This window comes from Astyanax mexicanus, chromosome 20, assembly GCF_023375975.1.
Source record: "Astyanax mexicanus isolate ESR-SI-001 chromosome 20, AstMex3_surface, whole genome shotgun sequence".
Lineage (NCBI taxonomy): Eukaryota > Metazoa > Chordata > Actinopteri > Characiformes > Acestrorhamphidae > Astyanax > Astyanax mexicanus.
The window spans coordinates 16,502,401-16,560,424 of NC_064427.1; the positions used below are offsets into that span (position 1 = coordinate 16,502,401).

Genomic DNA, 58,024 nt, shown 5'->3' on the forward strand with positions numbered 1-58,024 from the left:
TACCTGAATCAGTGTATATATCAATGTATATATCTGTATCTGAATCAGTATCCAAATCAGTATCTGAATCAATGTCTGAATAAGTGTCTGAATCAGTATCTGGTTTAGTGTCTGAATCAAGGTATGAATCAGTATCTGCATCAGTGTTTTTATCAGTATGTGAATCAGTGTCTGAATCAGTATCTGCATCAGTGTTTGAATCAGTATCTGAATCAGTGTCTGAATCAGTATCTGCATCAGTATCTGAATCAGTGTCTGAATCAGTATCTGCATCAGTGTTTGAAGCAGTATCTGAATCAGTGGTTAAATTAGTATCTAAATCAATGTCTGAATCAGTGTCTGAATCAGTATCTGGTTTAGTGTCTGAGTCAAGGTATGAATCAGTATCTGCATCAGTGTTTTTATCAGTATCTGAATCAGTGTCTGAATCAGTATCTGCATCAGTGTTTGAATCAGTATCTGAATAAGTGTCTGAATCAGTATCTGCATCAGTATCTGAATCAGTGTCTGAATCAGTATCTGCATCAGTGTTTGAATCAGTATCTGAATCAGTGGTTAAATTAGTATCTAAATCAATGTCTGAATCAGTATCTGGTTTAGTGTCTGAATCAAGGTATGAATCAGTATCTGCATCAGTGTTTTTATCAGTATCTGAATCAGAGTCTGAATCAGTATCTGCATCAGTGTTTGAATCAGTATCTGAATCAGTGGTTAAATTAGTATCTAAATCAAAGGTTAAATCATCTGAATCAGTAGTTAAATTAGTATCTTGAATCAGTGGTTAAATCATTATCTGAATCATTATCTGAATCAGTGTCTGAATCAGTATCTTTATCAGTATCTGGTTTAGTATCTGAATCAAGGTCTGAATCAGTATCTGCATCAGTGTCTGAGTCACTATCTGAATTAAAGGTTAAATCAGTTTCTGAAACAGTATCTGAATCTGAATCAGTATCTGAATCAGTATCTTTATCAGTATCTGGTTTAGTTTCTGAATCAATGTCTGAATCAGTATCTGCATCAGTGTTTGAATCAGTATCTGAATTAATGGTTAAATCCGTTTCTGAAACAGTATCCGAATCTGAATCAGTGTTCACACTGTGAGCTGAAGGCCGTTAACGAGGGCTTGCTCTGTTTGGAAGGAAGCACTTTTCCTCTTGCTGTATTTTAGGGATTTAGATAAACACTTTTAACAAGGTGCCGTTAGAGCCGCCCCTCCGGCCGGCCAGCGGGCGAGGAAGGGATGAATTAATAAACGTCATGAACGAGGGATCAGCATTCAGCAGTAAAAAGACTGAAATCCAGACCCTGTTCACTCTCTGTAGAAGAAAAGGAGGCCCTGCTCTCTTTATTCACTCTATTCAGCTCACTCTGGAGTGGAAGTGCACAATCAATTACCAGTTCACTTACTTCCTGTTTTCCTTTTCTCACTTTTACCTCTTTCTATTTATTATTCCTTTTTTCTGTTTTTGAATTGTCTCTACTCTTGCTTTGTCTTACCTTTGCTTTCATGTAATTTCTGTTTTTCATCTTTTTTTACATTTCCTTTCTTTCCTTATTTCCATCATTTGTTGTTTCCCCAACTTTCATACTTTTTTTTACAGCTTTCTTTTTCTTCCCTTTGGTTTCCCCTTCTTGTTTCCTTTGTTTGTCATTTCCTCCTCTTTTTACTGTTTCCTTTCCTGTTTTTGTCCTTATCAACTCCTTTATCTTCCCTTTCTTCCTTTTGTTTTCCTTCTTGCTCTCTACTTTTCCTTCTTTCATTTCTTCCTGTTTCCTTTTTATCTTACATTGTTACTTTTACTTATCTTTTCTTTCTCCACTTTTCTTCTTTTTGGTTTCCTCTCCTTTTTTCTGCCTCTCTTGCCCTTTTCTTATCTTTTCTTAGTCTTTCTTCATCTTTCCTTTCGGTTTTGTCATTATTTCCTTTCATTTTTCCTTTTTCACTTGCATTAGGTTAATCATTTTTAATGTCCTTTCCTTTCTTGCTTCTCTCTTCCTATTTCACATCTTAGTTTTCCATCTCTACACAAGCCTTTAGTTTTCTTTCCTGCTGTCTTCTTCCAGATATCTCTTACTGTATGATTATTACATTCTTCTCCTTTTTCTTCCAGCGTTCTCTCTTGTTCTCCAGCGTTCTCTCTCTCTCTCTCTCTCTCTCTCTCTCTCTCTCTCTCTCTCTGTAAGTGTGCCTGAAGAACCCTGCAGGCTCTTTCCTCTGAGGGTGCTCTGAAGTGTGCAGAGGACGGGCGTATTTTACATCTTTCAGCAGGCCTCTCTCACACCGAGCTGCTGTGAGTCATCTGAATAGAAATTATATGGATTTGTGAATATGATAAGAGCTGATTTTCAGCCTGTCTGCGGCTCGTCTTATTTTTTTCTATATGCAGTATAAGGAGGACGCAGGGTCGTCCGTGCAGTACATGCAGTAAATGCGAGGCGTTTTTAATAATAATGCTGCATTCGCTTTCTTTTTTCTTTCTCTCTCTTTTTCTTTCTCTCTCTTTTTCTCTCAAGTGTGGAATGATCGCGTTCTTTTAGCACCTTCAGCACATTCAGGAGAAAGAAAGCACCATTGATATTGAAATTGCATGTCAGAAAGTGACTATTTAGAGGCCATTTTGAGTCCGTGTTAAACGCAGCCAATAAAAAACCAATCCAGGGTGCTTGAGGCTGCTGCCGCTGCCACCTGTGTGTGTCTGGTGGGGGGGTGTGTGATTGTATTAGCGATCAGGAGGCTCAAGAGGCCAATTTGGGCACAAATATGAAAATGTGTGAAATTTGCCGCCATTACCAAAGCGTAATTGCGACTCAAGTGCGTCTGTCCATTCAGGAACCAGTGGCCGAGCGCGCCGAGGCGTTTAATTGCTTTAAATAAATAAATATAATGCGCTTACATTTACGTTTGCTCACTGGACAATGGTGCAGTGGTATATTTACTGGTGCAATGTGTGGTGATGTCATTGTACTGTCAGTGTTTGTGTGTTGCTGTGTTGCATCTTTATTTAACTTTACTTCCTTTAATGGTGCGCATTCAAATAAAACGCAACACACCCGAAATTCCTGATTAGCGCTAGTCTCATCACGCCAAATAGCAACAGCTAAAAACTAGCAAAGAAGCAGCAGAGATGGACACGTACACAAGGCATGCGTGAGAGGCAGGTAGAAGTGGCTCGTTTTGGTGGGGGGGCATCTCGCAATTACCCACAATCAGCGCAAGAGGGGCTTAAGAACGCGCTCGCGACAATGGGGGGGTGGCTGGGGGGTGCGAGTGAAGTACATGCAGCTGCAGTGCTACGGCCACTGCTGCCCATAATTAGAGCCTCCTTAGAGAGTGAGCGCGAGAGAAAGAGAGAGAAAGGGTGAGAGTGTAAGTAAAAGAGAAATAAGGGCTTATATCGAGATATAAGAGAACTAAGTAAGCAAAAAAAAAGAGAAACTAAGAGAGAGAGAGAGATTTAAACAGTGAACAAGGAAAAAGCTGGAGGTCAGAGAGTACCAAAAAGAGAGAGAGAGAGAGAAAGTGGGGGGAAAAGAGAGAGAGTGAGAGAGAGAGAGAGAGAGAGAGAGAGTAAGCAAGCAAAAGTGCCACCAGGCTCAAGATGCATGAAGAAGAAGAAAAGGGAAAAAATGGGCGAGCGAGTGATTGGAGCTTCAAGTGGCTGAAAATGTTCCGAATCGGTGTCTTAATCCCTCACGTAAAAAATGTAAATTGCCTTTAACTGCATATGAATAATGCGAGAGCGTGAGAGTGCAGATTAAACTCCACTGACTGCAGCCTGAAGTGCAGCTTAAGCACTAAGCATTAACATACACATTAAAGATACTGCAGCCCTGTGGGAAGACATAGTACAGCATAAAGGCATAGTAATATATAAAGGCACATTTACTGCCATATTAATGCATACAGTAATATATTATGATACATGGTACTGCATCATGATGTATTGTACTGCATCATGATGTATTGTACTGCATTATGAGTTATAAGTCTTTATTTAGACACATAGTGCTGCATTTTTTATATGGTACTGTATTATGACGCACTTCTGTATTATGACACTGTAGTACATTATGACACATGATACTGTATACTGTAGGTCTCTGTATTGTGATATATTGTACTGTATTATGATACAAATTATTATACTGTATTATAATGCATGGTACTGTATTCTGACGCATGATACTCTATTATGTTGCATGGTATTTTGTTATGATACACATCAGGGTATTATGATGCATGGTACTGTATTATAACACATTGTACTGTATTATAACAAATGGTACTGAAATATAACACATGGTACTTAATTATGAGACATAGTACTGCATTTTGACATGTGGTACTGCATTATGACTCACAGTACTGTATTATGACACATGATACCGCCTCATGACATGTGGTACTGCATTATGTCAGGTGGTACTGCCTTATGTTGCATGGTACTGCCTAATGACACATGATACTGTCTCATGGTACTGTATTATGACACATGATACTGCCTCATGACATGTGGTACTGCATTATGACAGGTGGAACTGCCTTATGATACATGATACTACATTATAACTCATGGTACTCTACTATGACACACAGTAGGGTATTGTAATGCATGGCAGTGTATTATTACAGATGGCACTGCATTATAACGCATTATACTCTATTATGACACAGAGAAGGGTATTGTGATGCATGGTACTGCATTATGTCACACAGTACTGTGTTATAGCACATGATACTTTATTATGATATTGTGATGTATTGTTTGCAGATGATGAGGAGTGTGAGTGGATAGTGCAGACCTGTCGGAAGAGCTGGGATGAGTTTGTGGGCTGCTCCCTCAAAAAGATCAGCTCAGAGGACGGAGGAACCTTCACCCACAGGCCTGACCAATCTCATTCATAACTGACTGCACATATCGGCTATCGGCTATGTAAAGCACAAAATCTATGTACAAGAAAGATTACTTTAAGTCCAGTTCTACAATACACCCAAAGACAGTGGTACTAAATGTAAAATAATAAAACCACTTTCTTAGTTTAAAGTACATAAATTCACTCATTGAGGCATTTATTTTGGCTTTGCAACCAGCCAGTAAACTCATATCAGAATAAAATGTGACAAAATTATTAGCTTATGTCTGCTACAAACTGATCTGTTTTCACTGATGCACAGACTGAGAAAGTTTACATGCACTCTGATTACTGAGCTCAAACCCAGCTCTCTTTATCAGATTACTCAATCAGATATTTAGACCTTACTCATTAATTAGATTTAGATCGATTAGATTTAGATTTAACTTTATCAATGCCACATCAGGGAAATGTACTTGTTACAGCAGCGCATTTTTTTTACCATATTGAAAAAGTAATGTAAACAGTAACCCAATGAACAATACACATTAGTATAAAAAAATACACAGATAAACAAGTAGAAGAAAAAGACACAAGAGCATAAAAACAAGAAAAACTATAAGTTATAAGCATATTGGATACACACCTATATATATATACGTATATATATATATATACGTATATATATAAACATACATATACACATACATACAAAATAACATATATACAAAATAAGAAACCACTTAAAAATAATGAATTTTTGCACCAGGAGTAAAGCATCATAAAGTTATCCAAAAGCAGTGTGTAAGACTGGTGGAGGAGAACATGATGCCAAGATGCATGAAAAAAACTGTGATTAAAAACCATTCCACCAAATATTGATTTCTGAACTCTTAAAACTTCATGAATATGAACTGTTTTTTTTCTTTGCATTATTTTAGGTCTGAAAGCTCTGCATCTTTTTTTTTTTTTTTTGCTATTTCAGGCATTTTTCATTTTCTGTGAATAAATGCTCTAAATAACAATTTTTTATTTGGAATTTGGGATATATGTTGTCTGTAGTTTATAGAATAAAACAACAATGTTTATTTTACTCAAAAATAAACCTATAAATAGCAAAATCAGGGAAACTGGTTTAGAAACTGAAAAGGTCTGTTAAGCTATATATATTCACGTATACATACACACACATAATCTAATCAGAAATCAGAGTATGGTGTTTACATAAATACTGAAATTGAATAATCTAATAACTGTAGTAATATTTGTATAACGTACTGGATGACTTTAAATACAGGTCAGCCAAACAGATTTTAGAACCAATGCCATTCATTTAATATTAGATGATTTTCCAGTGGTTCTTTACTGTAGACAGTCTATTTATATAGACAAATCCAGCCCTGTTGTGTGTGTATGTGGATGTGTGTGTGTGTATAGTCTGTGTGTCAGCGTGTCCTCTGTAACTGGACCCTGGACGGAGATCAGTCCGGTGATGCAGACTGACACACACTTCCTGTGTGTGATGGTGCTGGAATCAGTGATTGAGTCATTACTGCACACACTGACCCGTGAAGAGCCTGGCAGCTCCGCCATCGGCCTGTGATTGCTTCCTGCTATATACGCTGTACACACACACACACACACACACACACACACATAACACACACACACATTAAACACACACACATTACACACACACACACCAACCCATAAAACCTAAATATACTGAAAACCCAAATAAAGCAGGAAGATATACTGCCTAACACCAGCGCTTTCTCCTATCAGAGCTTGAGTTATACACTCACATATTAATGTATAAGATAATAAACACATATATAGAGTCTGTATCTGAGCTCTCGCCACACAGATCAGACTGGTTTCCATTTAATTCAGGTTAAATTAGTGTGTAAATGTCTGATGAGCTGTGGGCTTCAGTTCCTATATAAAGGAAATTTGTCTTTCTTTGGGTCCTCTTCTTAAAAAATAGATATCGCTGCTGTCACCGAAAACTACTTATCTTTAAAACAAAGCAACCTTTTCTTACAGAAAAAAAAAAAAAACCTTCATAACTTTCAGGGAAATTTATTATATGCTCAGTCGTATTGCATTGCTATTCAGAAGGAAGATATACAGTATGTATACAGTATACAGAATAAATGATTAAACACACATTTAGATTGATATGAGTTCAGAAATCAATATTTGGTGGAATAACCCTGGTTTTTAATCACATTTTTTTCATGCATCTTGGCATCATGTTCTCCTCCACCAGTCTTACACACTGCTTTTGGATAACTTTATTACGGCACTTCTGATGCAAAAATTCAAGCAGTTCAGTTTGGTTTGATGGCTTGTGATCATCCACCTTACTCTTGAATATCTTCCAGAGGTTTAAAATTGGGGACAATCAAAGAAACTCAGCATGTAGAGAGTTGTAGAGGTTCCTAATGGTGTCCTACAATAATCCATTCCATACAACTCAAAAATTCACACTCAGTTCTTGCAGATTTTGCAGTAGGGGTGTGCGTGTTGATAGCAGGTCCAAAAGCATCCCCCATTTTTTTATAATCAGGAATAGATCTGACGATACAGCTGGACGTGGAATAGTATCTGTAGTGTCCTTTAAAGGAAGATGGATTTGCCTCCATATGTGTGTGTAAAGAATGTGTGTGTATACGCACTGAGGCCATGACTAAGATGGGATTGGATGGCTGACTGTTGACTCTTGACAGATCCTGTGTTTACCTACACCAAGATATATAGAAACACGCAAATAATTTACCTGAAAACACGTCACTTCCAGACCACCACGTCCATCAGTGTAGATATATTCCTAAACTCTAAACAATGTTATTTTAACAGCGCAGACATAAGGCATGAAAATATACTGTTGACGGGGTGTAAGATAACAATGAGCATTGTGACGCACCTTGCACAGGGTGATCGTTAAGGACCTGGTATGACTATCCACTTTTAAGTTCCATTCTTGTAGGTTGATTCCTTCTGGGTTTAACTTTTTTTCTGATGAGTGTAAAAACATTTTGGACCATTCCCAACCAACCAACTAAACATTTTTCGTTAGTAAAACGTTTTCTGAATGTCTGAATGAAAAATTATTGTTCTTAAGACGTTCAATCTGTCAGGTTTTATGGATGTCCTTGGAGTGTTTTTATCTAACATTTATTCTGGTTACATTCTGGTAACGTCGCTGCCACATCATTTCAGATCAAAGTTCTAATTTTTAGTTTTGGGAGTGCTACTTTTTTAACATATGTAATAATGTTGTGATGCAAACTGTTACATTGTAACACATTTTTAGAATGTTTCTGGAACATAATTTCTCTAATGCTACAGGCTAACCTTCCTGGAACCTTTTTAAAACGTTGCTTAATGTTCTTATAATGTGGTTTATTAGCTGGGTTTCTAAATAAAATAAAAAAAAAATATAAAAAAACAGCTGCCAGATTCATATTCTAAATAAAAGGTGAAAACGTACAATGATTTTGTCATAACAAAAGTGAAAAGTGACGAAAAATCACTTTTGTCAGCCAAAAAAAAATATAATAGACTCAAATAAACAACCTTTTTCTTCATTTTTTCATTTATGTATTTATTTATTTCATTTTCTTACAAAACAAACAACGCGACATGGGGAAAAAGTGCTTTACAGGGTAATATCTTTTTCAATAAATACAAGAGGCCTCGTCCCCCCCCCCCCCCCCCCCCCAAACACTCAAAACACAGGAGTCTAATCAGCAACACTGAAAACACACGTCCAGTTTCTTACAGGACCCATTTTTAAACAGTCCGTCCTGCGTTTTCTGTCCCACGGCTGTCCTGTTAAGCTTCTCCACTGAGGGGGCAGAGACACAGGCTACAGGACGCACAGAAATCAGCAAAAAACAGAAAACACACACACACACACACACACTCTGATCCCACGTAATGCTGTAACGTCACCGATTAAATAAAAAATACATGTACAATTCTTCTTCTTTACATGTAGTCGTCTATGATTTTCTGTATTCTCTCTCTCTCTTTATCTCTCTCTCTCTTCTTCTCTCTCTCTCTCTCTCCTTCAGTCTGTCTTTAGTCACCTAGTTCAATCTCTCCTTCTATTTACAGAAAAAAAAAGAAAAATGCTTGAGGAATTATTAATAAACGCTGTTATAAAACATTAAATATTTTCAACATAAAATCAACAATAAATTGGAGATTTATTTTTTTAAATCATCAAAATTTCTTTACTATATTCTAATTGTAGCTGTAATTATACATTTTGGCACAATTGATATTAAATATTTTGATTGTAATATCAGTGAATTAAAGTAAATTAAATGATTGTTTCTAGACTGAAGCAGAAATTCAGAAAAAAAATGTGTTTTAATGGTTAAAAAAAATAAACAGTAACAATATAGTAGTGATGTCTGATTTAACTCTTTAAATGGCATGTTTAAAAAGAACTATTTGGATATTAATCTTAATAATAGTTTTATATTAATGCTTTAATGGGTCCCTCAATGTTTAAAGGGTTGAAAAATGTTTTGTGAGGGATAATATTATGTGATCGGTTTAAGTGGGTTGTCTTATAAAGATTACTGATGATAGAAATTCGAATTATCCAATTTATTGTGGCATATTTGAAAATAGAAATGTATTTTGTAATGTAATTGTTATTCTAACCTGTAAAGTTTTGTTGTCTTGTGCAACAATTTGTTTGACTGTTTATCAAATAAAATATTTTGTAGTGGAATTGTAATTTTTGAGACAATTAAAATTACATGTTAATGAATCAATGAATCAATTGTTAATGAATCAATTAATTGATTCTCTTTAGATTGAAGCAATAATTTGACGTAAAAATTTAAATATGCTACTTTTCCATTCTAAGTTGTACAAGAAATAAGCAGTATTTTTATTTCTTATAATATTTAAAAAAAAAACAATTTTCTCCTCAATTTACAAGGCCAATTACCCAAACCACTGCCTGCTGGACCAATCGGAGCCCCATAAATAAGCAGTATTATTATTCAAATTCATTTTTTAGTACATTTTTAGTTAAATCAACTGTTTCAACACTTTTAACATCTTAAATTGCATTTATTTTTTCCAATAGTATAATTACTCATTAATCTTAGTTCTAATTATTATTTATTTGGTCAATACTGTTACAATTTTTTAATTCTGCTCTCTAAAAGTTTAAAGTATGTATGTATGTATATATATATATATATATATATATATATATATATATATATATATATATATATATACATACATACATACTTTAAACTATATATATATATATATATATATATATATATATATATATATATATATATATATATATATATATATATATCATTGCTGTCCAATAAAAAAACATGTATCTCCATTTAAAATACTTTTAAAAAACTTGACAGGAGAGAGAAAAAACCTTCTAGATGTTCAATAGAAGTCAATGTAAAAAGAGTTTATTTCAGGTAATTTTGAAGTATTTCTATTGGTCTGTTCATCAAGAAATTTTGGTATAGTGTAAAGGACAGTTTGTGTGTTCAAATTATGTGGAAATCCAAAAATCGCCAAAAATGAATATACTTGTTTTTCATTGGACAGCAATGATATATAGTATAATAGCTGTGGCTCTGGTGCCTAAGGGGGTGCAGATGGTAGCAGGTGATGAAACCTGGTCTTCTATATATACTTTGCCCACAGACAGATGGACAGAGAGACAGACAGATCCATACATTCGCTCTGTTCTACAGATCAGTGTAAACACTGGAGTCTAACATATAACCTGGAGGAGTTTCCATCTGTTTCAGAGCGAGGGGAACACACACACACACACACACACACACACACACTGGTGTACATCATTTCCACATGAATACAATACATTAAATCATTACAGCTTCTAAACACTGTTAAAGCTAAAGGTGCTGAAAAGCTTTTTCCTTAAAAGATCCAGAGCGTTTTTAACACCTTTATTTCATTAAACATGTTCTGTGTAATATAAATGTTATTACCTACTAATTTAAAGCATTTATTGGAATCGTTTAACCAGGCCAAAGCAGTGTTTAGGAACCAATCTTTTAAATTATAATAGCTATATGCACTTAAACATTAAGTTTATTTCAAGTAACACTGATAAAAAATGATTAATCGAAAAAATGTGCCTAGAGCTCGCAAACTAACAAAGCTTCTTGACTTATCTTAAAATATTGTGAATTCTAAGTGCCAGTTTTAGATTCTAAGTGCCAGTTTTAGATTCTAAGTTAAGAAATCGTTAAGAATAGGGCTGCAAATACTGATTATTTTGACTATTTTTGTGGTGAACTTATCTGTTTATTATTTTCTCTGATTTTTTCTCGATTAGTCAACAATTATTTCTGTCACACACCATATCAGACTCCATATCCCAGCATGCACCTGCGCCCGACCTCCCAGACATTCCTGATCATGTGACGCTTTGGTGTCCTGACTCGCCTGATTTCTAGATTACTCACACCTGCTCTTACTTGTATAAATGCCCCTTCTGTCTTCTATTGTTCCCTGCCCAGTATTAAATCTAGTTTCTGAGCTCTTCTACCTCGCATTTCTTTTGTGTTTTGCTTTTTTGTTACCGACCTGTTTTGTATTTTCGTTTCAGCCATAGTTAAGAATACTCCTAAATTTAGGAGGGAGTTTAAGTGCTGCGTTGACTATGACTGTTTTAGGAAAGCCATTACAAACTAGTTAGCATCATCTATCCAGTCACATTTCTAATTCTAGGCTTTTGAGTGCAGCTCTAGTTTTGCTTTTTAGTTTGCCTTTGTTTGAATGCATGTAGGTAATATGAAAGGCTGTATACTGTACTTACTACAGGTTTTCTAAACCAAAAACAACTTTTATTTTAAGAAACGTTGAGACCTTTCGTCTTTGAGAACTTTCAGGTGTATAAACAGGTGTGTAACAGCTGATTGATTGATTCATGTGGAAATAATTAAATGTGCAGGCTTCAATGCCTGATAATGACTTTCTTACCAATTAAACCTCCTTCCTTACACTGAAAAAAAAATGATGAGTAAAATTTACTTTGAAAAAAAGTTTTGCAACTTTCTGCATTTAAGTAAATTTAATTTCAGATAAATTTAAGTACCTTCAACTCGGTTTCAAGACTTAAATGTTACATAGAGTAAATAAGAGAACTGAACTTCAGTCAATCCTTTCTTTTAGTAAACTTTACTTCATTTATTTTTGCTGAATCAATCCTTTCTTTTATTAAACTTTACTTCATTTATTTTTGCTGAATCAATCCTTTCTTTTAGTAAACTTTACTTCATTTCTGCATACTATATTACCTAATTACAATGACTTAATTTATACAATATTACTCAAATAATTTATGATACATAATATATTATAATTCCTGAAATTTAAATATTTTTAGTAAAACACATATTCAAATATTTACATAATCTTGAAGATTTATTTTGTAAACAGAGCAAGTCTCACTGTCTCAACACATGGATGGCATGTAATACATTTTTGAAACTAGTATACTAAAAAGAATGTATTACATGCCATCCATGTGTTGAGACAGTGTAATATGTGTGTTTTGACTAAAAATATTAACATTTCAGCAATTATAATATATTATGTATCATAAATTAATTGAGTAATGTTGTAATATTGTATTAGGTAATATTGTATGCAGAAATGAAGTAAAGTTTACTAAAAGAAAGGAGTGACTGAAGTTCAGTTCACTTATTTACTCTATGTTACATTTAAATCTTGAAACCGAGTTGAAGTTACTTAAATTTATCTGAAATTAAATTTAATTAAAAAAGCAAATGCAGAAAGTAGTGAAACATTTTTAAAGTAAATTTTACTAATCATTTTTTCAGTGTACAAATTATACCTCCTTTCATAGATCCACCAAGAGAGAGAGAGAGAGAGATTCATTCGAGAGCACTTCATCACTTTAGCACTTCATCTGATTCTCAGAGCATCGTTCAGTGTGCGCTTTAGGAACCGGGTCAATCCAAAGGTCCAAATCCCGAATCTGAGAGCCGGTTTCCTGGTTTTAACACAGTCCAGAGTCCTGCCAGTCTGACAGGTGAGCGCTCAGGCGTCCTGTAAGCGTTCGCAGGTGTTGCGGCTCCGCTGCCCGCAGGTGAGGGAAATCCTGTCCCGGGGAACAGGACAGAGGAAGCGTTCCCTCTCCTCGGGGGGTCGGAGGTCAAGAGCAGGAGGGGACGTGACCCCGTCCTTCAGCCGGAGAGCGGCGGGACCCTCTGAGAGCGGCGGGACCCCCGGAGGGCGGGGCAGGAGGAGCGGGAGGTCGGGGCTGAGGGGTCGGCGGGTCACAGTGGCAGGGCGGGGGGCGGGTGGCAGGGGGGCATTAGCGGCTGAGGGGCAGCTGGGGCAGAGACATGGCCTGATGAGGGAGACTCTGTGTGGTCAGAACTGAAAACGGATGACCTGAGAATAAATAAATAAATAAATAAAACGATTAGAAAATTAGCATTAGCAAGTACACTGTTAACAACCTGCTTAAATATAGTTTTGTGAGGGGTGTAATGCTAAAGCAGTAAAAAAAAAAATCATGCCATAGCGGGTTAAATATGTAGTAAAACAATGTTTTGGATGCCATTTTTTGCCTAAAAAAGTGATAAACCTATAACCTATAAGCTTTTTGGCCAACTTGAACTATTGTGAGAAACAGTAGTTAAGTAAATAAGGTAAAAATGTTTATCATACACTACTAAAAGTATCATGTTCTTTAGTTTGTAGCTGTGGAGGAACCCCTTTAGGTGCTTTGAGGAACCTTGAAGAAAAGTTTTTTTTAATAAAATGTTCCTCTAATGTTCCTCTAAGCTTTTTTTGAAGGTTGTAGGAGTTCCTCCAAAGTTTCAAATTTAAGAACCCCTAAAAGGCCATACAATTATGTTGGAGGTCATAAGATCACCTTTGAATGCAACAAATGTCAGTGCAAAATATTGTTTTATTATCCAATGATTAAATTAGAGATTTAAATTAGAGATTTTGGGCTATTTTAGGGCTGCTATAACACATCGTAATTCAAGCTACTGGCTAGAAAACATCCAAAATGCACATTTAACTGTTTAACATATATGGCCAATGTGTGAAAAATATGGGATATAAATAACAGTGTTTTTCTAAATTGGCCATTTTCAAATATAAAAAAATATGTTTGGACCATATATTAACACATACAAACATATATGAGTCACACATATATTTTACAATAGAAGTTCTGTATATTATGCATATGTGACCAATTTAGGATACTTAAAATGTTCTGTACACTGCCAAAAAAACTAAATCTTAGCAAGTGAAATTATCTAATTTTAAGGCAATAAGTCTTTTTAAGTGTAAGATTGTTTTACTGATTTTACAAATACTGAGCTTATTCAGTTTTACTTAGACTTTTAATCTTATTTTAAGTAATTAAAAATTTCGATTCTTCTGTACAAATTTAAGCCAGAAAATAAGGGATTTTTACTTGATTTAAGTCTTACTTCCCTTATTTTGAGACTTTGCGGTTGCTTATTTTGAGACAAATTGCTAACCACATTGGCAGATTGATTTGCTTAATTTAAGCATTTACGTCTCAATTTGCATATATTTTGTCTAGTTTTTGCCAATGGATTTTTTTGCAGTGTATGTGTTTATATATTTTGAAATATATATGCACAATTCCTCACCATATTTTAAGCTTAGTTGGCCATACAGAATATCAGATTTCACCATATCATCTATCAGAACGCAATCAAAACTTAATGCTTAACTGATGTACTATACAGTATATGTAACTGATTATACAGTATATATGTATATTTGAATGGTTAAAAAAGGTGTTTAAATTACATGTTCTTGTACTGGAGAAGTTCCACTCACTGTCGATGTAGCCGTGCAGGGCCACCATGCGCGCTCGCTCTGGGCTCCCGAAGGGGGAGTAATGCAGCTCGTCGGGCAGCGAGGGGGGCATGCGGGCCTGCGGGTGACCCTGCGGGGGTCCGCTGTGCTGGGGGGTGTGCTTTTTGTGTCTTGCTCTGCAGTTCTGAAACCAAACCTGTGGATTAAAACACATTCACAGCCGTCACACACCTGGAAATGATTAAAACTGACATCCGATTAAAGCTGGTGCTGAAGAAAAATGAAAATTTGCTGTTTGTATTGATTGTAATGCTGTAATGTGTTTTACTGAACTAATAAACACTTACTGCACAGATAAGAAGCTTTTTCTTTACTCAAATTCCCACAAGTGCCTAAAACTTTTGCACAATACTGTATATCTGCACTTCGGGACTTTATTATTACTTTACTGTACAATCTGTACATTTGCACTACTGACACTGTACTGTACACCCTGTACATTCACACTCCGTCACTCTATTTGATCCTTTACTTTACATCCTGTACATTTTTGCACTTCTGGACAATTTAACCTTTTTTCTAAATGCAGTACACTACTTGCACATGTTTTTATTTTTCAGTATAGTTATATAGTATGTTGGTATATGCTTTTCCCTTTTCCCTTATTTATTTTGTATTACTGCACTACCTGCTATTTATGGTCAGGTTACCTCTATCTAAAAAGTATTTTTTGTGAAGTTAGAACACTTTTGTGAGGTGAGTAGTGCTAAAACAGTGGTTAATTTTTCTACACAAAAAAAGAAAATGTATGGCATAAAGGGTTAAATACTAAAACAAAGTTTTGCATGCATTTTTTGTTGCATTAAAAAATAATAACCCCAACATCACAACAACTTTAACTATTGTGATAAAAAGTAGTTTAGTAAATACGTTTTAATTTGCATGTTGGGGAAGTTTAACTATACTTTGTTACAAAAATGTAGGAATAAAGGGAAAAGGCTGAGAGATGAAAGATAGAAACAGATTTACAGAGTAAGTAAAGGAGAGAAGTATCTGTATTATATACAGTAATATAGCTGTGGTATATACTGTAGTATAGCTGTATTATATACTGGGTGTTTACCTGTATAACTCGTCTGCTCAGCCCCGTCATGTCCGCCAGTTTCTGCAGCGTCTGAGCGTCAGGATTATTATCCTGAGCAAACTGAGCCTGCATTACCTGCACATAAAACAAAAACAATTATTATTATTATTATTATTATTATTATTATTATTATTATTATTATTATTATTATTATATAGGTCCAAAACCCATTAGAACAGATCCAGGTACACTTAAATACAGTAAAAAAGAAAGAAGTTTAAATGAAACTTTCACTTTAATTTAAGTCAAATTAACCCTTTCAGACCCTGCGTGCATTACAATGGAAATCATAAGTTTTGTTGCACATAACAACAACTGAGACTATGACCCAGCCAATGAAAAAGTTGGAAAACAGCACTAGAGCTGATGTGGCAAAGTAAGAGTTCAGTTTTACGAATTTTATAATTTTTATTTTATAATGTTTATTTTACTGTTACTCTACTACTTTTAATGTAAAATAAAAAGGTTAGTATTACAGTATCACAAATGCTAAACAATGCAAGAGACATTAAAAAGCCATTCATATTTTAGTTATTTGGATTACATTTTTTATAGAGAGTTTATATTTAAATATTACAGTCATGTTCTGTGTCCATCACAGAAAAAAAACAGCATTCTTATATTCTTATATTTTCTCATTAGTGGAACATAATTCAGGTCTGAAAGATTTAAAAATTATTGGTCTGATACTAAAAGTTAAATTTTAAGATGTATTGGGTTCTAACCTGCAGCTGTTCGGCAGTGAAGGAGGTCCGAGCCCGTTTGGCCGGTTTGGGTTGGCTGTCTTGCTCTGATGGTACCGCCCCTTCCAGCGTTAGACCACTTCCTGTGATGAAGAAGAAAAATCAGTCAAAGCTCAGATTTAATCTCAAATGATTACATCTGATTTAACATAGAGCAGTACACTCAAAAATAGAGGTACAATATAAGGACTTTCTTCTATTTAAAGGTATAGACTTTTCATAATTGTACACACTAAGGTATAATATTGTTAATATTGGTCTTTACAGGGTCAGATGTTCCTCTGAAGTACAGATTTGTACCATTTAACCAGAAAAAAAAAGGTACAAGTATTCTGTATCAGTGTAATAATAAACAATATATATATATATATATATATATATATATATATATATATATATATATATATATATATATATATATATATATATATATATATATATATTATTATTATTATTATTATTATTATTATTATATATTTCAATTATACATTTTTCATTTGAAAGCCAGACAATTTTGGATCATCAAGTTCTTGACACATATTCAGTTGATGATAATGTTTAAAATCTTTACTGGTACAAAAAACATGGGTTCAAATAAAGACTTTCACTGAAAGTTACTCTATTGTACCTAAATATAAAGTACAGCCCCACCGACAAGCTTTTCTTTGTGTGTATAATATAGTACAACACTGTCCAGTAACAAACATTTACTCCAAAATAGCAGCTTTACAGGAGAGACAGATAAAACCTTCTTAATTTTCAATGGAAGTTAAATTTTGAAAAATTAAATTGGTTCTGTATAAGGGACAGTTTGTGTGTTCAAATGACTAGTGTATCTCAAAAAAATTGAACAATATTAACAAGTTACTTTACTCAGTAATTTAGTTTAAAATGTGAAACTCATATATTATATAGATGTATTAAACACAGTGTGATCTATTTTAAGCTTTATTTTATTGTTGATGATTATTATGGCTTACAGCCAATGAAAACCCAAAAATCAGTGTCTCAGAAAATTAGAATATTATATTATAAGACCAGTTGGTACTTTTGATTCACAGTGTGGGCAGTGTGCCAAGTCCTGCTGGAAAATGAAATCCGCATTTCCACAATAGCTATCCACAATGCCCCCGATTTAGGCTTAGTGTCTCTGCTACTATACAGCACCCTTTCAAAGAATACATTTAATATATAATACAAATACACACACGTGCATATACTGTAGTATATATGAGACCCTCAGTAAGGATGCAAGGAACCAGCCACTATAAACCACCCTGACCCCAACAGAGCTCTGAATTTAGATAACTCGATCAGCTCAATCGTTTGCACATGAATAAAATGTGTAAGCATGTGAGCAGATTGTGCTGATCTCAGTTGACTGACAGGCAGCGATGGTGTTGATGTAATATATTTTATTCATGTGCGGCCAGATGACACATTTCAAACATGTAAATGTAATACAGCATTTCTATCAGCGTATGATAGAGTCTATATCTGCTGCAGCCAAGATGATTACAGAGCGTATCTCACCCACATACACTCACTGTCACACAATCACACTCGCTGTCACACAATCACACACTCACACACTCGCTTACATGCAATTGCTTCTTGTTTTGATACAGTATTTTTACTTTTATCCAGCAAAGAAATTATGAATTGATGCTATTTCATATGAAAATACAGTGATGTGCGAATGTTTTAGGCACCTGTGGGAATTTCAGTAAAGAAAAAGCTTCTTATTTGTGCAGTAAAACACATTACAGCTTTTAAATAAATACAAACAACAATTTTACAAAAAGCAAAAAGTTTTCCTTAAAACAACATCTCCTAATCTCTCCTCCTCATCTGAGTTTAATAGGGTTATTATTTCTAGTTCTCATCATATTAATCAACACCTGGTTTGGTACATTTTGGTAAATGTGGTAAATCAGGTGAGCTGCTGACGGAACTGAACATAATATACACATGCTGGCTGAGGAGCATCAAGGAGAAATCTGGAATCTCTACACTTTGCTTTTCAGCTTCAGGCTCACTGGATATAACAGAATTCCTTGTTACATTTTACTGTATGTATGTTTATTTGCATCTGTTGTGCTTTTTACTGTTTACAACTGTTTACTTCTTCAAACGCTACTATCTTCAGCTCCAAGCACCACCAATACTGAACTGGAAATAACATAGACATATATACATAGACTCTGCATAGCGTAGCAGTCGACACCAGGAGGTCGACTTTGTATATATATATATATATATATATATATATGTCTATGTATTCTATTATCAGTACTGTAACGCCGGCGCTCAGAGCTGAAGCTAGTAGCGTTATGGGATGTAAACAGTGGTTTTTAATAAGCTTCTTCTGCACTTTTTAGTTATTAATGCCCCGTTTTATGTCAGGGCTCTGTGGAGCTACTTTGAGCTAGATAACAGTGTAAAAAGCGATTTATTAACTGTTAAAATCTCTGGATCTCTGAACGCTGTGATGGAACGGAGGTGTGCTATTCATCAAAGGTAAAAACTTCTTATCATGTTTTACTACAACAAAAGTCCATTTTACACCAGAGTTCTCCTTTAATATCATGACATCCTGTCAATCGTCCCCGATCTCAAGGACATTTAGGACAGTTTCACTCCCACAAAGTTATGAAAACACACCCCAACAAACACAGACACACACTCACCATTCTCAGCCGCTCGTTTCAGGTTCTCCACCATGGTGTCGTAATGGATCCTGCAGAGCACCTTCTCCTCCACCAGGCCGAACTCCTCTCCGGTGGAGAGCTGTCGTTTGCAGGAGAAGCAGGCGAAGCAGGCCAGGTGGTAGGCGTTTCCGCGGGCGCGCCGGACCCAGTCGCTGGCGTAGATCTGCCGGCCGCAGCGGGCACACTTAGTACCAAACCTACTGTGAGAGAGACAAGGCCCACCGCATCAGTACCCTGACCACAACCAACACCTGTACAACCATCACAAACATTCCTTAAACATCAAACTGCATCGGTTCATGCAGATTTCTCCTTTATAACATTCAAAGAATTTGATCGTTTCTCTCTCAGAAAGCCATTTAGAGACTTCTACAGTCTCTCATCATCTCAACACTCGACTACTGCAACTCTCTACTGACTGATCGTCCACTGTGAGCCACAAGAAACCTGCAACTAGTTTAGAATTAGCAGCAGCACGACCCTTCGGCTGCGTTCCCTCCACTCGCTTCCTGTTTAAAACCCTGACGGTGGCCTACAAAGCCAAAAACAGACCAGTTCCTTCCTACATGATGGTAATGATGATGGTCAAAGCCAGATCTGTACCAACCAAGAGCTTTTAGAGCTTCCAGTACGGCTCGACTCGAACTGGCGCTGATGTAAAGCATCCAAAATAAAAAACAGCAACTAATTTAAAGCATTAGTCTGTGTTTTTTAGTTGCTACAGGACTCTTATATGACTGACAGCTGTTCTAACCAATCAAAACTTTTTAAAATAGCTTCTGCCCACGTGTCTGCTCATGGACCCTTCTCCTGATTTTGAGAAGGGTGTAGTAATGAGTATATTAGCAAAGTCAAAGGACAATCTAACCAATCAGATTCATGATTTTCACTCCGGGGGTGGGGCCATGGCTGCCTAACCCCTTCTCAACGCTGTTATGAAGAAGTACACATTGATTAGTTGTAAAACAGAGCGCATGCTGAATTAGTTCTAAAATTAGCGAACTATAATGGAATTGCGACTATAAATGAGACAAATATTGTGTAACATAATAAAAATGTGAAAATAATTTACAATAATAGGCTGCCTGACTGGTGAGTTTTTGTGTGTACTTAATGTTTTGGCTGCCCTGGCGTACACATACGTAGACATACATGATTTTCGTTGAACAACATTGATTAAGCATTGATTGTTGTGGTCTATTGTATACTTTTGTGGTTTGTAGCTGTTGTATTTGTGGGCTGTTGATGTGTATTAAGTTCATATAACTCAGTCAAGACAAAGAATATGTAGTTATTGTAATTCTTATCTATGTGCCGCTTGGTGCGTGCGGGGTGGGGGGTGATGGTGGGTTGCAAAAGGGGTACCCACTATATTCACTGCACGCCGCCACTTGTATCCGCACACTAAGTACTGGGTATATACTATGCCTACGCATCACCTGCAGCAGCATCATCTGCCTACGCATCACCTGCAGCAGCATCACCTACAGCATCATGACCTGCAGCATCATGACCTGCAGCAGCAGCTTAATCTGCAGCATCATCATCTGCCTACGCATCACCTGCAGCAGCATCACCTGCAGCATCACCTGCAGCAGCATCACCTACAGCATCATGACCTGCAGCATCATGACCTGCAGCAGCAGCTTAATCTGCAGCATCATCATCTGCCTACGCATCACCTGCAGCAGCATCACCTGCAGCAACATCACCTACAGCATCATGACCTGCAGTAGCAGTTTCATCTGCAGCAGCATCATCTGCAGCAGCATCACCTGCAGCAGAATCACCTACAGCATCATCACCTGCAGCATCATAACCTGCAGCAGCAGCTTAATCTGCAGCAGCATAAACTGCCTACGCATCACCTGCAGCAGCATCACCTGCAGCATGATGACCTGCAGCAGCATCACCTGCAGCATCATGACCTGCAGCAGCAGCTTAATCTGCAGCAGCATCATCTGCCTACGCATCACCTACAGCATCATCACCTACAGCATCATCACCTGCAGCATCATCACCTACAGCATCATCACCTGCAGCATCATGACCTGCAGCAGCAGCTTAATCTGCAGCAGCATCATCAGCTGCAGCAGCATTACCTACAGCATCATCACCTGCAGCAGCAGCTTCACCTGCAGCATCATCATCTGCAGCAGCAGCTCATGGTCAGCACAGTCCCATTCATTCAGTACACTCTGAATACAGCTACAGAAGGACCAGTTTTGTATGTCAACATTTTTTAAAACAGTTTATGTTAAGTCAATGTTACGGTGGTCCAGAAAGCCCAAAGCCCTGCCAATTCAGCTACAAAAGCTACAAAAGCCTAAAACACATGCTTTAAAATGACAAAAAAAGGCGCTGTGAATACAGAAACATTTTCTTAACGGTCTCACTAAAGCAGCAAGTTTAATGTACAAACAACTGTGGTAATCACACTTAACAAATATAACTTACTCTCAGAAGTTCGGTTGCCACAAATAGTGTTCTGTGCACACAGCAAAGTGTCAGGTGCAACTGAACACGTAGTTTAGGAGTACAGCATCTTTTAGGGCCCCCTGGGGAAATTCTGCTATGTTGTGACTCATTTATGTTGTGTTGTGGCTGTATTTGCAGTGCCTGTGTTGTCATTTCGATATATGTGTTTTGGGCTTTTTTGGGCTTTCTCAGCCACCGTACAATGTAAATCTAAAGGTTGCTTCCTTTTGTAGTTCCTCTACTTTTAGGAGTGTACAGATTTGTTGTTTAATGCAGGCCAACCATAATTAACTGCTTTATACATTGACATACAGTGAGCACACATGCCCGGAGTGGTGGGCATCTATCATGCAGTGATAAACTCCATCAAGGAGAACTCCAGTGTGAAATGAACTTGGGATGTAGTGAAACATGATAACAAGCACAAACCAATTACCCACAACCAAATACAGCGCATCGCTCCCAACATGTTTACAATTCTACACCATTAATAAGCTAAAAAGTAGTTTTAGCAGTAGTTACGGTATTATTACATGGACTGTTAATGTGTAACTACACAGTTATTATTATAAAAAAAACACAACACAAATCCACTTTAGTTTAGTGGTTTGTAATTTTGCCCTTAAATCAGTAAATCTGACATTTTGAAAGCGACTCACTGTGCAATTCCCCGAAAACATTTCAAATTGGCCTCTTAAATGAAATATATAAAAATAAAGGTCCTGTTTTTCAGCGTTGTGCTCCAGCAGGGCCGGGCGGGCCTGCGCTGGTGAATAAGTGCAAGGCGATGACAGTGGTTGTGACAGGACACCAAAGAAATGAACCAACTGGGACCAGCAGGTTTTGTTAATGTTATTTCTGCCCAGTCCCAGAGTCTGTGCCAGCTGGAAAACATTTACTGTGTTTTTTACAGTATTGAAATTAGGCCTCCACTTTTTCCACAACCACACTCTCCTCTTTATTCCTGAAGACCCACACGCCGACCTCAGCCCAAAAAACCCACAAATTACTGCAATTAAACATTTAAAATATGTGAACAGCAACTTTACAAGAGCAGGAAAGAAAAACCTCAACATATAACATAAAATAATGCTATGAAATCTGGTCTTATCTTATAATAAGTTATTATTAACTGTGAAATTACATATTAATAACTTAACAATGTAGATAAAAATGTAGCTACTAATAGTAAATGCTCAAATTAAATAATTATAATACTAGTTATGAATAAATTCCTGTAGAACAGTTCATGTAATTGCATGTGTAATTACAGAAGAGTATTCCAGAAGTAAATGTGTAATAATATTAGGGTAATACTACTAAGTCATATTTTCTCAAGTTGCATAATGTAATTAATGTGTCTGTGTAATTACATATTAATAACACCAATATCTCACATGACAATTAATGACAATATCGACCCATGAACACAGGAATAAGTGTAATTACACGTGTGATTACAAAAGAGTATTCCAGTAGTAAATGTGTAATGACATTAGGCTAACTGAGTCAAAATTTAAGTTGATACAAATTGTCATTACTATGATATATTTAAAGCAGGGCAGTTTATCTAATTTTTATATTATTACAGAAGCAAGTTGTATTTAAGTGTATCAGCATATTCACTTTTGTGGGTTACATATGTTAAATAAAATTACATATTCACATTATATTTATGTTCACTACTTTTCTTTAACAGCTATGGAGACAAAACTGAAAATTGTTAATGCAGAGTTGTAACTGACTATTTCTCTAGTAGTTACATGGTAATTAAATTGAAAATTGTTTTTGCATATATTATTATATGATATGTATTATTTTTTTTACAGTAGTGCACTTTATGTAATTACATGTGTATCAACTTTTGTTTCGAATAACATTTTATAATTACAATACAAATTAAATACATGTAGTTATAACAGCATATTTTCTCTTTTTTGCCAGTAAACATTTACTCATGATTGGGTATTCACATATTCACTTTACAGAACTATATTTGTTACATATACATATTAATATTAATTATAATATTAATACTTACTATGGAACACCCCTCACTTTTATAACCAATGTCATTGCACCCTGCACTTTGCTCTGTTTATTATTTAATGACTGTTAGGAGCATCTACAGCACTGATTCGTTTACAGATAGGTATTTACCTTGTATCTATCTATAAATGTGTAATAATAAGAGAACACTTGAATTTATTCCACTTTTGCTAGTAATACAACTTGTTCTACTGTAATATCTCTGTAAGAGACTATGTCCCTAGTAGTTACACTATTATAACATGGTAATTCATGTGTTATTACATAGTTATGACATAAAATTCGATGTAAAAGTTTGTGAAGTGCCATTTTTACCACATAAATGACAAATAACTCAAAACAAACTTTAACAAGAATCCAAAGTAGCTTATTTCTGACAGACAGAAGCTGCTGAGATGTGGTCGGCTGAAGCAGGTGTTATTTGGACGGGAACTGAACATCACACGCTGACCAGCGCAGCGTTTTTAAGGCTTTCTAGCACGGAGAGAGGGTCAATGCGGCTTTTGGTGCGGTTGCTGAGACTAATGCTCTGCAGATGGCCACGAAAGCAGCCCCCCGGCACCCCACCACCACCACAACTCTGGCACCCGGAGCGCTAGTGTAAACAGAGTGTCGTACAGCACCTCCTCCGACCGCAGAGAAATGTGGGATATCAAACTGACTGATTTGGCTTCCCCCTCCCGTTCCCAATCCCATCCCAAGAATGATGACACTCGCCTCGCTCGCTGGATCCCAGGCCCCGGGGCCCCTGGGGAGGTGGGGGGGTTGGATTTGGGGCAGGATGGGGGCTTGTCCACTGAAAATGACATCATGCTTAACTCAAGAGTCTCAGAGTTAGCTTCCAATAATGCTGGAGTTCAGTGTTTCTCAAGTTACTGACGGTTCTTCAAAGTTCTTTAAGGTTCTTTTGGCTATTTTTCTGAAAATACACTGTAATCCTTCAAGTTTCACCCCATTTTCTCCCATAGTTTACTCAGCCAATTACCCAACCCACTCCCACTCATTAGGACTCCCCCTATTACTAGTGATGCCCCTCAACACCAGGAGGGATAAGAAGACCAGCACACGCCTCTTCCGACACATGTGAAGTCAGACTCCATCTCTTTTTAAACTGCTGCTGATACAGCATTGCCCAATGTGATTTAGAACACTTTTTTAATCACGTTTTTTACTGTTTAGAAATGGTTTATGAAATAAAAAGAGAAAAAATTAACAATAAAAAGAAATTACACAGACTTTCAAATGCAAATATTTTAGTTAATTGGATTCATTTGCTATACAGACTTTATAGTAGAACATAAGAGTCTTCTTTTCTGTGCATTAAATACAAAAACAGCCTTCTTACATTTTAAATTTCCATCATTGGAGATAATTCAGGTCTGAAAGGGTTAGTATAACTCCACAAAATACATGACTGGTATGTGTATAACATTTAATCTGTGAGTGGAGCCATCATTCAATGCCACATGGGGGCAGCGCAGAGACTCGAAAGTGCAGCGACTCGGTTCTGATACATCAGCTCACAGACGCAGTCTTGTGCTGATCCACATCACCCTAGTAGTGATGACGGGAAAGAGCGCCATCTACTGTACCCACCCATAGAGAGCAAGGACAATTGTGCTCTCTCGGGGCTCCGGCAGCTGATGGCAAGCTGCATGACTGGGATTCAAACCAGCGATCTCCCAATCATAGTGGCAGTGCCTTAGAGTGCTGGACCACCCAGAGCCCCCTCAACACTTGTTTTAGCATTAGTTTCAGTATAACAGTAGATTCCTTCACAGCTCTTCAAGCTTCCAGTATAGCTTGGCTTGACCAATCATCATTCTTGAGCCATAAAAAAATAAAGACTATTAGCCCACATCTTCTAGTATTTAACATTATCTAAGTTTAAGGTTCCTTTCTTATTTTAGGCTTATAGCCTTAACAATTATCTGAACTTCCTACTTTTTTACATTTTAAAAATATCTCGTATTTATTCCAGCTTCTCAACGTTCAATAAATAAAACCTCTATCCAAATAAACCTCTCCATCCAGATCTGATTGGGCTTGGATGTAGAGAAGTATAAACATACACCATTCTGACTCCCTATTGTTTCATATTGTGATCCATTACACCTGCACAAGCCCCCCCCCCCCCCCCCCCAACTAATCAAAAAAGACAGCAGGTTTAAAATGCTATACCATTGTAGTATCTACATCTATATGCATGTATTAATGCAAGCCAGAAAGAACAGCAATTCCTGATTGTTTTGTTTTTGAATATGGCTGCTGTTCTTTACAGTACATAAGGCTTTAGATGGCATGTTTTTATTGACATTCCTTAAAAGCTGTACAACTTAGAAGCAGTTGCTGTAGACAAGTGCATTTTAGTATTGTTCTAGGTTGGCTAACCAACAGGACAATATTTTAATACTTTAAATACTTTAGCAATAACATCATTAATGTTCACTATGTTTACTATAAGGATAAACCAGCAGCAAATCCAAACAGTGCAGAACATAATCAACAAAAACTCAACAAAAAAACATCAAATATCATATAGCATTTCTACTTAAATTTGTATTATTGACCCAACCTGCATGAAAGCAGACAGCTACGTATTTTTATTATACAACTGTTAACAAATTGCATCAATTTCCAGATAACTGAAGGCAATACATTTATGCCTAAACTAAATCTGGGGCTACCACCCTTTATTTGTGCATAAATGTTAGAGAAGCTGGATTGGGACGGAAAACTCACAGGTTTGATCCCCTGGACTGACAGTAGGTGGAGTTGGAGAGAAACAGTGCTTTTGCCTCCTGCAAACATTCACAACTGATTAGCCCTTATTGCTTAAATCTCTAGGAACTGAGATTTACATCCACATCCACACATCTGATAAGGTTTGCTACGTGAAGTGGCTGCACGTCACGGGGAGACAGATTTCAGCAAAACAACTGTTTTTTTTTCCTCTGCTGTGTTTTAAGATGAAGGACTGCCTGAATCAATGTCCAGTAACTGGTCCCTGATCTACAGGGTGTTTCAGCTGTAGGTATGAGTGTGTAATAGTAATAGCGGAGGACAGTGAGAGATTAACCACAGTGTTTAAAACCTCTAGCAGCACTGCTGCAGTATCTAATCCACCCTAACACACACTAACACACCAACCATCACTCAAATATTAGCAATAAGTGCTTTGTAGTGATCCTGTTGGGTCCAAAGCATTGAAGAACTTGGGTTCCTGCCTGTTTGCTTTTTACAACCAGACACTGATTTTTTTTCTTCATTGGCTCAACTTAACTAATCATTTTGCTTTGATTCAGTAATGTAAATACATACAATTTTTTTAACTAAATCAAAGCTATACACATATATTACAACACACTAGGATAAGGTAGCTTAGCTTTGGGCAACAGACAACACAAAGATGGTAAGTAACAAAGAGGCCACACCCAATATGCAAATATATGGTGCCAGGAGCCTTATGGGAAACTTTATGAACCCATTGAAAGTTGGTTCAAATCACATTTTTTTCATTGGCTCAACAAGCATGTTTAAGTTTACAGGTTGAAGTTCTCTGAACTCATTTTATTGAGTTGCACTGGTCGGTAAGTTCACTCAACTTGATAATATTAGTTTTCCTGACTAAAACACAAATTCACTTTTTAGAGTGTACAAAAAGACTAAACTGAAAGCAGAACACAAGCCTGCAGTTTACTAACCCTATTCTGACGCCATCATCCCACACAAATAATACAGCATCTGTGTAATGATGCGTTTCAAAGGCTTGTTTGGAACCTAAAGAACATAAAACCCTGTTAAAATCACAATACAAAATCCTTCTTTTCAGAAGAATCGTTTCTTAAAGCAACAAAAAAAGGGTCAGATTGGGTAAAGTTGGTTGTACCAAAGCTGCTGTCTGTTCTGGATGTGCTGGATTTCTCTCCTTGCAGATCAGAACTCGCAGGGGGAAAGTCCTGAAGCCTCAGTGCACTTCCTCCAGAGACAAACTCCAGACTAATGCACCTACAGGCAGTTCTATAGAGGTCTGCAGAATTCTTATATATATAAAACTCTCTCAGAGCAAAAAGAAATAAGTCTGAAGGATTAATCTTAATATCCTGAGGCTGTTCTCAAATCTAGAGCAAATCTGGGAGTGTTTGCTTTGGGATTTCTCTGCTGACGTGTTTAAAGAAAGAGCAGATCACCTGGGATTTGTAGCCACTCGGAATTTACTTTAACATGTTTTATGGTTTTGAAACAGAATCGGAATATTACGAGCGTTCTCTGAAAGGTTCCTCGAAAACCACTTCACCCTGTACTTGTTGGCATCTTCTCTGTAGAGATAGGAATCAGTGGAAAGTACATGTAACCACACATAAGCGATTCCACTAAAACGCCTCTCCACATCAGATTTGACTCTCGGCCTGTTCACCTCCGCATGCCTTCAAATTGCAGTGGAGCCTGGGTGAAGAGACCAGACTGAACAGTGCTCACTTTTATATTTAATGCTAGCTTTTCCCCCTCCTACATTACTGAAATTATATTATCTACTATTATCATACAGCTCTGGAAAAAATATATAAAAAAATAAGAGACCGCTTCAGATTCTGAATCAGATTCTCTGATTTGGCTATTTATAGGTTTATGTTTGAGCAAAATGAACATTGTTGTTTTATTCTATAAACTACAGACAACACTTCTCCCAAATAACAAAAAAAAGATGCAGAGCTTTCAGACCTCAAATAATGCAAAAAAAATACAAGTTCATATTCATATTCTCAAGTTTTAAGAGTTCAGAAATCAATATTTGGTGGAATAACTCCTCCACCAGTCTTACACACTGCTTTTGGATAACTTTATGCCTTTACTTCTGGTGCAAAAAATCAAGCAGTTCAGCTTGGTGGTTTGATGGCTTGTGATCATCCATCTTCCTCTTGATTATATTCCAGAGGTTTTTAGTTTGGTAAAATTAAAGAAACACATCATTGTTTAGTTTTCTGTAATTTTTGCTTTTTTTCAGAGCTGTATCGCAAAAATACCCTGAAGTATGGTGACACCTTTTTAGGGCCATATTGGTTTACATCAATCTTGGAAATACAGAATATACATTATTAGCATCATGACATGTTGGATCACTGACTTCTGTTACAATCTGGTAAAAATCTTAATTATGGTCGTGCCATGTCATATCATATGCAATAAACAATTCATCATTACACACCTTCATATGTAGCTTTAGAGTTCATCACTCACTACACACCTCCAAACGTCATGTAGCTTCAGAGTTCATCACTCACTACACACCTCCAAACTTCGTATGTAGCTTCATAGTTCATCACTACACACCCCCAAACTTCATGTACCTTTAGAGTTCATCACTGCACACCTCCAAACTTCATGTAGCTTCAGAGTTCATCACTACACACCCCCAAACTTCATGTAGCTTTAAAGTTCATCACTACACACCTCCAAACTTCATGTAGCTGCAGAGTTCATTACTACACACCTCCAAACTTCATATACAGCTTTAGAGTTTATCACTACACACCTCCAAACTTTACATGTAGCTTCACAGTTCATCACTGCACACCTCCAAACTTCATGTAGCTTCAGAGTTCATCACTACACTCCTCCAAACTTTACATGTAACTTCACAGTTCATCACTGCACACCTCCAAACTTCATGTAGCTTCAGAGTTCATCACTACACACCTCCAAACGTCATGTAGTTTCAGAGATCATCACTACACACCCCTAAACTTCATATGTAGCTTCAGACCTCATCACTCACTACACACCTCCAAACTTCATGTAGCTTCAGAGCTTACCACTACACACCTCCAAACTTCATATGTAGCTTTAGAGTGTATCACTACACACCTCCAAACTTCATGTAGCTTCAGAGTTCATCACTACACATCCCTAAACTTCATATGGAGCTTCAGAGTTCATCACTCACTTCACACCTCCAAACTTTATGTACCTCCAGAGTTTATCACTACACACCTCCAAACTTCATATGTAGCTTCAGAGTTCATCAGAGTTCATCACTACACATCCCTAAACTTCATATGGAGCTTCAGAGTTCATCACTCACTTCACACCTCCAAACTTTATGTACCTCCAGAGTTCATCACTACACACCTCCAAACTTCATATGTAGCTTCAGAGTTCATCAATAAACACCTCCTAACTTCTTGTAGCTTCAGAGTTCATCACTACACACCTCCAAACTTCATGTAGCTTCAGAGTTCATCACTACACACCTCCAAACGTCATGTAGTTTCAGAGATCATCACTACACACCCCTAAACTTCATATGTAGCTGCAGAACTCATCACTCACTACACACCTCCAAACTTCATGTAGCTTCAGACTCTGAAGCTACATGAAGTTTGGAGGTGTGTAGTGGTAAGCTCTGAAGTTCAGAGCTTACCACTACACACCTCCAAACTTCATATGTAGCTTTAGAGTGTATCACTACACACCTCCAAACTTCGTATGTAGCTTCATAGTTCATCACTACACACCTCCAAACGTCATGTAGCTTCAGAGTTCATCACTACACACCCCCAAACTTCATGTAGCTTTAGAGTTCATCACTGCACACCTCCAAACTTCATGTAGCTTCAGAGTTCATCACTACACACCTCCAAACTTCATGTAGCTTTAGAGTTCATCACTACACACCTCCAAACTTCATGTAGCTGCAGAGTTCATCACTACACACCTCCAAACTTCATATACAGCTTCAGAGTTTATCACTATACATCTCCAAACTTCATGTAGCTTCAGAGTTCATCACTACACACCTCCAAACTTTACATGTAGCTTCACAGTTCATCATCACTGCACACCTCCAAACTTCATGTAGCTTCAGAGTTCATCACTACACATCCCTAAACTTCATATGGAGCTTCAGAGTTCATCACTCACTTCACACCTCCAAACTTTATGTACCTCCAGAGTTTATCACTACACACCTCCAAACTTCATATGTAGCTTCAGAGTTCATCAGAGTTCATCACTACACATCCCTAAACTTCATATGGAGCTTCAGAGTTCATCACTCACTTCACACCTCCAAACTTTATGTACCTCCAGAGTTTATCACTACACACCTCCAAACTTCATATGTAGCTTCAGAGTTCATCAATAAACACCTCCTAACTTCTTGTAGCTTCAGAGTTTATCACTACACACCTCCAAACTTCATATGTAGCTTCAGACCTCATCACTCACTACACACCTCCAAACTTCATGTAGCTTCAGAGCTTACCACTACACACCTCCAAACTTCATATGTAGCTTTAGAGTGTATCACTACACACCTCCAAACTTCATGTAGCTTCAGAGTTCATCACTACACATCCCTAAACTTCATATGGAGCTTCAGAGTTCATCACTCACTTCACACCTCCAAACTTTATGTACCTCCAGAGTTCATCACTACACACCTCCAAACTTCATATGTAGCTTCAGAGTTCATCAATAAACACCTCCTAACTTCTTGTAGCTTCAGAGTTTATCACTACACACCTCCAAACTTCATATGTAGCTTCAAAGTTCATCACTACACACCCCCAAACTCCATGTAGCTTCAGAGTTCATCACTACACACCTCCAAACTTCATGTAGCTTCAGAGTTCATCACTACACACCTCCAAACGTCATGTAGTTTCAGAGATCATCACTACACACCCCTAAACTTCATATGTAGCTGCAGAACTCATCACTCACTACACACCTCCAAACTTCATGTAGCTTCAGAGCTTACCACTACACACCTCCAAACTTCATATGTAGCTTTAGAGTGTATCACTACACACCTCCAAACTTCGTATGTAGCTTCATAGTTCATCACTACACACCTCCAAACGTCATGTAGCTTCAGAGTTCATCACTACACACCCCCAAACTTCATGTAGCTTTAGAGTTCATCACTACACACCTCCAAACTTCATGTAGCTGCAGAGTTCATCACTACACACCTCCAAACTTCATATACAGCTTCAGAGTTTATCACTATACATCTCCAAACTTCATGTAGCTTCAGAGTTCATCACTACACACCTCCAAACTTTACATGTAGCTTCACAGTTCATCATCACTGCACACCTCCAAACTTCATGTAGCTTCAGAGTTCATCACTACACACCTCCAAACGTCATGTGTAGCTTTAGAGTGTATCACTACACACCTCCAAACTTCATGTAGCTTCAGAGTTCATCACTACACATCCCTAAACTTCATATGGAGCTTCAGAGTTCATCACTCACTTCACACCTCCAAACTTTATGTACCTCCAGAGTTTATCACTACACACCTCCAAACTTCATATGTAGCTTCAGAGTTCATCACTACACACCCCCAAACTCCATGTAGCTTCAGAGTTCATCACTACACACCCCCAAACTCCATGTAGCTTCAGAGTTCATCACTACACACCTCCAAACGTCATGTAGTTTCAGAGATCATCACTACACACCCCTAAACTTCATATGTAGCTTCAGAACTCATCACTCACTACACACCTCCAAACTTCATGTAGCTTCAGAGCTTACCACTACACACCTCCAAACTTCATATGTAGCTTTAGAGTTCATCACTCACTTCACACCTCCAAACTTTATGTACCTCCAGAGTTTATCACTACACACCTCCAAACTTCATATGTAGCTTCAGAGTTCATCAATACACCTCCAAACTTCATATGTAGCTTCAAAGTTCATCACTACACACCTCCAAACTCCATGTAGCTTCAGAGTTCATCACTACACACCTCTAAACTTCATGTAGCTTTAGAGTTCATCACTACACACCTCTAAACTTCATGTAGCTTCAGAGTTCATCACTACACACCTCCAAACTTCATGTAGCTTCCAAATGCATCACTACACACCTCCAAACTTCATGTAGCTTCATAGTTCATTACTACACACCTCCAAACTTAATATGTAGCTTCAGAGTTCATCACTACACACCTCCAAACCTCAGGTAGCTTCAGAGTTCATCACTACACACCCCCAAACTTCATGTAGCTTTAGAGTTTATCACTACACACCCCTAAACTTCATATGTAGCTTCAGAACTCATCACTCACTACACACCTCCAAACTTCATATGTAGCCTCAGAGTTCGTCACTACACACCTCCAAACTTCATGTAGCTTCAGAGTTCATCACTACACACCTCTAAACTTCATGTAGCTTCAGAGTTCATCACTACACACCTCTAAACTTCATGTAGCTTCAGGGTTCATCGCTACACACCTCTAAACTTCATGTAGCTTCAGAGTTCATCACTACACACCTCCAAACTTCATGTAGCTTCCGAGTTTATCACTACACACCTCCAAACTTAATATGTAGCTTCAGAGTTTATCACTACACACCTCCAAAACTCAGGTAGCTTCAGAGATCATCAATACACACCTCTAAACTTCATGTAGCTTCAGAGTTCATCACTACACACCTCCAAACGTCATGTAGTTTCAGAGATCATCACTACACACCTCTAAACTTCATATGTAGCTTTAGAGTTCATTACTACACCCCTCCAAACTTCAGATGGCTTCAGATTAGATCAACAACAGTATAGTGTGGCATATATGTCTTAATTTACATATATTTTTTCTAGTTTTTACCAATGGATTTTTTTCCCAGTGGTTGACCAACCTTTCCGTAACACACACACACTCTGGTACACTATTCCTAGAATGCTCATCCACATGCTGCTAATATCTTCTCAAGAATTTGCTTTCAAGACAATATACATATTATGCCATGGTCTGCTGTATTACCAGTAGGGGTGCGCCATATGGTATCGTACTCAATAATATCGCTAATATTGTTGAATATGGTGATCGATATTATTCCTTGAAATATCGTTCCATATCACCCACCCCTAATTATCACATCAGGGTTTCTACTTTTTTACTGTTTTTATCAAAAGAAAAATCACACTGTTCTCATTTCCCATTATATATCTACTAGAGACAGATTATATCTGTCCAGTATCATTTATTTTACTTTAATCCTGTATATATGGAAATATTTGGAGTGCATTATTATTATTACAAATCTGATAAAATTCTTGTATTTATTTTAATATCTCAATTAGCCATATCATTTCGTATGAAATAATACTATATATTTTTTCATTTTGTTGTCGTTGTGTATTCTTAAATGTATATATATATATATTTTTTATTCAGTGTTTTGTCATATTGCAAAGAGTATCGTTATCGCAAAAATACCATAAAATATCATAAAGTTATTTTAGGGCCATATCACCCACCCCTAATCGCCATACCTACTATATTCCTGTATTGAAAATGCTTGGGATGTATTTGACTATTGGATGACTATTGGCTGCATTTCTTGCAGCAACTACAAATGTGTGCAAAAATAAACTGTAAATATAAATATATAATGATAGGTTTCTTTGATTTTACCAAATTGAAAACCTCTGGAATATAATCAAGAGGAAGATGGATGATCACAAGCCATCAAACCAAACTGAACTGCACCAGGAGTAAAGCAGCATAAAGTTATCCAAAAGCAGTGTGTAAGACTGGTGGAGGAGAACATGATGCCAAGATGCATGAAAACTGTGATTAAAAACCAGGGTTATTTCACCAAATATTGATTTTTGGACTCTGACAAACTACTTTAATAATATGAACTTGTTTTCTTTGCATTATTAAAGGTCTGAAAGCTCTGCATCTTTTTTTGTTTCTTAGTTGCCATTTCTAATTTTTTGTAAATAAATGCTCTAAATGACAATATTTTTATGTGGAATTTAGGAGAAATGTTGTCTGTAGTTTATAGAATAAAACAACAATGTTCATTTTACTCAAACATAAACCTATAAACAGTAAAATCAGAGAAGCGTGTTCTGTAGTATATTTTAGTGATGTTTTTTTCTGCAGGAATGCTTAAATTGAACCTCCTCCCTGCAGTGGTCTCAGGTTCCCCCCCGGCCTTCTGTCCTGCGTCTCTGATTAGCAGCCTCTCTCCGGCTTCCTGTGTGGCCGTCCGCTCAGCTTCTCAGCCTGTTTTCTTGTTTTCTTTTTTTTTAACTCGGCCCAACATGATGTAGGTACAGCCCCGGCTCTGTCCCGCTCCCTCAGCTCAAATCCACCTCCCCACCCCCCAACCGAGAGTAAACCCACTCTGATTTCCTGCAATTACGCTCGATTAGAGCAGCTGTCAGTCTGGCACAGATGAGAGACTGACACAAACACGACATCCATCTCCTGCCTCCTGCACTTTTTTCCACGCCAGACACCGATATTCTGCTCGAGAACTCAGAGAGAGAGAGAGCTCAGATCCACAGAAAATCAGATTATAGGCGACGGCTGCTGATTCTACTACTGCCTACTGATGCTTGGCTAACAAAACAGGACTTTTACAATGTTCTATTTATTTGTTCTTTTATTTATTCTTATTGAAGATTAAGTAATATTCACCATTTTACAGTTATTTTACAATCAGGCCTTAAAAAGATCTACATACAGTATGTTTAGGCACTTTTTTTTCTTTAACAGTCTTATACACTTCAATTAGATTAATTAAAAAAAGGAAAAGAAAAAAAAAATATATATATATATATTAAAAAAAAAATTACAGTTGGTCTCAAAGCATTATTAACATTGCTGGACTCCACTGTTTGTTTTTAAATTTTCAGCCTGACATTACAACCCTAAATCTTGAGGATTTCTTTTCAAGCATCATATTAAAAGCATTTATGTTTGATAAGGAACATTACTACTGAAAATCATAACTGTAATTGTAATAAAAAAATAAAAAAAATAGTCAAGTAAATGAGCTAATGTTAAAATATAATGAATTAAATCATAAAACTGTCTCTTTTCTGAACTTCCTGAATACAAATCAAAAAGTTCATGTCTCCAAACCTTTAGTCTTGTTATGTTTGTCTAGTTTTTACGTCCATTTTCAAATCTGCAGAATTTGGTTTGATTCCTATTTTCAAAAGTGGTGCTTTGAAATGACAATATTATCGTTTATCGCAATCATTTCTGGGACAGTATATCGTCCTGAAAATGTTGTTATCGTGACAGGCCTAATTGTTACTGATCTGGAATTATTATTAAATGGATTAGATATAAAGTGAACAGCTTCTCCAAGTGTCCTGTAGGAGATTTCAAACCCTCAAATAGTCTCTGTAGTCTCCCCTCTGTAGTCTCAGGCTCTATGTTATTTCTTTCATGTTATGCATCACCCATAGACACTCTATCCGAGATTTATATTTATTGGGACAGTAGTTCCTCTTGTCTAATCCTTGAGGGAAATCTCCCAACAGCCATACCAACAGCTTTTTAGGAACAGGAACACCAAAAACTGACTTGAAGGGCATCATAGATATCCTAAACCCAATACTTTTTTAGTTTAACACAGGACTAGAAAATATGAACAAAGTTCGAGTCTGTTTCTCCACATTCCCTCCAGTCAATCCTCACAGTAATATGTGGCTTTCTAAAATATCTAGAAATTAGCTTTTATTTGAATTCCCTCCAGTTATTAGAAGGGCTTTTACAATGTTAAGTGATGTTAAAATGTGGGAAAGACTCAACAAATTAAGATATTTTCTTCATCAAACTCATCAAACACACATTATCCACACCATCGGCCCTTGAATGAAGAAACAAACCCTTTAAGATTATATGACATCCCAGCTAATCAGAGAAGGTTATAAGAACATTTATGCCTCACTCAGTTCTGACACTGCAATGTGATTCGCTGAGAGGCATTCTATGAGTGCCGTTATCAGCCGGTAATGCACTGTAACTGAAGCTCTTTATGAATTACTCCACCCACATACGGGTAATCTAGCAGCCATGCAGCGCTTACAAACCAAACAGCGCCGCTACAAACTAACAGAGCAGCTACAAACAGAGCAGCAATGGCACTATTTTAACTGGCAGAGTGTTTATAACCAAACAGATCTTATTTTCTTCTCCTCTTTAACTCTTCAAAATCTTTCAATAAACAGTGATAATGAAACTGTGGTATAAATATATTGCAATAAAACACTCGATGTTCGTGCTATAATGTGAAATATTGACACTGCTGTGCTGATCTACGACCACAGTAGCATAGTGCCAATAATACAAGTTATAGCACGAACCTTGAGTGTAATATTGCTTGTATTATTACTAGCATTTTTTTTTATAAAGGTTCCAGGAAAATTAGCCTGTAACGTTACAGAAATATTTTTTAAGGAATGCTTGACATAATAATGGTTTGAATAGCAACATTATTAGAATGTTTCTCAGATAACTACAAAAACACTATAGGTAGCTGTAGGTAGGAGTGTGTAATAGAGTGGAGGACAGTGAGAGATTAAACACTGTGTTTAAAAACTCCAGCAGCACTGCTGCAGTACCAGATCCACTCACTGTACCAGCTCAACACACACTAACACCTCATACACCACCACCATGCTAATCACTGCTAATCACTGCTGTATCTGATCCACACACTGTACCACCAGCTCAACACTCACTAACACCTCATACACCACCACCATGCTAATCACTGCTAATCACTGCTGTATCTGATCCACACACTGTACCACCAGCTCAACACTCACTAACACCTCATACACCACCACCATGCTAATCACTGCTAATCACTGCTGTATCTGATCCACACACTGTACCACCAGCTCAACACTCACTAACACCTCATACACCACCACCATGCTAATCACTGCTAATCACTGCTGTATCTGATCCACTCACTGTACCACCAGCTCAACACTCACTAACACCTCATACACCACCACCATGCTAATCACTGCTAATCACTGCTGTATCTGATCCACTCACTGTACCACCAGCTCAACACACACCAACACTTCATACACCACCACCATGCTGATCACTGCTAATCACTGCTGTAGTATCTGATCCACTCACTGTACCACCAGCTCAACACTCACTAACACCTCATACACCACCACCATGCTAATCACTGCTAATCACTGCTGTAGTATCTGATCCACTCACTGTTCCAGCTCAACACTCACTGACACCTCATACACTCACTGTATCTGATCCACTCACTGTACCACCAGCTCAACACACACTAACACCTCATACACCACCACCATGCTAATCACTGCTGTATCTGATCCACTCACTGTACCAGCTCAACACACACTAACACCATATACACCACCACTATGCTAATCACTGCTGTATCTGATCCACTCACTGTACCAGCTCAACACACACTAACACCTCATACACCACCACCATGCTAATCACTGCTAATTACTGCTGTATCTGATCCACCCACTATACCACCAGCTCAACACTCACTAACACCTCATACACCACCACCATGCTAATCACTGCTAATCACTGCTGTAGTATCTGATCCACTCACTGTACCACCAGCTCAACACTCACTAACACCTCATACACCACCACCATGCTAATCACTGCTAATCACTGCTGTAGTATCTGATCCACTCACTGTACCACCAGCTCAACACTCACTAACACCTCATACACCACCACCATGCTAATCACTGCTGTAGTATCTGATCCATTCACTTATTGTTTCTAGTTTTTTTTATTGTCCAATAATTTGCTACTACAGCACTTTCTTGCAGCTGTTGTTGTTTTTAAAGTGCTCTATAAATAAAGTTAAATTAAGTTGAGTTGAGTTGAGTTGAGCTCCCGGCTCCTCCAGGGTGGCTGTAGGTGTTAATTTGACGCTGGCGTTGCAGCAGGAGAGATATGAATAAAGAGATGAATATATGACATTATTATGGAAAATATTTGGGCCGGCCCCGTTTACACAGTCTCTGCTCACTGTATCCTGCCTCAGACCCCCGAGGGGCCGCTTGCTTGTCATTTTCAGTTTCAGATGAGAAGTGTATTGAAGTTTTAGATGCTGCTGCAGTTCTCTGACGCTCAGCTGCAGCGTGGGTTTCAGTAGAGCTACTGAGAACTGAGAGTTCTGCATCACTGTAGCTCCACAAATCATTCCCAGTCCACCCAGTCACTCCAAACCTCACTTACATTCAAGTACATTTACCCATGATTGGGTTTGCTCATATTCACTTGTCAGAACTATATTTGTTCCGTATGCATAGTTATATTTACATGTATATTTATATGGCACATCAGTCACTTGTATAATCAATGTTATTGCACCTGCACTTTGCTCTGTAAATTATTTAATGACCATTAGCTACATCTACTGCACTGCTCTGTTTACATATAGATTCTTACCTTGTATAGAAGGTTTTTTATGCCCTTGTATACACACACACACACACACACACATATGTGTATATATATATATATATATATATATATATATATATATATATATATTTTTTTTTTTTTTTTTTTTTTTTTTTTTTTAATTATGTTGAAATATGATGTTTCTTATTGTATTGTGTTGTTGCTGCTGGGTACATTTCCTTTGGAATAAATAAAGTATCTAGATGTCTACCAAACACAGTAGGGCTGGGCAACACTGAAAATAATATTCTCAGCAAATATTCTCGAATACACCTTTTTGTTCTCACACAACAACTTTTTTGCAAACAAACAAACAGCACTAAGTAACTAAGTAATGGTTCTTGAGGTGGGCATAAGAATTCAGATGCTGCTGCAGTGTGAGTTTCAGTGAAGCTACAGATAATAAGAGTTCTTAATGGACATTTTTTAAGGGTTAGAATCATCTACAAAGGGTTCCCACCAATCAGAAGGACTCTTTTACCTGGAAAAAAACTCTTTTATTATTATTTGTGGACATGGTCCTATATAGAACCACTATATAGAACCATATTCACTACAGAGCCATTGAAGAACATTGAACATTTTTAAGGGTAAGAATCTACAAAACCATCTACACTATATTTTCTACCAATAGAAAAGAAAACAGATTTTAAAGGTTTAGAACCAAATGAAGAACTTTTTCAATCAATCAAAGCATTAAAACGGTCCGTTAGTCTCACATTTTCAGAAATGGTCCTTAAAACAGAATATTCCATTAAAAGGTTCTTAATGACACCAAATGCATTGTTAGCATCCATATTCTTTTGGCTCTGTTTAGCACTATGGCTCCATGTTGCTTCATTATACAGTTCTGGAAAAAAATAAGAGAGGACTTAAAAAGGAGAAGTTTCTTTGATTTTACCAAATTACCAAAATTTACCAAATACCAAAAAACCTCTGGAATATAATCAAGAGGAAGATGGATGACCGCAAGCCATCAAACCAAACTGAACTGCTTGAATTTTTGCACCAGGAGTAAAGCAGCATAAAGTTATCCAAAAGCAGTGTGTAAGACTGGTGGAGGAGAACATGATGCCAAGATGCATGAAAAAAACTGTGATAAAAAACAGGGTTATTCCACCAAATATCGATTGATTGAGTATAAATTTGTTTTCTTTGCATTATTTGAGGTTATTTCAGCCATTTCTCATTTTCTGTAAATAAATGCTCTAAATGAGAATATTTTTATTTGGAATTTGGGAGGAATGTTGTCTGTAGTTTATGGAATAAAACAACATTGTTCATTTTACTCATAACATAAACCTATAAATAGCAAAATCAGAGAAACTGACTCAGAAACTGAAGTGCTCTCTTTATTTTTTTTCAGAGCTGTATATTCAGGCTCATGATTGAGATGTTTCTCAGTGGCAGCTTTTATTTGGAACCCGGTACAGAGAGCTCTCTATACGCCTCCTGACTTTAACTCCAATAAAACAGAATTTGCCTGTAGAAATTCAGCTCCTGATGACCATTTCAGACTGAGCTAATTATAAATCTCAGCACGGCCGAACCGTATCGGATTACTCTCTGTATATAGAGGCGAAGCTGCTCACGCTCTTAAAGTGTTCCCTTTTTTTCTTCTCAAAAAAAGAAAAATAGAGAAAAATTTGCCAAAAAATAAAATCTGAAACTCTCTTCCACTTTATATATGTCAGCCATCATCTGTTAGTTTCATAATTCAGTAGTTTTACAATTCATATTTCTATTATATTTTAATATTATATTTGTATGATCACTTTTTTATGTTTTGTTTTTTTATTTACTGTTTACTAATTATATATGCTGCACATATATTCTCTACAAAGTGTGTGATTATATTTCTTTTTTCTTTTTTCACTTTAAGCTGCACTCTTTTTCTAAAAGGTGCAATAAAACAATAAATGATTAAATTATTATGTATTTTCTAAAAAAAATGATTTAATCTTTTAAACATTGACTTCCATGCAAAAATGTATACCTACACATATATTTAATATATATTATTTTCAACCATATATTAAAAACATGTATACATAAATGTATATATATATATATATATATATATATATATATATATATAATAGCTTCTATGATAAATAACTCGTACGTACTTATAATGACACGTGTCTTCAAAAAGATTTCAAAGGTATCAAAATGTTTTATAAACAGTATATTAGTACGCTCAATGTTTTTTATGAACAGATGTTATGAAGCCATTATGAAACCTGTTTTTACAAATTTATATACTTATAATATGTACACTATGTATGTCACTGTATGCACTTATTATGAGTTATTATACAAGCTTATAGGTGTTATAAATGCCATATAATGCATTACAAATACAGGATCCATAAAGTGTTACCAAATATATATCCTGTGAAATTGTCCCCCCAGTGCCCCCCCAGTGCCCCCCAGTACCTCCCCAGGAGCCCCCCAGTATCCCCCAGTACCCCCGAGTATCCCCCAGTACCCCCCAGTGCCTCCAAGTGCCCCCCAGTACCTCCCCAGGAGCCCCCCAGTATCCCCCAGTACCCCCCGAGTATCCCCCAGTACCCCCCAGTGCCTCCAAGTGCCCCCCCAGTACCCAGCAGTAGATGTGTTCAATAAATAAATAATACTACACTCCAGTGATGTAAAATCACTACTTTTGCATGATTTTTATTTGTATTTGCTCCTAGGGTGATGTGGATCAGCACAAGGCTGCGTCTGTGAGCTGATGTATCAGAAGTATTAGCGATGATGCTAGTCGAATATATATTATTATGTTACTAATTGCTGGCAATGCATCCCATGTGGCTTTGAAGGATTGCTCCACTCACATATCAAATATCAAACACATATCCATGAGTCATGTATTTTGTGGCATTATATATAAAAAGAATATTACACAATGAAATGGACAGTACTCAAAATAATAATCAAAAAAATGTGTTTTGTATACCTTAATATTAGTATTATACTAAAGAAAAACACCGCCAGTTTTAAAAGGTTTAAAATTTAATACTGTATATAATAAATAATGTAAGACAAAGGCCTTTAAACCATCCTAAATCTAACAATCAGCTCTGGCAAATCAAAGCCATAAAGCAGCTTCACTACTGGAAAAAGCTATTTTTTCTGCAGCTGTATCAGAAAATCAGGGCAAATATGAAAATCATTTTAAAGTGAAATTCCCTTCTAACTTTAGTCTTTTCTGGCGGGACGTATTTTGCTAAGATCTGTATCTGCTGAGCAAAAAAGCTCCACAGAATGAACAGAAACCGGACAAAAAAACACACAAACAAGCCCCCGGTCCCGACGACTAACCCCACTAAACTCCTGCAGCTCTGACTTCTTGACAACTTGAAGCCATTACAGCAGCCCCCTTTCTGCCCTGTCTAAATGAATATCTCACTCAGTCAATCAGCGTTTTGCCTCTGGTAATGTTCCCATGATGCTGCGGTACACAAGGACCCCATACAAGCGAATAAAGGATATATTTATGGTATTTTTATATAGGCATTTATAAAAGGTTGCAGTTGTGTTTTTAAAAAAAATATATAGTTGACTCACACTGTGCTTTATTCATTTTGGATGCCTTTACATTTCTTTAAATTCTGTCAAAATTGATTGATGAATAGACCAATAGAAATGCTCTAAAAATGCTTTTTAAAAATCCAAACCCAACTGGTTTACACCTAAAATTTATATATATATATATATATATATATATATATATATATATATATATATATATATATATATATATATATATATATAGGTATATATTTATAGGTATATGTTTGAGTAAAATGAACATTGAAAGAACATTTTTCCCGAATTCCAAATAAATATATTGTCATTTAGAGCATTTATTTGCAGAAAATGATAAATAACTGAAATAACAACAACAAAAAAAAGATGCAGAGCTTTCAGACCTCAAATAATGCAAAGAAAACAAGTTCATATTCATAAAGTTTTAAGAGTTCAGAAATCAATATTTGGTGAAATAACTCTGGTGGTTTTTAATCACAGTTTTTTTTCATGCATCTTGGCATCATTTTCTCCTCCACCAGTCTTACACGCTGCTTTTGGATAACTTTATGCTGCTTTACTCCTGGTGCAGAAATTCAAGCAGTTCAGTTTGGTTTGATGGCTTGTGATCATCCATCTTCCTCTTGATTATATTCCAGAGGTTTTTAATTTGTTAAAAAAGAAAAAAAAAAAACACCACATTTGCTATTGATGTTTGTTAATACAATCTGTGTGTAACATTTGCTTACAGTCTTAAATGTGGCTTGCTGAACCAACAATTACTTATATATATATATATATATATATATATATATATATAAATATATATATATATATATATATATATATATATATATATATATATATATATATATATTTATATATATATATATATATATATATATATATATATATATATATATATATATATATATATTTATATATATATATATATATATATATATATATATATATATATATATATATATTAAATCCAACTAAAATCTAATTTTGTTTGTACACAACCTAATTTAATGTACCAGAACTGCTTTTACTTTTTTATTTTTTTGTTTACATTATATATTTTTATTATTTTTTGTATTTATATATGTAAGTTATTTTTATAAGGCCCTGTTAAGACTTTTTCCATGTGCATAAAAAAAAATAATCAGACAAAGAAGTATTTACTACATTAATTGGTTCTGAAACTATTTTTTATGTAAACCTTTATTGAAAAACATATATATTTTTACTAATATGAGCCTTTACAACAATTAACCATATATTAACTATTTACTTTTTTTGGGAAATGGAAGCGTACCTACATAGGGGTGCATTAATAACACATTAATAAACATTAATAAGTATGAATTATGCATTTATAAAGCAATGTTTTAATATTTATTAATGGCATTTATTATTATGTCAGTACTGCTGAATGGAGGTGAATAAAAAATGTGCTACCACTTTAATTTGAAGGGCCTCATCCTATATAACATTTTTATAAATTAAGCAAAAAGGCTTATCATATTTTTCCTTCTTGTCTATTTAGTTTAAGACATCAAATTCTATCATAAAGCTGAAGAACAGCATATTTCTAAATAGTACTTGCATATGCTTTTATAAATATCAAAGCATTGCTTTATATAAATACATTATTAAATGTTTATAAATTACAGTTTAAGCATTATATCTATGCAAAGATAGAAATAGGTGATATTACAAAAAAACGAATTAAATGATTTTAACCATTAAATATCTGTTAGATATATAGAAAGGTCCTTTCTGAAGGTTATTTATATATTCAGATGCTGTTATCAGATGAGCTAAAGCCTACTGGAGGCATAATGCTATCTCAGCCCCTCTGTTATCTCCGTAAACACTTTACTGATAGTGTTTAATTTGTATTTAAACACACAGAGAGAAAATTGCAGCTTTCCTTTTTCCCACGTCTCCTTCAGCACAGACGGATCTTCAGAACCAGAACGTTCTGAACCCAGAACTGCAGCAGCAGCTTTTACACCCAGCGTGATCCGTATCTGCCATCTAAATACCCCCCTGAGAACCACCAAACCCACCAAACCCCCAGCCCTGCCACCATCCCTGCCACTCTGCTGCCCGTCTCCACACTGAACTGAACATCTGCACAGATGTGCATCTGATTCTTCCACAGCACTGATCCCCCATCATGTGAAGCAGCTCTTCAGATTTTTGGCTCCAACAGCAGAAAACAAACGTCCTCCTGGATCAGAGGAGCAGCAGCAGAGCCGCCAGTATCCTCCTGCCATTCAGAGCCTCAGATCAGTGCCCTGCAATCACTGCCTGGCATCCTGAACACCAGCACACACACACACACACCCATCACATACACACCCATCACATACACACTATACACCCCTCACACACACACACTGAAACACCGCAACACCTCACACAGCCGGGAGAAAACGTCCAACACTGTACTAGACTAAACACTACACCTCACCTGCCACCCTGTCACACCCGGCAACCAGTATCACACACACACCTCACACACACACTATACACCCCTCACACACACACTATACACCCCTCACCCGGCACCGTCCCACACACACTGCACCCCTGTCACACAGCCAGGGAAATGTCCAATACTATACTATACTACACTATACTATACTATACTATACTATACACCCTTCACCCGGCACTCTCTCACACACACACACACACACTGTCAGAGACCTGGCTGAAATGTCCAATACTGTACTATAATCTGCTAAGCTATGCTATGTTACACTATACACCCGGCACCCTCCACCACACACACACACACACACACACACTGCATCTCTGTCACACAGCCAAGGGAAACATCCAATACTATACTATACCATACTACACACCTGGCACCCTACACCACACACACACACCCCTCACACACACACTATACACCCCTTACCTGGCACCGCCCCACACACACACACTGCATCACTGTCACATAGCCGGGGGAAACGTCCAATACTATACTATACTATACTATACTATACTATACTATACACCCGGCACCCTACACCACACACACACTCACTGCACCACCAACACACAGCCAAGGGAAACGTGCAATACTATACTATACTATGCTATACTACACACACGGCACTGTACTATAGTATACTATACTATACTACACACCCCTTATCATCCCACACACACACACACTGCACCACCGTCACACAGTCAGGCAATAACATCCAATACAATACTATACTATACTATACTATACTATAGAATTCTATACTATACTCCCCGCACACGGCACCCTCCCACACACACACTGTACCTCCGCCACACAGCCGGGGGAAAATGTCCAATACTTTACTATACTTTATTTTACTATACTTTACTTTACTATACTATACTATGCTATGCTATACACTACTATACTATATTATACACCCCTTACCAGGCACCCTCTCACACACACTCCACCACTTTCATACAATTATCCACTATCCACAATTACTACATTTTACACTACTATACTAATAACCTTATCAGATAACGAGATTAAGACATATGACATATTTTTGATATATTTAACACAATATTAAATAGCAATAATAAATCATCATTATAGTCACTGATATAATCATGTGTTTTTTTCCCATGTTTTACAGCCATGCATAGCATTATTTCAGGTAATCAGCCCACCATAAGACTCCTCTATACTATATACACACTGCTTTATATTAATATTTATAACGATCTGTCTCTACAAACAGTTAGAATTAGAATACAGCACTGTAACTTCTTATTATTTAGTACGTTTATTTACTTATTAACAAGCAAACATTATTTATTCTACAGATTGCCTATATTTATAAATGCTGATGACAATATTAAAACAGGAACATATTCTATGTTTATATCCACATTCACAAGGCAATTTAACCTGAACTCTGAACATTTTTGTGCTCAATTTCTAAAAACCATTTTTAAAATTAAAAGAACATGCTCGCTCACCTAAATGCTCGCTCAATCTAAAAATAGGTTTTGTGCTCAGAAGCTTTTAAAAAACACACCGTTGAAGTGATGAATCCCCATTTCACCAAATCCAAGCAAGAACCCATGTTTTTTCAGCTGTTATGTACATTCACACAGAACACAAGCTGAATTATCTATATCCCTACCCTACATTTACTGCATTTTAGAGCACAACAAACAATGCAAAATATCATCTTTAGCTCTAACAGTCTCTCAGAGCAAGCCCACAATCTGCAGCACCCATATAAACAGTAAAAATCCAGCTGTTTACGAACCGACAGCCACAAGAATCCTGAATCATGAGGTTCTGCAGCAGAAGCATGAACAAAACAGCCACTAAACAACTGATCCACCTTCACACAACCCCACTGTATTAACACTCATCAGATCTGACTTACAGAATAACCCACAACACCTTTAAACTAAAATAATCCAGATAATCCAAAATACAGAGCATCACCGCAACAGGACAGATGTTTAATCTACACTTTAAATAAAGTAGAAAAACTTACCCTACCTGAAATAATCCATTTTACAGAAGATTTCCTTATTTTTGATGTAGCAGCTGCTGTGCTGACGCAATGACGTCCTGCACACTGAACACTCCAGACAGCGCAAGTGCCAGATTAGATTATTCACCTGGAAGAGCAAAACAATAAATGCAATAAATAATACAGATAGGTAATACTTATATTTATTTCTTATGACTGCTGATAAAACTAATAAATAATCAAATTAAATTAAATATAATATAATACTACTACTACTACTACTACTACTACTAATAATAATAATATATGTTATTTATATAGCAAAGATAAGGTACAAAGTAAAAGTAAAAGTAAAAGTTATAACAAAAATAATAAGGGATACAGTCGTCAAATTTAACATAATAACAATAGTAATAGTAGCAGTTTTTTGTAACAAGAAAAACATCATAATCATAATAACAACGAAAGAAAAACTACTACTACTACTACTTTTATATTAATACTACCATTAATTAAAAAACAATTAAGACAATAACAACAATGACAATAATATTTGTATAATTAAACGAATTGTTTAAGCTCTGATAATCATTTAACAATCATTTAAAATCTTGTAGAAGATTATTTTTTGTTATTTCCCTATTTGTGTTCACGTTGCGTTAATAAAATAGAATTTTGTTATGAATACATTCCTTTTTTTTTATTCCCGCCCGTTTTTGCAGCAGCAATATTTCTATATTTCTATTCGCTGTATTGTGTCCAATTTTAACGTTTTCTTTTTTCTAAACGTTTCTCTTAATTTTAAAGAAAATACGACATTTATTTTTTTGCCGCAACCAATGCGCATGTTTTGCGCTCCAATTATAATTCTGATTTAAACAGATATAAAATAAGATCGAAGCTGCTGTTAAATAGTCTATTCTAATAATGGTAGTTCGCTCAGAAACGACAGTCAAACTATTTTAATAACATTAATAAAATATAAATGAAGGACAGTTTAATGCGAGTTCAAGGTCATGTTTACGCGTTAATCAGAGCTGCAGACAAATATATATAAAGCCTATTTTGCAAATAATAATAATAATAATCACTAATTATTATTATTATTATTATTATTATTATTATTATTATTATTATTATTATTATTATAATAATAATAATAATAATAATAACCATATAATGACCCAGCATCCGCTCCGCGCGCGTGCCCGTTATTTACCTTGAGCAGGTATCTGTCCAGGATCTCGAGGCCGCAGCTCGCGCACACGTTCCTGCTGGAGGAGGAGGCGCTGGAGGGAGGAGAGGATGGGGAGGAGGACGGGGATGGGGAGCGGGGGGGCTCCCTCTGAGAGTCACTGTCACAACGGGACTGCAAGGGGGCATGCACAACAATCACTTTATACACCTTTAATTTACACACATATACACATATAACACATACATATATATTCAAAAAATAATAAAGTATACTCATGCACAACACTCATACACACGCGTGCACGTATATTAAAATAAGAAAAATAAAAAACAAAAGTTAAAACAAAATGTTAGCGCGCATCTGATAAACTTGAGCTGTCTTACGCTTGTGTTTTTGTTTTTATCAGTATTTTTTTACATTTAAAAATTCTATTTTACTGCAAATTATATCACTAATCCTAACATTAGCAATACATTTTTATTTTTGTTTAAATAAAAATAATATTTATTACCCATACTAGTTTCACTCATCCTCCTTCTCCTTCTACTACTACTACTACTAATACTACTACTACTACTACTAATAATAATAATAATTATTATTATTATTATTATTATTATTATTATTATTATTATAGTTATTATTATAAGAACCTAAAATAAAACTAAACGTAAAACTAAAGTAAAATTAATACTCAATAACAACAATAATAATAATCAATAATAAATAGATGCACATTAAAGTCGAAATTAAAGGCAATACATACATCATCGTATTTTAAACTTTTATTTCAATAAAAAGCTACACAAATCCAAACGCAAAGTAATTAAAAGTAGACGTGAGCAGTAAACGTTTAACGTGTCATTAAACATTTAAACATTTTTTTATATTAATATATTCATATAATATATTTATATTCAGACTGAATAAAAAAAATATATAAAGAATAATTATTGCAATTGTTTATTAGCAATTATTCTACATCAGCTATGGCACATATACGGAATGCTACTGCATGTGAGGCAGTTGCATGTTTTATGTAACTTATGCAACAATTATTAAATTAATTGCATGGTTTAAAAATATGATAAAACGTTTCACAGCTGGCAATGTTGATTCAACGTTGATCAACGTTGATGTAATGGTTAAATCAACGTTGGATTTAGTGTTGATTTTGAAAAGTAAATCAACGTTGATATAGTAACGTTGTTTCAATGTCATACGTTCAACCTTTAATGAACCATAGCTCACTAAATTTAACAGAGTGGTAATAATAATCTTACATCACTGCAGATGTAGACACCAAGAAGATGTTGAATCACTACCAATCTGATTCAACATCTAATCTCAGCACACCCCCAGGTATGGTGAAGAACTGGTGTTAAATTAAAAAGCATTTACTGCAAATAGAAGTAAAACACTTTTTTCTCCATCCAACCGTTTTTAGAAATTATATGCAGATGAAATGTAAATTTCAACGTTTGCACAACCATTTTACAAAATCGTGATTCAACGTAGTTTCAACGTTGAAACAACTACAGACATTACTTTAGTCATATTTCAACCCTATTTTAACGTCGGTTGTGTGCCAGCTGGATGTGCTGCGAAGGATTATTTGAGCAATGCCATAAAATAACCGTATTTAAGGCGTATATAACTGACAGCTCTCGAAACAAAACATGCACCTGGAGCTTTTTTAAACATCCTTACACTCCTTCTTCTGGGAGATTCATATAGAAACGAATGTGGTTATTTCTTGTTTGGCATCTCTATCATTTTTATCGGTGGAAGTTTTTTACATAAAAAAAATACAATTTTACAAAAATCATGAAAAATTCAAGGAACCAAAGGTGATTCTTAAATGACATCTCTCTAGACATCACATTTGAAGCACATTGGTTTTCAGGAGTCTTTAAGTAAACGTTTTTAAATTTTAGCGTTCTTCTGAAATATTTTTAAATAACCACACGTGGTTCTTTTTTGGCGTCGCTTAAATATGAATCACCTTTGTTTCTCAAAGTGCCGAGGTTCCCAAACATTTACAAGTTTGTCAAAAACATACACTGCACGTCTCTTCAGGGTTCTGTCTGTGACAGAAGACATCTCTCTCTAAATGACACCGATGTTTTAGCAAAAGCAAAGCAACCAAAACTTCAATTTAAACACTTATTTTTATTTTTTATTGGTAGTTTTAAGATTTACAATTTTATAAAAATCAAGAAAGATTCAAAGAACCAAAGGTGGTTCTTAAATGACATCTCTGTAGACACCACAGTTAAAGCACATTTGTTTTCAGGTGTCTTTTAGAAAACGTTTTAGATTTTTGCGTTATTCTTAAATACTTTTAAATAACCACACGTGGTTCTTCTTCGGCGCCGCTTATATATGAACCACCTTTATTTCTTCAAGTGCAAAGGTTCCCCAAACATTTACAAGTTCGTCAAAATCCACTGCGACAGAAGACATCTCTCTAAACAACACCGATGTTTTTAGCTAAAGCAAACTAATTTAAACTACAATTTAAACACCTATTTTTATTGTTAATGGTGGAAGATTCTTAAGCTTAAACAACATTTTAAAAAATTACAATGTTACAAAAAACATGAAAGGATCAAGGAACCAAAGGTGGTTCTTGATTGACATCTCTAGAGACAACATATTCAAAGCACGTTTGTTTTCAGGTGTCTTTTAGTAAACGTTTTAAATTTTAGCGTTCTTTTAAAATATTTTTAAACAACCACACGTGCTTCTTCTTTGGCATCGCTTAAATTTACAAGTTCGTCAAAATCGTCCACTGCACGTTTCTTCGGGGTTCTATCTGTGACAGAAGACATCTCTCTATAACCGATGTTTTTTAGCGTAAGCTTTGTATTACAACAACGATAAACGCGATACAAACGCGACACAAACGCTAACTAAATGCTAAATGAACTCGTTTTAAACCGCTAAAACTAATAAACATGACTGCAGTACGGAACAAAAAATCAAGAAGAAAAAAAAACTCGATTAAGTAAAAACACCCATTGCAAAGTTAACTAAAGCTAAAGCTTTGTTTATACACATGTTGCACGTTGACGAACTTTCGTAAAATCAAATGCGCTAAAATGATAAAAGTAGAAAAATAAAATAAAGCTCAAACATGCATTCACTCATTTACTCAGACACGCAGGCAGGCACGCGCCAACCGACTCTTACCATGGCGAGTCCGCGCCGTGTCCTCCGCCGCTCGAGCTGCAGAATGTGTATGTGTGTGGGTGAGTCCTCGCGTCCGTGTGTCTGCGCGCGCGCGCGTGAGTAAGTGAATCCGTGCCTGCGTGCGTGCTCGCGGGCGCCGATCACCTAGAGAAAAAAAAAGCCAGAGGATTGAAGCTCGTGAGTCCGCGGCGAGGGGCTTTATAGGGTCTCAAAACAATAAAAACAGCAAAAGCACGCTCGAGCCTCGCGCTGGAGAGCAGAGTGACAAAAAAAGACCCTCAGAGATGATCATCAAGCCACATCAATCTCACCCCCCCTTATCCTTATCCAACACCCCCCCTAACACCACCACCACCACCCCACCCCTCCAACACACCCTTACACACTTAACCCCCAGTGCCTCTTTGGATAATCGCATTTCCACGCGCCATCTAGAGAGAGCTGAAAAGATGCAGAGAGAGATAAATCAAAAATAAACTACCTGTAATTACAAATAGCGCGCGCATGCTCCTATAAGAGGGGCTCCAAGTGTCAATTTCAGCTGTCAATCACGGAAAAGAGCCCCAGCCCCCCCCTCTCCAAACCACCGCAGCCACCTTCCCTTTGAAAGAATTGCAAATTTGATTTTTTAATAGCGGCAATTAAAATCGAATTCTCTGCACGGGTGTGAACGCGCCTCTGCGTGTTAGTTTTGTTTTTTTTTAACGCGTTAAAAGAGGCTCTGTTAAGAGAGTCTGATCACATTAACATCACTCTAGGTTGGGAAATACCAGTAGAGTATATATATATATATATATATATATATATACTTTTTAAATTACTTTTTAAAACCTAATTAAAATCTACTTTTTAAATTAGGTTTTAAGCTTGTGGGACTTGGGCGTTGGTGTTGGCGTGGAGAGTAAGAGCCGTTTTAGTCGTTTAAATAGCTTTTTAAAGTTTTTTTTAAGGTGTCGTTTAAGAGTCGTTTTACAGCAGTTACAGCATACATGCGATAATACAGAAGGATATCGGATCTGTACATGAGTGATAAATGCATTTTTATAGCAATTTTATTTTAAGCCAGCTGCACTAAATTGAATCAGTGATTAATTATTTTATAGCAGTATTGCAATTTTTCGGTTTTAGGTGTATTGGGTAATTATACCTCTACAGTTGTTGATGTTGGACTGAAGTAAAAGCCTTTGAGTCAGGTATGCAGTTGCATGGTAGCTCTGAGAAAGCGCTTTGTTTTTGCTGAAGATTGTAAGTGTTAAAATGCATTTAGAACAGTGCCGCAGTTTAATGTTAGGTCTATATCATTGTGTAGCTACTGAAGTAAATGAGTTTCAGTCTAAATGCTGTTCAGTAGTAAGTCTATTAGTTTGTACAGCAACAGAAATGCAAGCTAATGTCAGTTCTGTACAGCAGTTTGTAATGGAGTAATTTGTTCATTAACTAATTAAACTAAATGTTAAAATTTCAGTTTGCACTGAAGTGGATTAGTGTTAGGATAAATGTTTTTAATGCAACATTGATTAATTAAAAAATAAAACAGTTTACGATTGGAGCAGCACTGTAGTTTAGTATTAACTTTAAAAATATATATAAAGCAGGCTGCACTGAAATAAATGCATTTAAAGCAGTTTAAAGCATGTGCATTTTATAGAAGCTCTAACGCAGGAGGGAATGGCTGTTTGGCGATAGTGCGGTTAAATGTCAAGTCAATATCAGTTTAAACTAAAGTAAATTAGCATTAATTGCCTTTTTAAAAATGGTTTAGTATCAAGTCTGTATCGATTTGTAAATGCAGCACTACAAGTTAATATTAGTGTGTTTAATTAATAATGGAAATTAAGCAGCACTGAGGTCTAATAATATATAAGTCTAGACCAACTTACATTTACAACAACTTTGCTGTTTGAAGCATAAGGCGGTTTGTATTGTCAGAAATACGGTCTAACATTAAAATTTTAAGCATTGTTTAGGAAAAAAGTGTTAAACGTCTTTACATAAGTATTTGTGGTTTAGTATTAGAAATACAGCCATTTGTATTAAAGTGAATATACGCATTGAATGCATTTAGCATGAAAGCAGTTTTGCGGCATATACTTTAATTGTTGTACCTTGTATTACATAAAAGGAGTGTTCATTGCAGCTTTATGTTACATCTAGTTTGTAAAACTTAAAGATGCATTGGAGGAGCTTCAGTTCCATATCAGCACATTGTATTAATACAACAGCAATGCTTTTTAATATAAGCTGTGTGTGCACAAGTAGGTAAAGTAAATAAATGAATGCATTTATTAGATGTCTAATAGGTGTCTGATTTTAATTGTTGCATCTTCTTTTTTAAAATTACCACAACACAAACACATAAACTGTCCCTCACACTGCGTCAAAATGTCATGTTGAATGGAACAATAAAAATTCTAACAAAAAAAAACTTAAATGAACTGTTTTTACATGATATTAATGACTTCTATTGAACGTGATAAGGGTTTTACCTCTCTCCTTTAAAAGTTGCTGTTTTGGAGATACTTCTTTTCCATTGGGCAGCAACGATAATTAAGCAGCAATAAAGCAGTGGTTTATCTGTGGGTTTTAATGTAGTTATAGTTCTGTAAACAAAGTAGGATTAGGCTAAGAAGTAGATTTTATATGAATATGCAAGTCTAGCCTTAAGTAAAGTTTATCATCAGTACCAGTGTGCATTGAAATGCATGAGTGTTTTACTTAATATTACGTGATAAACGACTAAAAATCAGTTCTGCATGATATAAATAACATATTTGCGTTTGAGCACTTCAGTAAATCAGTGTTCCTCACCTGATCAGAGGGAAGTCCTTCAGATACAAGCTGGTTTCCCTCCCCCAGTGGAGCCCAAAGCTCATTTTTCCAGTACATGAAAAGCTGCACAGCTGATCCCACTCATGCAACCATACCGGATTCGGTTCTGATCCAATTCCAGACCTGATCCAGTCCTGATCCGCAGCTGATTAGTCCCGTGCACGGTTCTAGATTTTGATTTTACGGGCTGCTCCAAAGCTGCATCATCCACTCTTTTATCAGGGGCTTCCCAGGCTCCTCTAAGATCCCCAGAACCTTGTTTCAAGAGCCCGATACCGGGTTCTGGTTCGGTCCGTTCGGCTGGGGGAAGCTGCACGAGCTCGTTTCAGAGCCGGTGGAGAAGGACAAGCCAGTCTCGTGCACTTTTGTTTCTCCTCCTTCTGACTTTTTCTTACTGAAGGCGGGTGGAGGTATGGAGCTGCTGACTGCAGGAAGTGCAGGAGATGGAGGGCTGAAGCACTCCTCTCTTTTTCTTTTTTTTCCTCTCCCTGTTTTTTCTTGTCCCGCGAGCTCTGCGGAGGAGTGTGAGGGTTGGACACGCGCGCGCACACACATACACACTTTTGCATACATACACATACACACGCGCGCAAACTGTGTGTAAGAGTGGACGGAGAAGCGGTAATACACTTCGAGCAAAGTAAAAAATATAGCTGTTGAAAAAGTTTTTACTTTTATATAAAAATAAAATAAAATAAACTGTCAAATAATAATTGTAAAAAAGATAAATTAGATTGGATTAATGCAGATGGATAATTCGCATTAACCCAAACGAACCCATGGTGATGCACGTGTCACAGACCCTTTAAAAGATGTGCAAAGTTCTTTCACTTTAACTCATGAAGATCCTAAATGAAATATACTAAACTAAATTATGAGAGTAAATAAGTGAGAGTAAATCTGTGTACGTTTGTCTCACCCTATTTAGTTCTGGAAATAAAACTAAACTAGCCCCTTTTAAAAGTGTATTATTAGCGTCCACAGCTCTGTTCCAACCATTTAACCATTCAAACGCTTAAATAAATGTTTTTTTGCTCCAGCAAATAACCACTCGTGTCCTGAGCAAAATGTTAATAATTGTTAGGAAATTGTTGTTGTGTCATTTGTGTTACATCATGATTTAACCTTAAAACATGCAAAGTCTAATGTAAAAACTAATGGGTTAATACAGTAGGAACAGGGAGAATATGTGTGAAAAGGAATTGTGATTTTACTGATTTATTGCGTTATTGTCTTATTAAGCAATTAGAATTGAGAAATGAACAAAAAGCTAAAAAGGGATGAATGCATAAATAAAACAAAAACATAAATAAAAGGGAATCAGATTTGGAATTCACTTTACATCAGACTGTTTTGTGCACAGGATTTCTGTTGGTTTCTGCAAAAAGGCTATCTAGTAAAGGTTTATCCATAATAATATTTTATAATTATACAAAAATATTAGTAATAATAATAATAATAATATAAAACTTATATTAGTTAATAATTGTGGCAATGTTTATACACACACAGTCTAAAAGAAAAGTGGTTAGAATGAATTTTTGACTGTTAAAAAAGCGCACGTGCTGCACAGAAATACGATAAAAACATGCGCAAACGAAGGAGTGCGGAAAGAATGAGCGCGAAACCTGGAGACACACCAGCTTCCGTTTAATTAATTTACCATTTCATTAATCAACATCTCTGATTAATGTACCCGGATGTTCCCTTTGATCCCATCACAGAATACAGTGAAACGAGAAGATAAATAATTCGGAGCGAACCAGCAGCAAAAACTGGGAAAACGGAAAATATCTCAAATTTAAAATTAAGCTAAAATCTAAATTTTTTTGTTGTATAAAATGTAGTATTTTTTATCAGATGCCTAACTTGCAACAAATTACCCAACAATTGTAACAATTCCCAATAGAAATATACATTTAAAACTAATATTCTAAATGAATTATATGGTAATATGTATTCAAAATGTAATTTTTTACACAAATCATGACAAAAAAAAAAAAAATTAGTGTAGTAAATAGAATTTGGAAAACAGGTTAAATAAGAGATTTAAGCTGTTAGGATGTAAAGGGAGTTAGTGATGAGTGTTAAAAAAGGCTAAACACAGAAATAAATCCTATATTATAAAATACATATATTTTTTAATATTTGGTGTAATGACCTCATCATAAGGATACTTAAATCACTGTCTAGAAATAGATTCTTTATAAATTATTTACAAAAAAGTCTAATTTCTAATATTCTGTCTAATTTATTTGAAAATTTGTAATATATATTTTTGTGCAGAAAAAAAATAAAAATAGAAGTAGTAGTAAAATTTGAATGCACAACATATCAGTTTAGTATTTTTGCCGCAATCTGCACATGCGCAATAATCACGACATGCTTTCTTAAGCAAATTGTAAAAATATTATTTTTATTCTTTTTGCTGCTTTAAAAATGAAAATGCGCTAATTCTTCTTTCATATTACAAATCTATCAGTGGCAGGGTATATATTCAAATATATATGGCCAATATAATTTGTGTTACTCCATGTATATGTAGATATGCAGACAGAGTGCATAATTATTATTAGTTGGAGTAATCATGACTAGTAAAATCGCTCTAAAAATGTGCAATATCATTTTTTTTCAACATGATGCAGCTCTAGTAGTAGTATTAAATAAAATACACAGTAAACAGTATTTTTGTACAATAATACTAACTATTTACTATAAAATTAAATTAACACTTATATTCAAGTATTAGTTTTAATTTAACACTGGCAAATGTACTGTGAACTGTTATTCTATTTTTCTTCTTATTATTAATGAATTTTGTTGTTTAAGCTGAGCCCTTAAAGAGTTAATAAGAAAAAAGTAAAATAAATACAATAAATTAAAAAAACATGACAATAAACAATACTAACAAATACCAGTAAATACATTAATTTAAAATGATAACTTTTACAATAAAATGTAATATAATAATAAATAAAATATAATTAAAAAATATAATAATAAAAGTAACAACAAAAAGCAATACAAAAAAACACGTCATCAGATAATTGATTTGTCTCGAGCTCCTGCCAGTGTGGTCTCTGATTAATCTGTAGCTGAACGCGTAATAACTGCCCACCCAATTACCGCCCCTGTTAGAGTCTCGCGCGGGTCAAAGATTTCATTAGCATCTCATTTTAATCCCACCGGCTCGCTGTTCTGGGTCTTTATACCGGAGTCTCAAACCGGCTATTAGGGGCCTATTTGTTCTCTTTGTGCTGCTGTTAAACCCCCCCAGACTGAGGAGCACAAAGACTCCTCCAGCCTGCTGCTGGAACCCCTTTATAATTCTGCACATTTTATATCTAATTCAGGAAAAAAAAAAACATTAATAAAAGTAGTTAGAATGCAGAGCAAATGTATAACAAGGTAAACTAAGGTCCAAAAGTTTACAGACACCCCCTTACTTCCGGTGCAGGCGTTGATACGTTGCCAATACCTAAAAATATAGAATTTAAAATAAAAAATAGCTGTTGTTTTAAAGTATTCCTGTAAAAGTTTGTGTGTGGTGTAAAAACTAAATGATTATCAACAGATCATTGAATGGTGAATTATCCATTTATTCTGTTTTACTGCA

General features: G+C 36.0%; 2 protein-coding genes and 1 long non-coding RNA gene across 5 annotated transcripts in view; 1 reads left to right on the forward strand and 2 right to left on the reverse strand.

Annotated features, from left to right (window-relative positions):
- The window catches only part of morn5 (MORN repeat containing 5), a 22,278-nt gene extending 15,435 nt beyond the window's left edge, over positions 1-6,843 (forward strand). The window contains 2 exon segments of the mRNA XM_022680959.2: positions 4,776-4,876; positions 4,878-6,843. Of these exon segments, the coding sequence (XP_022536680.2) occupies positions 4,776-4,876; positions 4,878-4,913 (137 nt within the window). The 3' untranslated portion in view covers positions 4,914-6,843.
- Positions 6,844-12,494: 5,651 nt separating this feature from the next.
- Positions 12,495-54,859, reverse strand: lhx6a (LIM homeobox 6a). Of its 3 annotated transcripts, none has more exons than XM_049468556.1 (9): positions 54,388-54,859; positions 51,580-51,723; positions 48,406-48,555; positions 47,213-47,334; positions 19,317-19,534; positions 16,609-16,709; positions 15,863-15,958; positions 14,731-14,935; positions 12,495-13,320 (listed from the first exon to the last, which is right to left on the reverse strand). In XM_049468556.1, exons 1-9 carry the CDS (start codon positions 54,463-54,465, stop codon positions 13,241-13,243), a joined length of 1,194 nt encoding a protein of 397 aa, XP_049324513.1. In that variant the 5' UTR covers positions 54,466-54,859; the 3' UTR covers positions 12,495-13,240. The 3 variants fall into 3 exon arrangements, with proteins under 3 accessions (XP_049324513.1, XP_022536682.2, XP_022536681.2); XM_022680961.2 differs by having other exon boundaries at positions 14,761-14,935; positions 19,317-19,537; XM_022680960.2 differs by having other exon boundaries at positions 19,317-19,537.
- Positions 29,511-31,878, reverse strand: LOC125784812 (uncharacterized). The gene is made up of 3 exons (XR_007427413.1): positions 31,307-31,878; positions 30,707-30,832; positions 29,511-29,687 (listed from the first exon to the last, which is right to left on the reverse strand). It is a non-coding gene; the product is annotated as an uncharacterized LOC125784812 (long non-coding RNA).
- Positions 54,860-58,024: the final 3,165 nt, after the last annotated feature.

What these genes read in the sequence shown, in the direction of transcription:
- lhx6a (XM_022680960.2), bottom strand. Translation starts at nt 54,465, where the DNA reads ATGTACTGGAAAAATGAGCTTTGGGCTCCACTGGGGGAGGGAAACCAG. An exon ending in CACGGCGCGGACTCGCCATG is followed by an intron (nt 48,556 to 51,579) that starts GTAAGAGTCGGT and finishes GCCCCCTTGCAG; the next exon opens with TCCCGTTGTGACAGTGACTC. An exon ending in TGAGCAGACGAGTTATACAG is followed by an intron (nt 14,936 to 15,862) that starts GTAAACACCCAG and finishes TTTAATCCACAG; the next exon opens with GTTTGGTTTCAGAACTGCAG.